The sequence below is a fragment of the Serinus canaria genome, chromosome 25 (genome assembly GCF_022539315.1).
Source record: "Serinus canaria isolate serCan28SL12 chromosome 25, serCan2020, whole genome shotgun sequence".
NCBI lineage: Eukaryota > Metazoa > Chordata > Aves > Passeriformes > Fringillidae > Serinus > Serinus canaria.
Genome location: NC_066338.1, coordinates 4,042,480 through 4,111,876, shown reverse-complemented (window position 1 = coordinate 4,111,876; position 69,397 = coordinate 4,042,480). Strand labels below are relative to the sequence as shown.

Genomic DNA, 69,397 nt, shown 5'->3' with positions numbered 1-69,397 from the left:
TCGGGGGTTGCCTGATTTTAGTATAGCTATGAATAATGGTGGGACAGGAACCACAGCCAGGAACAGTGGTGGAAAAGGAACCACAGCCAGGAACAGTGGTGGCACATTGGTGGCATGCTGGTGGCACATTGGTGGCACGTTGGTGGCACACTGGTGGCACACCGGTGGCACCGGCCCCGCGGGCGTGGAGCAGTGCCGGAGATGCCGAAGCTGCGGGACACAGAGCGGCTCCGAGCGCTGTGTCCTGCAGGAGCCGGCCCCGCACACCAGAGCGATCCCGTCAGGCTGACCCAGATTGGGGGCAGCAGCAGGAATTGCTGCTGGGCTCTGGAAAGCGCAGATGGAGAACATTTAATGGTGGCCTGGGAGTTTGATCCTGCTCATTGTGGCCACTTTTGGGGTGCTGGGACAGTTCCAGTTCATCTGAAGTCATGAACTCAGGAGATACTCAGGACAAAAGCAATCAAACTGCCTTCTTTACTGCAGGGAAACACAGCTTGGGAGAAGTTTAATGATTTCTGATTAAGGAATCAAACTGCATCATTTATTGGCCTGTGGTTTGTTCTAGTCCAAGGAACAATTCCCAAAATGCTGCGATTTGGCATTAAAAACGAGCAACGTGCCTCATCACCTGGATATTGTGCTTGGAGTACAGAGCTATTTGTGGTTGCTATGACTGAGAAAACCACTGGAATTCTTTTCCCGGTTTCACTCTTTCTTCCTGTCTCTGGGATGAAGCCTCCAACACTCCCTGCAGGTCTGCTTTCTGCTTCTCTGGATTATCTGCTCCAGAATTTTAGAATCTGCTTCTCTGGAGTTGGGATGGGACAAATGAGCAGTGGGAAGAGGGAGGAAAATGGACGGTTCCAACTGCAAACTCTGTTTTTGTAGCCTCTGGATTTCCAGTGTTTAGAAACTGTCATGTTTCCAACTCACTGGCCAAATCCCACACTTCTCACTTTTACCCCGGCAGAAAACCTTCCTTTGGCCCCATTTAGGAACTGAGCCTCTGTGGCAGTCCCATTGTCCCGGTCTCTGTGACACCACAGCAGTGGCTGCCTGAGCATTCCCCTCTGTGTGACACAGCAGCTGTAGCAGCAGCACAAGAACAGAAGCAGCAGCCGTGCAACAACAGGGGAGCAGGGGAGGAGCAGAGATGGAACTCAGAATAGCAGGAGATAAGCAGTGCTGGAGCAGAGGTGGAACAGTGGTGGAGCAGTGTTGGAGAGGCAGATGAACTGTGCTGGAACACCCCCAGAGCAGCACTGGAGCAGCTTTGGTGCAGTAGTGGAGTAACCATAGAAAAGGGGGAACAGTGGTGGGACAGGAGCCACAGCCATGTGTGGTATTCACATGCCCTCTGAAGAGAGAGACATAATTCTGTCTCTCAGAATTATGTGCTGCAGAGGGAAAACAGTTTTTATCTCTGCTTGCTGCTCCTGGTATTTTGCACATGTGGAAAGTGTTGGGAAGGTTGTTTACCTCAAGGAATTTGGTCATTGGAATCTGGTGGAGATTGTTTATGTTAATTAGCTGACCAGCTCCAAGCTGTGTGGACTGTGGGTCTGCATACAGTCACGAGTTTTTAGTTAGAAGTAAGTATTCTTTAGTATTCTTTGTAGTATAGTTATAGTATAATGTAACATAATATAGTCTTTATAAAGCGAGTGTTGAGCATTCTGAAGCCCTGGAGTCAGATTCCAATAATTTCCTGCCTCGGGGGTCACCTGATTTTAGTGTAGCCAGGAACAGTGGTAGGACAGGAACCACAGCCATGAACAGTGGTGGAACAGGAACCACAGCCAGGAACAGTGGTGGCACATTGGTGGCATGCTGGTGGCACATTGGTGGCACGTTGGTGGCACACTGGTGGCACACCGGTGGCACAGGCCCCGCGGGCGTGGAGCAGTGCCGGAGATGCCGAAGCTGCGGGACACAGAGCGGCTCCAAGCGCTGTGTCCTGCAGGAGCCGGCCCCGCACACCAGAGCGATCCCGTCAGGCTGACCCAGATTGGGGGCAGCAGCAGGAATTGCTGCTGGGCTCTGGAAGGCGCAGATGGAGAACATTTAATGGTGACCTGGGAGTTTGATCCTGCTCATTGTGGCCACTTTTAGGGTGCTGGGACAGTTCCAGTCCATCTGAAGTCATGAACTCAGGAGATACTCAGGACAAAAGCAATCAAACTGCCTTCTTTACTGCAGGGAAACACAGCTTGGGAGAAGTTTAATGATTTCTGATTTAGGAACCAAACTGGATCATTTATTGGCCTGTGGTTTGTTCTAGTCCAAGGAACAATTCCCAAAATGCTGCGATTTGGCATTAAAAACGAGCAACGTGCCTCATCACCTGGATATTGTGCTTGGAGTACAGAGCTATTTGTGGTTGCTATGACTGAGAAAACCACTGGAATTCTTTTCCCGGTTTCACTCTTTCTTCCTGTCTCTGGGATGAAGCCTCCAACACTCCCTGCAGGTCTGCTTTCTGCTTCTCTGGATAATCTGCTCCAGAATCTCAGAATCTGCTTCTCTGGAGTTGGGATGGGACAAATGAGCAGTGGGAAGAGGGAGGAAAATGGACCATTCAAGCTGCAAACTCTGTTTTTGTAGCCTCTGGATTTCCAGTGTTTGGAAACTGTCATGTTTCCAATTCACTGGCCAAATCCCACACTTCTCACTTTTACCCTGGCAGAAAACCTTCCTTGGGCCCCATTTAGGAACTGAGCCTCGGAAACACCTCAGTGCAGATGCTTTTTTTGTTGATTTTGCTAATAGATGACAAGAAAATCAGCACAGCAGATGACAAGAAAAGCAGCACAGGAGGATGAGGGAGAGGGCAGAAACAATTCCTTTCTTTTGTCTTCCTTATGAAAAGTCTCCTGTGGAGATGGACTCTGGTGGCACTCTGTCAGTGCTTCCATCCTTCCTCGAGTGAGAGAAAAGGACAAAGTGCAGGCACGGAGAGGAGCAACATGAACACACTGAGGTCAGTGAAGAGGAAGTTGAGTCCCAGATGGGAGGGATGAGGAGGTGCCTTGATCTTGGGGCTGAAATCCTCTTGTAATGCTATGGAGAAGGATGTAATTGATACATCAGACTCTCTTTTTCCCTATAATGCATTGAAAAGTATGGGGAGATGACTTGTTCAGCAAAGGCCTCCATGCTGAAGGAAGCCAATGTTGAAGTATCTGTGATCCCATGAGAAGTTTGTACAGAGAGAGAGCAGAGTGATGAGACCCTGTGCCCTCAGGGAGACAAGACCTCTGTTCCCAGAGATGAAAATATTTCAGAAACAGATGAAGAGAACCTTTGCTCTTAAACAGCTCATCTTTAAACTAATACCCCACAAGCTGATATGGCACATAAACACAGCTGTGGGAAAAGCTGTGAAAAATGGGAGAGACTTCACAAAGCATTCCAGTGGCTGCTATTCATGGAAATTAAAAGCCATGAGAGAACAGTTTTCTTGTGAAGTCTCCACAATATTAACAAGAGGAACTTCTCTCCTTAAGTGAACTAAAAAAAAGAATATTGTAGAGGTGGTAAACTGACTGAAAATTTTGTTTTTTCTCCTTGCATTGTCAGTAAGAAAGAAAAGGTTTTAGGGAGAGGAGAGGTGTTCTGAAAGTTTGGTTCTGATTCTTATTGCTCTTTCTTTTAGCGACTGTTAATAAAATTTTATTTATATCCTTTTAAAGTTCTGAGCCTACTTTGCCATTCTCCTAATCCTATCTCTCAACAGGAAATGAGCAAGTATATTCCAGTGAGTGCACTGGTAATTAGCCAGCTCTGAACCCACCACACTTATTGATGCATTGGCCAAAACCACTACAGAAACCTTCCTGATGAACTGTACAAGAGCAGAGGGAAATCAAGGCAGAGCCATGGTTTGTCAGGACTTGTTTGATCCTAATGAGCCCTGTGGTGCATTTGGAGCTGAGCCCTGGAACCTCAGGGCCTGAGAGGAGATTGCACAAAACTTTCCAGAAGCCAGAGGCAGAAGAAACACCCAAAGTGTCTCGAGGCATGAATGGGTCCCACTGAGGTCCATCCCAACACAGGCTCCTCATGGACTCCTTGGAGGAGAGAATTGGAGACCAGAACTGCACAAAAACCTCTCAGAGACTCAGTGTGGGAAGGAAATTCCAAAGTAGCTTAAAAACCCTTGAATATCTCAAAGTATTGATGAGCCCCACAGAGTATCAATACAAAGCCTCTCCAGGGACTAATTACAGCAGATAATTGGAGGCCATGATTGCACAAACCTCTCAGAGACTCCAAGGCAAAAGCCAAACCCGAACTACTTTGAAAAACCTGCAGTCCCTGGGAGCATTCAGGAGCCCCCAGGGCCATTGCTGAGCAAGGCTCTCCCAGGACTCCTTCCAGCAGATCCTTGAGGCCACTGGGATGTGGGCTAGGGGGGGATGCTGAGGGCAGGACAAGGGGCTGACAGTGCCCAGCCTGGCTGGGGCTGTGCCAGGAGGCCCCAGTGCCTCAGGACAAGGTGTCTCCTCCCAGCCCTTGGTGGCACAGACCCTGCTGTGCCCCGGAGCACCAAGACTTGGCTTCTCTTTGTCCCTGCCTGTCATCATTACCTCCAGTTTACTGCTCTGCCTGGGGCCTGGGGACACTTTCTCAGTGGTGTCCCTCAGTGGGACCCATTAAAAGTGAAAGAAACTTTGGAGTTGGATTCTGACTTGGAGTTCTGGAGAGGTTTCTTCAGCTCCCTCTCAGGGACTGATGTTCAGGGCCTGAGCACAAAGCCCCAGAGGCTCATTAAAGTCCTTGTGCTGTTTCTGTGCTGCTGAGCTGGGCTGGGCTCCTGGCACAGAGGCAGCTCCTGGTAACCAAGAAAACTTCAAAAGCACATTTCTCTTGATGAGCAGCTCTTCTGCCAGCCCAGCAGGGCTGGGGCACTGCCTGCAGCCACCCCGGGCACAGCACAGAGGCACAGAGAGCTTCAATCAGTCAGGGCTGGGAAGGTGCTGAGAAGTGCCTGGGGCACAATCACTGCCAGCCCTTGGCACAGGAACCTCTGGCTGCAGGACAATGCAGCTGCAGCTCCTGGAGCCATCTCCTAAAGCTGGAACATCCCAATGCCTACGGACTCTGTGAGTACAACTCTGGGTATTTCTGGTACAGGGGAGGTGAAATGCTCATGAAGCTCTGACATGCTGAGGGATTCTGATCAGGCAAGAATATTTCCAAGAAAGGTTTTTTGACAAAAAGGTGGAAATGTCCCAAGACTTTGTATTCCGTTTCCTACTACTGAAGAATACAAGGAGGGAGCGATAAATATGTAGGTAATTTGAATTACTAGTCGTTAATTTTGTCAAGTGCCTGAGAGATTTGAACTGTTACTTTAAGTGATCAATAGGTTCACAGGACATCCCTAATGTGCTGTCAGCCACTCTGCCCATGGACAGCACCAGCATCACCATTGCTGGAGCCATCAGACTCAGTCTGAGCTGTCCTTTCTCCAAGCTGCAAACAGAACCTGCCCCCAGCCAGAGCCGTGCAAACAGGCAGGGTTCTGTAGGGACAAGGAGATTGCACAGAGATTTGGGGTCTGTGAGTGCTGGCAGGGAGAGATCAGGCACAGGGAAACACCTGCAGGAGGAAAATCTCCAGGAAGCAGAGAGAAGATCAGGCAATGAGAGAAAACAAAACCCAGAGATGCTGTGGCAGGGAGAATTTAGAGACGTCCACAGGAGCCCCTGCAGTGCAGCCCCTCCCTCTGCACAAGCCCCCTCCCTCCTGTGCCCCCAGCCAAGCCTCTGCCCTCAGGGCTGGGGCTCCAAGGTGTGCAGCCCCTCCTGTGCAGGCAGAGCTGCAGCAGAGCCGTGGGGCAGCTCTGCAGCCCCAGGCCCAGTTCCCTCTGCAGAGCACAGGGCTGGGAGCAGCTGCCCGGCCCTGGGGGCTCTGGCAGGGGGCACAGCTGGCTCAGGGTGATGCTGACCCCAGTGCCTGGCTCTGGGCAATGCTGTCAGTGCAGCCAGGGAAGGAGCTGCATCTCCCTTGATCCAGTGCCATCATAAGGACACTTGGAAGTCTCCCTGAGATTTCAGTCCAAGCTGGGAGCTTCATTGAGGATGCAAACCTGTCCTAGAGCATATCTGAGTTATTAGATTGATGGGGAAAGGCAGAGGTGTTGTGACATTGAAAATGCTGCTGGGTTGGTGAAATGACCAACGTGAGTCCTTGGCTACAAATGTGGAGCTGGGCTGTGGTGAATCCGTCTGCTCTCAGCAGTACCTGGTGACACTTTAGGGTAAGCAAAGGAAGGTGATCACTCTCCACCTGAGAAAGATTAAAGCCCAGAGAAACTCTGAAAAGGTCACAATGACAGACCATCAACCCTCTCTCTCCACTGACAACTTTAAAATTAAAGAACTTCCTCTGTTCTCCCTGAGTGCAGAAAGAATGCTGAGAGTGTTTGATATCCAAGAACACCAGAAGAGACATGGGGGGAGCTTAAAAACAAAACCTCTGAAATCTTAAATATAGAAGCGTTTCCATGTGTGTTATAGATGAGTGTGTATAGGAAATGGCTTTCATTTTCCTTACTGGTATCTCTTCTAACACTTCACTGTCCTTTTCTCCATGAACAGATCCCCATGTGCAGCCACAGCAAATGTCCAACAGCAGCTCCATCAGCCACTTCCTCCTGCTGGCATTGGCAGACACGCGGCAGCTGCTACTCCTGCACTTCTGCCTCTTGCTGGGCATCTCCCTGGCTGCCCTCCTGGGCAACGGCCTCATCATCAGCGCCGTAGCCTGCGGCCACCACCTGCACACGCCCATGTTCTTCTTCCTGCTCAACCTGGCCCTCACTGACCTGGGCTCCATCTGCACCACTGTCCCCAAAGCCATGCACAATTCCCTCTGGGGCACATGGACCATCTCCTACACAGGATGTGCTGCTCAGCTCTATTTTTTTCTTTTCCTCATCTCAGCAGAGTATTTCCTCATGACCATCATGTGCTACGACCGCTATGTGTGCATCTGCAAACCCCTGCACTACGGGACCCTCCTGGGCAGCAGAGCTTGTGCCCACATGGCAGCAGCTGCCTGGGCCAGTGCCTTTCTCCATGCTGTCATGCACACAGCCAATACATTTTCCCTGCCTCTGTGTCATGGCAATGTCCTGGGCCAGTTCTTCTGTGAAATCCCACAGATCCTGAAACTCTCCTGCTCTAAATCCAACATCAGGGAATTGGGCTTCTTGTAGTTGAGTGCTTTTTATTATTTGGCTGTTTTGTGTTCATTGTTTTCTCCTATGTGCAGATCTTCAGGGCTGTGCTGAGGATCCCCTCTGAGCAGGGACGGCACAAAGCCTTTTCCACCTGCCTCCCTCACCTGGCCGTGGTCTCCCTGTTCCTCAGCACTGCATATTTGCTACCTGAAGCCCCCCTCCATGTCCTCCCCATCCCTGGATCTGGTCTTGTAAGTTCTGTACTCGGTGGTGCCTCCAGCCCTGAACCCCCTCATCTACAGCCTGAGGAACCAGGAGCTCAAGGCTGTAGTGTGGAGGTTGATGACTGGATGGGTTCAGGAACGTTAAACTGCTGGCCAATTTCTGCATATCACTTGTAATAAAATCATCTTTGATACTTCTTGCTGGTTTCATTTTGGAGGTTTTTTCATTGTTATACTTTTTAAATATTATCCACAAAATAATGTCATTGTTTGTTCCATTTCTCATTTTATTTCTCTCCACCTTCCCTGTGCCCACAGACTGTGTCAATGAGAGGCTGCACTCTTGGTGGCTTTAAAGGAACTAAAGGATCTCCCAGCAAAGTTTTCTGCAGAGATGCCCTTTTGTTGTCTTCTCTGGAGCTGCAGCAGCAATGTCTGTGTGCAGAGCTGGGGGCAGATCAGTGCTGGCACAGCAGCTGTGCCCAGCAGCAGCAGCACTTGGTGTTGCCAGTGCTGCTCCCGTGGCCCTGCCCCCCTGCCCTGGTGACCCTGGTGTTGCTGTAAGGGCCTGAGTGCTCTCGGGGCCGGCCACAGTCCTGGGGGTGGCAGTGCCAGGGCTGCAGCAGGGACAGGCCATGGGCACTGCTGGGGCAGTGCTGACACCTCAGGCCAGGCCCTGGGGGCTCCAGGCTCCTTGCCCAGGCTCTCTCAAGAACACACCCAGGACAATGCTCAGCACAGAAAACCCCTGTGAGCAGCCCTAGGGTGGCCGTGGGCAGGCTGGGGGCAAACAGCATGGCTGGGGCTTTGCAAGGGCCCTGGGGGAGATGGGAAGGAGCAGCAGAGCAGGGGCTGATCCATCCCCAGTGTCTGGACAGCCCAGGGCAGCGTCCCAGAGCGTCCTCATGGAGCTGCCAACAACATCCCCCCTCTGCAGCCCTGGCCTCTCCCCCAGCTCACACAGGTGCCCCATCCTTGCAGGCACAGACACGGCAGCACTGGCTCAGGAGCCCCTGTTTGCATTGCACAGAGCAGGGGGAGCACCCCCATGCTGTTGGTGTGGGGACATGAACCTGAGGGAGCACAAATGCCATCAGCCCCTGGGGCCAGCAAGGGCTGGGGGACACCAGGGAAACCACTCAGCTTTGTCCTGGCCTCTGCAGTCAGCCAGAAAGTTTGTTCCCATCACCTGGGAGTTTCCTGTCCCACTGCAGACGCTGTTGCTCAGAGCCAGGGCTGCCTGGCAGCCACCCCCAAACTGCCCTGAACATTTCCTTGTCTTCACCTTTGCTTTCTTTACACTTCCTGCTACAAATTTCCTATTATTGCCCACCCCTGTTCCCTCCCCTGCAAACAGCCCATCCCTGTTTGCCCTTTCCTCTCTGGCCCAACTCCCCATTGCATTCGTGACTTGGCACCACATGAACATTTCTTGGGGAGCAGGACCATCCCACAAGTGCTGCAGGAATTGTCTGCAGGCTCCTGCAGTGCCTCCTGCTGCTCCCTTGCCAGAGGCACCACAGGCCAGGGGGGCACATCTGGGCTGCTGTGTCTGGCTCTGGGGCTCCCTGTTCTGGGCAATGAGGAGGAGCTGCAGAGGCTCTGCAGGACTGACAGGATGGGCTTTGGGGCTGGCAGGAGAAGCTGAGGGACCTGGGCTGCTGCAGCTTCTGAAGAGGAGGCCCAGGGCTCTTCTTGCAACTGCTCCAAAGGTGGTTTCAGAGAATACCAGAATTAGCAGAGTTGGAAAATACTCTGGAGATCATCAAGTCCAACCTGTGCCCTGACACTGCCATTGTCTCCCCTGAGCCTCCTCTTCTCCAGGATAAACAACTCCAGCTCCCTCAGCCGCTCTGAACAGGACTTGTGTTCCAGACCCCTCACCAGCCTTGTTGCCTTTCTATGGACACGCTCCAGCCCCTCCATGTCCTTCCTAAATTGGGGGCCCAGAACTGGACACAGCACTCAAGGTGCTGCCCAACTAGAGCTGAGCACAGGGGAAAATCTGTTAAACCACAGCTTTTTAGATTTAGCCCCTGGATACAGCTTGTCCAGGGCCCTGTGCAGAGCCCTCCTACACCCCAGCAAATAAACACTCTCAACCAATTTTGCCTCACCACAGTTTAATTAGGCCCTAGTGTGTCCCAACAGTCTCCATGATTCCATGAGGCCTCTCAGTGTCACACTGTCCCTTTGGTTCATGGGACCCCTTGGTGTCACAAAGTCCCTTGGATCCTTGGGCCCCACAGTGTCACAATGGCCCCATCTTCCCCCAGGGCCCTGTGGTATCACAGTGAATCCTTGGTTCCATGAGGTCTGGCAGTGCAGCAATGCTCTCCTTGGTTCCACAGTGTCACAGTGGCCTCTTGGTCCCAAGGGCCACCACGGTGTCAAACATGTTTCCTTCATTCCATGTGTCCCTGTGGAGCAGCACTGGCTCCCTGGTTCCATGGGGCCCTGCAGTGTCACAATGGCCCCATCATGACACCAGGTCCTGCTCTGTCACAATGCTCTGCATGGTTCCACAAGGCCCTGCAGGGTCACAGTGGCCTCTGTGGTTCCACCAGGCCCCAGACTGTCACCATGGACTCCTTGCTTCCATTCAGCCCCACAGTGTCACAATGGCCCCTTGCTTCCCCAAGGCCCTGCAGTGTCACAATCATCAGAGAATCAACCAGGCTGCAAAAGCCTTGGAGAGCATCAAGTGGCCCTGTCAGTTCTGTACTCAGTGGTGCCTCCAGCCCTGAACCCCCTCATGTACAGCCTGAGGAACCAGGAGCTCAAGGCTGCAGTGTGGAGACTGATCACTGGATGGTTTTGGAAACATTAAATTGCTGGCCAATTTCTGCAAACACTTGTAATAAAAGTAATCTTTGATACTTCATGTTGCTTTCATTTTGGCAGTTCTTTTTCTTTATTTTAGTTTTTTCATATTGTCCACAAAGGATTGTCATTGTTTGTGCCATTTCTCATTTTGTTTCTCTCCACGTTCCCTGTGCCACAGGCTGTGTCAATGAGAGACTGCGCTCTTGGTGGCTTTAAAGGAACTAAAGGATCTCCCAGCAAAGTTTTCTGCAGAGATCCCCTTTTGTTGCCTTCTCTGGAGCTGCAGCAGCAATGTCTGTGTGCAGGGCTGGGGCAGATCAGTGCTGGCACAGCAGCTGTGCCCAGCAGCAGCAGCACTTGGTGTTGCCAGTGCTGCTCCCGTGGCCCTGCCCCGCTGCCCTGGTGGCCCCGGTGTTGCTGTAGGGCCTGAGTGCTCTCCGGGCTGGCCACAGCCCTGGGGGTGGCAGTGCCAGGGCTGCAGCAGGGACAGGCCATGGGCACTGCTGGGGCAGCGCTGACACCTCAGGCCAGGCCCTGGGGGCTCCAGGCTCCTTGCCCAGGATCTCTCCAGAACACACCCAGGCCAATGCTCAGCACAGAAAACCCCCGTGAGCAGCCCCAGGGTGGCCGTGGGCAGGCTGGGGGCAAACAGCATGGCTGGTGCTCTGCAAGGGCCCTGGGGGAGATGGGAAGGAGCAGCAGAGCAGGGGCTGATCCATCCCCAGTGTGCTGGACAGCCCAGGGCAGCGTCCCAGAGCGTCCTCATGGAGCTGCCAACAACATCCCCCTTCGGCAGCCCTGGGCTCTCCCCCAGCTCACACAGGTGCCCCATCCTTGCAGGCACAGACACGGCAGCACTGGCTCAGGAGCCCCTGTTTGCATTGCACAGAGCAGGGGAGCACCCCCAGGCTGTTGGTGTGGGGACATGAACCTGAGGGAGCACAAATGCCATCAGCCCCTGGGGCCAGCAAGGGCTGGGGGACACCAGGGAAACCACTCAGCTTTGTCCTGGCCTCTGCACTCAGCCAGAAAGTTTGTTCCCATCAGCTGGGAGTTTCCTGTCCCACTGCAGACGCTGTTGCTCAGAGCCAGGGCTGCCTGGCAGCCACCCCCAAACTTCCCCGAACATTTCCTTGCCTTCATCTTTTCTTTGCTTGCTCTTCCTGCTACAAATTTCTTCCTCTTGCCCACCCCTGTTCCCTCCCCTGCAAACAGCCCATCCCTGTTTGCCCTTCCCTCTCTGGCCCCACTCCCCATTGCAGTTCCTGACTTGGCACCATGGGAATGTCCGTTGGGCAGCAGGATCATCCTACAAGTGCTGCAGGAATTGTCTGCAGGCTCCTGCAGTGCCTCCTGCTGCTCCCTTGCCAGAGGCACCCCAGGCCAGGGGGGCACATCTGGGCTGCTGTGTCTGGCTCTGGGGCTCCCTGCTCTGGGCAATGAGGAGGAGCTGCAGAGGCTCTGCAGGACTGACAGGATGGGCTTTGGGGCTGGCAGGAGAAGCTGAGGGACCTGGGCTGCTGCAGCTTCTGAAGAGGAGGCCCAGGGCTCATCCTGCAACTGCTCCAAGGGTGGTTTCAGAGAATTGCAGAATCAGCAAGGGTGGAAAAGTCCTTGGAGATCATCAAGCCCAACCTCTGCCCTGACCCTGCCTTGTCTCCCTTGGGCCTCCTCTTCTCCAGGATAAACAACCCCAGCTCCCTCAGCCACTCCTGACAGGACTTGTGCTCCAGACCCCTCCCCAGCCTTGTTACCCTTCTCTGCACACGCTCCAGCCCCTCCATGTCCTTCCTAAATTGGGGACCAGAACTGGACACAGCACTCAAGGTACTGCCCAACCAGTGCCCAGCACAGGGGAAGAATCACTGCCCTGCTCCTGCTGGCTAAACCATTTCTGATCCAGGCCAGGAGCCATTGGCCTTCTTGGCCACCTGGGCACACTGCTGGCTCATGTCCAGCCTGCTGTCCATCAGTCCCTGCAGGTCCCTTTCTGCCTGGCTGCTGTCCAGCCACTCTGTCCCCAGCCTGTAGTGCTGCAGGGGTTGTTGTGGCCAAAGTGCAGGACCCAGCACTTGGACTTGTTAAACCTCACCTTGTTGGATTTGGGCCCTGGATCCAGCCTGTCCAGGGCCCTGTGCAGAGCCCCCCTACCCTCCTGCAGCTCCACACTTCCAGCCTACTTGGTGTCACCAGGGTTCCATGAGGCTCCAGAGTGTCACAATGGTCTCCATGACTCCATGAGACCTCCCATTGTCATAATGTCGCTTTGTTTCCATGGGACCCTTTGGTGTCACAAAGTCCCTTGGATCCTTGGGGCCCACACCGTCACAATGGTGCTGTGGTCCCCCCCAAGGCCCTGCAGTGTCACAATGGATCCTTGGTTCCATGAGGTCTGGCAGTGCAGCAATGCTCTCCTTGGTTGCACAGTGTCGCAGCAGCCTCTTGGTTCCAAGGGCCACCATGGTGTCAAACATGTTTCCTTCATTCCACAAGTCCTTGAGGAGCTGCACTGGCCCCTTGGTTCCATGGGGCCCTGCAGTGTCACAATGGCCCCATTGTGACACCAGGTCCTGCTCTGTCACAATGCTCTGCATGGATCCACAAGGCTCTGCAGGGTCACTGTGGCCTCTGTGGTTCCAGCAGGACTCAGACTGTCACCATGGACTCCTTGCTTCCATTCAGCCCCACAGTGACACCATGGCCCCTTGGCTCTGTGCTGCCATGTCATACACAGTGTCACCATGGTCCTCTTAGTGCCACCAGGCCCACAGTGTCACAATGGCCCCTTGCTTCCCCAGGGCCCTGCAGTGTCACAATCATCAGAGAATCAGCCAGGCTGGAAAAGAGCTTGGAGAGCATCAAGTCCAACCTGGGACCCAACACCACCTTGTCACCCAGACCATGGCACTGAGTGCCACATCCAGTCTTTCCTTAAACACCTCCAGGGACAGTGACTCACCCACCTCCCTGGGCAGCCCATTCCTGTCACCTTACATTGTTCTGTCCAACCAGTGCTGAGCACAGAGGAAGAATCACTGCCCTGGTCCTGCTGGCTGCACCATTTCTGTACCAGAGGTTGGATGAGGGATATGGTGGGGTGGGGACAAAGTCTGAATAATTATCAGCCATGAAGGGTCTTGATCTTGTTACCTATTCAGACTGCATGAGAAGGTGCTGTGAGTCAATGTCAATTGGGCATTGCTGATACCAAACAATAAACAGGAAAAGAAAAGAGGACAATAGTTGTCTCTGCTTTTTTTTTTTCAATATAGCAGATTCACTTTAAATGCACTTCTGAAATTTGTCTAATTAACCACAGAAGAATTTAAAATTTGAATTATTCCTTGAGGCTTTTGTTGTTCAGGTGTTTTGGGACAAATGTTTATAAGCCTTATTCAGTGAATTCCTGAACTGAAAAACTCAAGAAAAAAGAGGCCTCTGGAGAAGTAAAATTCATCATCAACCTCCAAGTGGCTGAGGACCCATCCCCATCAGAGCAGCAATGAACAGAAATGGGCACAGCTTTGTGGCTGCCCCAGCTCTGGGATGGGCCCTGGGCCTGGAGCAGGAGCAGCTCTGGAGGGCCCCAAGGCCGGGGCTCTTGTGCTGCCCTGGGCAGGTGGGATGGCAGCAGGGGCTGCAGAGCTCTCAGCACCTCAGCCAGAGGGGAGCAGGGCACCCAGGGAGCCTCCTTGTGCCTTGGCCAAGCCCCTTCCCCCATGGCTGGGGCTGAGTCCTGTGGCAGCTGCAGCTGCTGTGTGCCCTTGCCAGGGGCTGAGGCCGTGGGGCAGTGCCCAGAGCAGCCTGGCCTGAGCAGAGCTGTGGGGCCAGAGCCGGCTGGGCTGGGCTGGGGAGAGGCCCTTGGTGCTGCCCAGAGCTCAGGGCAGCTGGGAGAGCTTGCAGGGAGCTGGGCTGGGCTCTGAGAGCCTGGCCCAGACACCATCAGTGTCCATCTCAGCCTGGCTGAGCGGGCAGGGGCAGGACTCAGGCCAGGCCTTGTGGGGCAGGGCCAGCGCCTGTGCCAGGCATTGAAAACAGGCAAGTGGCCCAGAGAGGAGGCTGCTCTGTGCCCTTGGGGGCATGGACAGAGCAGGGAGGGGGCCCAGGACATTTGTCAGCGCCAGCCTCTGTCCCCAGCCCTTGGCAGCCCTGGCTGCTGAGCCCAGCTCTGCCCTGGGCTGAGTTTGGCTGTGGCCCAGCTCCATCCTCCTGCGGGGCTCAGGGCCTGTTCCCGGCCATGGCCAGCCCTGGCTGCCTCTCTGCTGGCCCAGAGGCCGGCAGAGCCCGGGGCAGGGCTGTCTGTGCAGGCCCACAGGTGCCACGGGCTCTGCAGGAGCTGGCAGAGGCTGCCCAGCAGGGAGGCCATGGGGCACAGAGCCCCAAAGCTGCTGTGGGCACCACGGCACAGGGGCCGTTCCCAGCCGCAATGCTCCTGGCCCGGGCTGGGCCTGCACAGGGGCTGGGCCACCATGGCTGGGCCAGCACAGGCCACAAAGGGGCCACGCAGCCGCTGCCGGGGCTGACAGCAAGGCCAGGCACAGACAGGGAATTGCTGAGCATGGCCTGCGCTGGCCAGGGCTGACTGTGCCAAAGGCAGAGCTCAGCTGCCCTTGGGGGCTGCAGAAACAGTCCAGAGCCCAAAGAGCCTCCATGGCTGGGCTGGAGACCAAGGCTGGAGCAGGGAAATGCAGGGCTGCTGTGGGATGGGGAGGGCATCGAATTCCAGCACACACCTCAGCTCTCTGATGATCCCGGCACCATGCTGGGCCCTGTTCCAGACTGGAGCAGAGCAGATGTTGATGGGACAGGAGCCCTGTGGGGCTGTCAGGGACCTGCAGCTTGCAAGGTGCTCTGCTCTCCCTCAGGTGGTCTGGGAGAGATCCAATCCCAGCTGGGCACCTCAGGGCACAAGTGGCACTGCCTGTTCATGGGCACACAACTCATGTCTGCCTGGAAAGGGGGACAGGTGTTAGCTCCATAATATACAACAAGTCTTTATTATCTGGGTCATTTGAGTACTTTTAAGAAATGGGAAAGATTTCCCATAAGGAACAGGGATTTCCTGGAAGTGTCCTTATGGCAGAAGGAGAAGAAATACTGATCTTCCCCTCTACTTATGTCACCAATATCCAGTCTATTATTTAATTTTGCTCTTCCTTCATGTGTTTCCAGCTCTCCTGTTTAAATGGCCCTGTCTAAGGACATCTCTTCATTTATCACATGTAGATTTATGTACTTCTATTGCTCTCTGATTTCCTCCTGCAGGAGCTCTCTGGTCATTCAAGTGCCTCTCAACTGACTGGAAACAGGCTTTGAGCTACAAGAAATTGCCCAATATTCCTGAAGTTCAAATAAATATATAAAAAATATCATCTTAATTGTGTTTATATCTATCACAGAATTACCTTATGTCTCTGTCTAAAACTCTTCCTGTACAGAAATCCCTGGGGGTGTGGGACATGTCAGATGCTGCTGGGCCATCCCAGAGAGCTGAGGGAAGAGCTGTGAGGATATCGGAACTCAGGACATCCCTCTGGGAGTCTGGAGTTTCCTGGGACCCTTGCCAGGGGGCTCAGAGACCCTGGCACACAGATGGTATAGGGATAAAGTATTCACAGAGTGTAAATGTAGGTTTTAGGATTTTTGGTATAGGCGTTTCTGGTGACAAGATGGAGGGATTTGGGCGTGTCTAGCCTTTCTTCTTCTTCTCTACCTCCATCTTGTCTGGTGATGTTGGCACTTTTAGATTGGTCTAGAGTAGAAACTCACTGTCTAGCGTGGATGATAGGTATTGGAAAATAACTGTAAATATTGTACAGGTAGTTTGTAGTATAAAAAGATAACACCGCCCTGGGGGAGGAGAGAGTGCCTCTGACTGTCCTGCCGAACAGATCTCGGCTGGACAGGGAGAAAGAATTTTATAGATAAGATGTAATAAATAACCTTGAGACTGAAAAATGAAGAGCCCTGACTCCTTCTTCAAGTACCGGGCTGGGAAAAGAAACTTTTGAACTTTTTCGGGGTCACTCTGACCAGCAAGAGAGAGAGACCCCGGCAACTGGCGTCCCTGGGTGGGCTCAAAGAAAAGTGCCTAAGCGCGTGTGGGGACAGAGACAAACAGCCGGACTCGACACTTGGCGTTCCCTGGGTGAGCTCGAAGAGAGTGCGGCACCTGGAGTTCCCTGGCTGGGCTGCAAGAAAGACCCGGCATTCCCAGGTGGGCTGCAAGAACTGGGCGGCAAGTGAACAACCCCGATGGGTGGAAAGAGAGATGACTGCAAGAGGTGGGCAGCAAGAGAGCACCCAGATGGGCAGCTGGCAGGCAGCCACGCCACCAGACATCAGCTGCTGAAACACAGCCCTTGAAGAGAACAAAAAAAGGACAAGGAAAAGAAGCAGGCACTCCCAAAAAGAAAAAAAAAAAAGGAAAAAGAAAAAAAGAAGAGAAAAAAAAAAAAATACTCAGACAGAAGATCCAAGATCCAACTTCTGCCGAACAGACTCGCATCCAGATCTGGCAGGGGGTCCAGTGACCAGGGCGACCTCCAGACCGACCTTGCAAAGGATTCAGCTTTTGGTAAGAAGGTTGAGATTTGAGAACATGGGGGGTACATGCTCTCAGGAACAGTTAAGGATTTTGTCAGCCTTAGAAGGTCTGGCAGCCACACACCTTGTGAAAATCTCTGAAAGAAGGTAAAACGGCCTTGAAACTTTTATCCCCAGCAAGGGTAATGCTAGAGGCAATTTTACAGAATTCCACAGGGAGGGTAAGAAACAAACCCTACCAAACAGATATGGGAGGAATTGGCATCATTTCTAAAGTCTCATGGGTCCCTAAAACGCACAAAATCCCCAGAACATTCAGCGTCCTCTGACACGGGCTCAGGGGAGGAGGGCGGAGGGGGTCACGGGACCTGGGGGAGAGCTGCTTCTCGGCGACTGGCGAACCCGTGCCAGGGTGGCACCGGCCAGCCAGCAGCCCGGGGGAGCCGCAGAGACGGCCGCAGGGGTTGCGGAGGCTGGCGGGGGGGCCACGGGGGCAGCGGGGGGAGTCGCAGACACAGCAGCAGAGGAGGCGATAGCGCGCAAGGCCCTACCGCGGCAAAAAAAAAAGTGAAGCGGAGCACGGGAGCAGGAGGAATGTCACAACCTCCAAACCCCTCAGTGCCTCAGAGTTCCACGGGAACCCCAGCGTGTCCTAGAGCTCCAGAAATCTCAGGACACTCAGATACCGATTCAAACTTATCTTTGTCACTCCCGGAAGAGCTTAGGGTTGAGATTTCCCCTAGCGAATTGGAAGATTTGGACTTAGCCTTTCTAGAGGCAGGTCAGCCTGATTCGCAAAAGCTAAAAAACGGTCATAGGGCAGAGCTAGCCGCGAATTCGGTGGAGGGGAGGACCATATCGGAAGCTGAGGAGAGGGGCAGGCACCCTTTTTGCGCAGGCGAGGCCGCGCCGAGGCAGCGCCGGGCAGACGGCAGCAGCCGGGGGCGGCAGTGGCGAAGCCAGCGGGTTGTGGCCGCGGAGCTGGTGGGAGGCACGGGAACAGACGCGGTTTGCGCAGGCGCGATGCCGGCAGCGGCGGCGGTTTCAGACAAGGCGGTGTCGAAGACGCACGCGAGAAGCGGGACTCGCGAAACGTCCGGGAAGGGCTCTCAAAGAAAGCGCCCACGTCAGACGCGGGGCAGTAAAGCTCGGAGTAGCTGCAGAACTCCAAGCAGACCGTAGGCAGACGTAGGAGACGCGCAGTGATGACGCAGGACCCAGATGTTAGGGCGCGAAGGGTTTTTCCCCAGTTCGCGGATGCGGGACGGGCACCAGCCGAGCAGGGACCGCGCGCGCCAGTTGCGGGCGTTGGCACAGGGCCAGAATGGGATCTGAGCTGTACTGGTGTCGGTCAGAGGGAGGAGGACATTTCCGAGACCGTGCCTGCGCCGAGACGAGCGCAGGGGAGGCGCGGTCGGGGCAGGGTTGTCCACACTCCCGTGACGGCACAGGCAGAGGCGGGGCGTGGTCAGGGCACAGAGGCTGCCCCAGGTACCGCCCCTCTCCGGTCCCATGGCAACAGCCAGCACACAGCCGATCGCAGCAGCCAGCACACAGTTTCAGCCTTCACCAAAATCCCAAGTTGGAGATTTTTCGCAGGTGTAGCACATGTTGAGTGAGGCACACCGAGTTCTTCAACAGACTAGTCTCACAAAAGTGACAGAAACACTATTTATCAGATGATCAAGTTTCAGATGCAAAACGTGAGAAAAAAAAAGTTGTCCAAAATCAGAGAAAAGTGAGAAAGCACCAGGCTTTTGCCCAAGATACAGAGAAAAAAGAAGGGAAAATCAATGCAAATCAGTGTTATTCTAAATATGATGTAGATGGAAATCTTCTGTTTTGAAAAATGCCTCTCAGGGAGAGAGAGAGAGTACCATATAAAGATAGAAGCATTAGTAAGGATTCAATTACTTGAAGTTCTCTGAAGACAGAGCATTTGAGAAACATTAATCAGATCCTATCTGTGGGGTCATCAGCTGATTCTCCAATGGTTCAGAGTTTTAGGGATTGTTGTCATTGAGTTTGTAACCTTTGTTAGATTTTATAGGTAATACTGCTAAATAAGGATTGCTGTTAATGTTATATGAATACTTTAAAAAGGTTGTCTTAACTCCTTCAAATACTTCCTATTGATAAGTTGATTATATAATGAGAATTCTCAGAATTTGTGATAAGAATTGTTATCAGGGTATTGTAGTGTTTACAGCCAGTCAGTGTTTCACTATCTCTTTTGTGTGAAGCCACATGTCTCTTCAGAATCTTGTCTTTATTTCCTAACTACTCACAGGTTTTTGGATTTCTTTTAAATCCAGATTGCCTTTTTTGCGGTTTTCTTCATTTATTGTTTCTTCGGTTATTACAGAGGTACCTCAGCCAAGATTTCAAGAAGTCGACTGTTGTCCGATCGGCTGTGTGTCTCTGTCGGACATGCGTGGGGTGGTTCGCGTGGGACGGTTCGCAAGCAGCCCGCGATGAACAGACGAGTCTGGACTCCTCTATAGTTCAGTCTTCAGGTTGTTTATTAAAGCTTATCTCTAAGGTTTTTGTTCTGCCCAGCCGAGATCTGACCAGCAAGGCAGCCACAAGCACTCTCTGCCCCTTTAGGGCGGTCGCACATTCTTATACTGATAATTGCGTATGTGATATTTACAATTTTTCTCCAATACCCATCACCTTTATTGAACAGTGCACCTTTAGTATGAACCAATCTAAAATGCACACATCACAGAGAAGATGGATGACAAGAAGAAGGAGAAAAGCCACGAGGTCGGGCCTGAATCCTCCATCTTGCCTCCATTAGACCCCCCTGTACCAAAATCTTAAAACCTATATTCTATTCTATAAAAACACCTGCCCTACACCATTCAAACCTCTGAAACTTCCATATCCTCATGCTTTGATAGCACGACCCTTGAAGGGTCAAAATCAAGCCACCAGGTGCCTTTGGCTACATTCCAGGACTTCTGAGCCCCCCAAGGGGTCTCCCTGGGACTCAGAGCATCCGAGGTGATGCGCTGAGTTCCCACAGACTGTGTTTGAAGAATTTCTATCCCAACAGAAGTTTCAGAGGGATCCAATTATTTAATGGTTTGATAGATCTTTAATCCTAAGGTTTCTTATTCATAATTGCTGTTTTTAAGAGTCTCATTTTAAGAATGTGCTAAGTGATATCCATCAATTAGAGTTCGGGCTCTGGCCAAGTCCTAGCTCTACTTGAATGGAGTGATTGACAATCAACCCAGATGTTTTCTGCATCAAAAAGAATTCAAGTCCTTTTGGCTTGGCAATTTGACCATCTATGATAGCTGAACCTGTTTTCAGAGAGAGTTTGGAGAAACATGAATCCGGACATGGAGTCTCCAGTTCTCTGTTGTTGTAAGGTTCATCAGCTGTCGCAGACTCTGGGATGACAGTTCAGTGTTGTAGTGTTTGACAATTGTATGATTGCAGATGTGTTATTGGTTATGTGTATTATCTAATTGATCTCTAATTGCAGTCATTTTACATTTCCCTATGCAATTGCATAGAGACTGAAACGGAGTTGATCAATGTTTTATTTTCATATCAGGACCCATTCTTCACCTCCAAGATTTTGAGAAAATCCTCCAGTCTCTTCGGGGATGTGGATTTGTTTGTTTTAGCAGGTACAAAAGTCCAGGTGAACCTCAGTGAAGAATGTGAAACTCCATGTCATGGTTTGAGCCTGGCGCAATGCCATTGCCCCCACGAGATCACCTCCTTCCCTGGCACCCACTGTGAGATATGATCAGAGACAGAGCAGAGCAGGCTCCAACTTGAGGTTTAAGGGAAAAAAAAACTTTATTAACCTAAAACTACAAAGGAAAACACTAAGGAAAAACACACAAAACACATAGAACCCAAGATGAAAACCTTCCAAATTTCTTCCTCCTCCCCCCACCTAGATTTCCAATTCCATTATCACCAAATCCACCCTTTAGATAATCAGTTCTCAATTCCTCGAGAAGAGAGAAGTCCCTCTTGCACCACAGACTTCCCCAGGAAACAGTCGAAACTTCTCGTGTTTCCGTGTCACATGTGGCACCGCCCGGAGAACATTTTGCCATCGTGACTTCTTCCTTCCATGTCCAGTGCTCTCACCACTGCACATGGATCAGAGCTGCTTCTAGGGTTTTTCCCTTTAAGGATACTTTGTCCAGTTCCAAAAAGAGCACAGTCCCTCTCCTTTTGGGACACCTGTGCCCCCCAAATTTCACCCCCTGGGGCCGAGGGGCCTCTTGAACAGAGATCATCTTCCTCTTCCTCTTCTTCGAAGCAGAGGGCACCACCACCACCCTCCTCACCCGTCGTCTCTGTTCACACTCCTCCACATCACTGCACTCTCTTGGCTCTGAGCCATCGCCTCCCCCTAGAATGCAGTCTCTGTGTCACAGGAACACAAAGGGTTCTGCTGTGGCTATACAAGAAAAGTCCAGCCAAAGGCCACTCCATCATCTCCTCCCACCTAGGATTCTTCTCAACATCCTCTCAATCTCATCAACTTCAGGAGGAATCAGCATTTGCAAGGTTTCCATATCCTCCCCAGAAGGGTTAAAAGTCCCAGGCTCTGCCGGTTTGCTCCATGAACTCCCACGCTTGGCTGCCCTGCTGGGCACCCCCCCCTTCTCCTTCACGCCAGGCCACTATCACCGGTGCCGGCTCTGTCTCTCTCCCTCTCTCCGGGGTGAGGGGGGGGAATGGAGGATGGCTGCCCGAAGCCCTTGCAATGTTCTCCTCCACCCTTGGGCCCAGGCCTGTCCTACCTCTCCCTCCGGCCACATGGCTCCCCTCCCCCCCCGCCCAGCTCGGCCGGGCAGAGGGGGGGGTCTGCTCACTCTCGAGCGGGACTCCAAGAGGAAGTTCCCCTGGGAGATCACAGCTTTTAACCCCTGTGTTCTCAGAGGCGTATCCATGCCCTCAGTGGACAAACCAGGTGCCAATATTAAATCTGAACACTGATTGGCTTGCCCACACCATCACAAAAACTTCATTTCCCTTCAAACCACGACACTCCATCCAGTGCAAGACAATGTTGACAAGAAGCGCAGGCAAGAAAATGCTGACCATTCCATAAGCAGAAAAGAAGATGTACAGATGTGGACTGCACAGAGATTCCAACCCTTGTGCTTTGCCCACAGAAGACTGTGGACTTTGGGTCACTTCATGGGTGTGGGAATCAGTAGTGTTGTAAAATTGTTGTTAGATGATAGCTTGTTATATTTTAGTAGGGCTTTTAGTTCTCTTGTTCATTATGCCATGCATTCCTTTGTGTATACGGCGGGTTGTGAGCCAGGTTGTCAAAGAGGTCTTCTTGGTGCAAACAGAAGGGGGAGATGTGGGAACTCAGGACATCCCTCTGGGAGTCTGGAGTTTCCTGGGACCCTTGCCAGGGGGCTCAGAGACCCTGGCACACAGCCCAGAACACCATCGGGTTCGAGTGCGGGCCATGGAACAGCTTGGCACCTTTGCATGAGGAGATAGAGGCCACGGCAATTTAGATGGTATAGGGATAAAGTACTCACAGAGTGTAAATGTAGGTTTTAGGATTTTTGGTATAGGGGTTTCTGGTGACAAGATGGAGGGATTTGGGCGTGTCTAGCCTTTCTTCTTCTTCTTCTCTACCTCCATCCTGTCTGGTGATGTTGGCACTTTTAGATGGGTCTAGAGTAGAAACTCACTGTCTAGCGTGGATGATAGGTATTGGAAAATAACTGTAAATATTGTACACGTAGTTTGTAGTATATAAAGATAACACCGCCCTGGGGGAGGAGGGAGTGCCTCTGACTGTCCTGCCGAACAGATCTCGGCTGGACAGGGAGAAAGAATTTTATAGATAAGATGTAATAAATAACCTTGAGACCGAAAAATGAAGAGCCCTGACTCCTTCTTCAAGCACTGGGCTGGGAAAAGAAACTTTTGAACTTTTTCGGGGTCACTCTGACCAGCTAGAGAGAGAGAGACCCCAACAACTGGCAAAGGTGGGCCAAAGAAAAGTGCCTAAGCGCGTGTGGGGACAAACAGCCGAACTCCACACCCCCTAAGACGCCCCCAGTCCCTTCCCAAGACCCCACCCAGGACCCTGCCAGGACCCTCCAGACCCCTCCCCAAACCCAACTCAGGCTCCCCCAGATCCCCCCAGACCCCCCCAGGACCTCTCCCCAGACCCCCCCCTCCCCCCGAGACCCTCTCCCATAACCCTTCCAGACCCTCAAAGACCTTCCCCAAAACCCTCCCAGGACACCCTCAGGACCCCCCAGAGCCCTCCCCAAACTCCCCCAGGACCATCCCAACACCCCCAGACCCTCCCAAGACCTTCCTACGGCCCCTCCCCAAAACCCCCCCAGACCATCCCACATCGTCGCCCTCCCCCCCCCGCCCCGAGACCCCTCTTAGGACCCATCCGCACCCCCCAGGTCCCCCCACAATGCCCCAGGACACTCCCCAGACCCCACCCAAACCCCCGGACCCCTCCCCAAAGCCTCCCCAGACCCCCCAGGACCCTCCCCCGCTCCCCCCCCGATCCCCTCTCAGGTCCCTTCGCACCTGTCCCGAGCCCGGCGGGGTCCCGGCGGCGGCGGGGAACGGGGCGCCGCTTCCGGAAGGCGGGCTTTGCTGAGGGGAGCCGCGCTGTGAATGGTTGGTAGGGGACGTGCAGCGCGGTGATTGGTCGGTTCGGCGAGACGCGCCGCTATTGGCTGGGAGCCCGCGCACGCGGCAGAGGCGGGAAATTGTGAGGGGAGAGCGGCGGAGGAGAAGCTGAGGTGGGGCCTGGGGGAAACTGGGGGGGTTTGGGGTGGGTATGAGGCGGGTGTGAGGAGAAACGGGGGATTTTTGGGGGCATTGACGGGAAATCGGGGGGTGTGCGATGTGTTTGGGGGGAATGAGGGGGTGTGAGGGGGCTTTAGGGAGCTTTGGGGAATGCTTGAGAGGGTCTGGAGCGTTCTCAGGTGGGTTTAGGGGGATCTGAGGGGAATTGGGAGGGTCTGAGAGGATTTTGAGAGGAACTGGGGGATTGTGAGGGGGTCTGGGAGGTTCTGAGGTGGGTCTGGGGGGAATTTGGGGAATCTGAGGCGATTTCATAGGGTTTGGGGGGGATTACGGGGTCTGAGGGGGATTTGGGGCAGTCTGATGGATTTGGGAGGAGTCTCAGGTTGGTCTGGGGTGAATTTTGGGGAAAACTGGGGGGAGTCTGAGGGTCCTGGGGAGGTTTAGGGGGTCTTAGGGAGTGTTTTTGGGTCCAGAGTGGTTCTGGGCCAGCCTTGGGGGCTCTGGGGGGTTTGGGGTTCTTGGAGGGGTCCTGGGGGAGATTTGGGAGTCCCGGGGGGTCCCAGGCCCACCCTGAACCGGGGTCTGGGGGTTTCAAAGGGAGAGGGCACAGCAGGGTGTCCCCCCCTTATCGGTTTTGGGGGTCTCCCATGGTGCCCCCTCCCCAAAAAGCTCTGAGGGCCCCCTGAAGTGGCTCCTGTTCCACCAGCCGGTGCCCCCTGATCCAGGACAGCCCCAGTGAGTCTGGGGGGTTTTGGGGGAGTTTTAGGGGCTTTTTTTTGGGATTTTGGGAGGGGTTTTGGGGGATTTGGTATTGCCTTTTTTGGGCTTTGGGGGATTTTGTTCAGGGGAGTATTTTTGGGTTTTTTTGGGGAGAATTATTGTGCTTCGTTGGGGGGTTTTGTGGATTTGGGGGGTTTTGGATTTGGGGGGATTTTTGGGGGGTTGGGGGAAGTTTCTGGGGGGGGGATTTATTGAATTTTTTGAGATGTTTTTTAAAATTTTGTTGGGTTCCACTGGGATTTTGTGGAATGTTCAGAGAATGTTTTTGTGGATGTTCGGAGAGTGTTTTAGGGATTTCTGGAGGATTTTGGGGGTTTTTAATGTAATTTGGGGGGGGCTTTGCAATTATCCCCGGGTGTGGGCAAGGGCTGAGAGGCACCAAAATCTCATTAAAATCCCCAAAAGTCCCAATAAAACCCATGACATCCCATTTAAATCTCTCAAAATGTCATTAGAACACCCTTGAATCCCAATAAAAGCTCACAAAATCTCTTGCAATTGCCACAATCCCCCCAAAAATCCCAACTGAGCCCCACAAATCCCCCAAACCTGTCTGTAAAACCAAAATAAGCCCCAAAAAATTCCCCCTGAGACCCAAAGAAATCCTGGCAACACCCAAAAAACTCCGCAAAACCTCCCCAAATCCCACAAAAAGCCCCAAAACCCCCAAAAATTTTCCTTAAAAAACCCAGACCTCCAAAGAATCTAAATAAATGCCTCCACAATTCCAATAAACCCAGCCAAAATCCCCCAGAAATTCAATAGAATCCCAAAAAATCTGCACAAAATCCCAGTCATCTCCCCCAAAATTATTAAAAAAAACCCAAAAAAACCAAAAACCCCCAAACACTCCCAGAGAAACACCCCCCAAAGTGCCAATAAAACCCCCCAAAACACAAAACGCCCAGAATTCCCCAACTCCCCCAACCCATTAATTCTCTCAAAAAACCCCAATAACTCCCCCAAACTCCCAGCAGACTCCCCCAGCCCTCCCAGGCCCGTCCGGGGCCGCGGCCAAAACTGCCCGGAGCGAACGCGGAGGGCCCGGAGCGAGCCCGGAGCCCATCCCGGGCTGGGCCTCAGGCTCGGCCCCTTGGGGGCATTTTGGGCCAGCCTGGGCAGGGTTAGGCTGGGCTCAGATCCCTGGCAGGGACTCCCAGCCATTCAGGGCGGATTTTAGGCCCTTTTGGCTGATTTTGGGCCAAATCTGGTGGGGTTTGAGGGGCGATTTTAGATCTCTTTGGGTGATTTTACAGCTTATTGGTGAATTAAATCTTGCGTGGGTGATTTTAGGTCCCTTTTTTTGATGATTTTCGACCCATTTGAGTCGGTTTTTTTGCTTGTTTGGGTAATGTGAAAAACGCCAATAACTTGTTTTTAAAATTTTAAAAGTTTAATAGTAATAAAATGGTTATAAATATAGTAATACAGTTAGAGTAATAGTAATTTGGCCAATTTGAATTGGACAATATGAGACAATAGACACAAAGAGTTACAGATGTTCGGGTACCTTTTTCTGGGCAGCAAAAGCTCGAAAAAGGACACCCATTAACAAAGGATTAACCCTTAAAAACAACAGCCTGTTGCATATTCATACACCTCATACATGATGCATAAATTCCATTCAAACACAGGATTCTGTCTGGTCAGTGTCAGCTTCTTCCTCCTAATCCTAACAGCTTCTTAGAGGCAGGAAGAAGTTTATTTCTTCTGATAAGAGGGCAATAATTCTTTTTCTCAGAAAGATTTAGGTGTCCTATGGCTGCTATCTGGCTGCGAATCCCTTTCTTTCAAAAAAGTATCCTACATAGCATAGTTTCTATTTTAACAATTTTTATAACCTAAAACTATATTTAACACACTATTTTGGAGAATTAATACAACACCACTTTTTAACACTACACATATAATACTCATTTTAATAATTGCGAAAAGCCAATCTTTAAATACACATTTTTCACAATCCCCACTCTTATTCTTTGTAAATCATTTGGCTTGAGCAATATTTCTTGTCTACTTGCATTTTCCTGACTATGCTGGGAAACTAAAACAGGGGATTACACAAGGGAGAAATATCAAGACAGTTGTAACATATAAAATTAAAAATCCTAATTTCTTCTAATGCATTACCCCACCAGCTAGGTTTTAGCATTGTTTTCTAATTTTTTGACTGGTACATGGGTTATTATGTGTATATATATATTTTTTTTCTTCTTTGATTCCTTTTGCTTTTTCTAGAATGACTTTTCTGCAGTCATCAATTTTTAACAATCTGATATATTAAACTTTCCACAAACACCACCTTCTTTAGCCAATAAATAGTCTAAAGCTTTGAATCGTATCTTTAATGTAAAACAAATCCATCTCTCTCCTTTTGGACATTCAATTCCAAATCTATTACTGCTTAAGTTTCTTGCAATCTAATAATTTTCTCCGTTTTGCCTCCAGGTTCTTAATTTGGATGGGTTATATCAGTGGCTGTTGACATGGGCGTGTGTAATGAAAGAGGAACTTTGGTTTCTTTCTATGTGATGCTTTCTGTAGCATTTGTGACACGATCTTGCTGGTATCCCCAAAGGGAAAAGACAACTAATGAGTGCCAGAAACAGAATAACAGAGGTCCAGTACGGCTTATACTCCCACCTCCCATGCCTGTGAGGTTGCAGCCCACAGCAGGTGTCTTTGATCTTCCTGGGGGCGAAATACAGAGGCCAATCTGGTCTTGCCCTCTATTTCCTTGTCACTTTCTCTTAACTAATTTCCAGGCAAATTGGTTTTGACACCCCTTAACTGTGGTTTCCCACCGTTCCTCAGGTATCTCTCATTCAACAGGCACTAATAATAATTCCCATCCACAAAACAAAGTTATTACTTTAACACTTCTTGCAATAAGAGCATAAATTTTGTGAACTACAATCCTAATTATTCCCACAATTCCAGCATTTACTTATAACCCAGCTGGCATGTCTAGTAGTGGGATGAATCAAATAAAGTTTACAGTATGGTACTGATGGAAATAGTCATTCCCCTTCTTCCCTGTACAATTCACGGGCTTAGGTCAGAATACAAAAACAGTCTTGACCCCTCTGTCTGAAGTATTCCTCCCCAGGGAGATGTTTTATTCAGGCAGTGCTCAAACCACTGATATAAGCATGTCCTCATTTCTTAATTAGGTGTTACTCTTTGTACATTTCTTGGATCATTTGGGTTTTCCCAAGCTATTACCACTCAGTCCCTACTGGGAAGTCAGTTCGGTGTCACCCGATTTAAATGTGATAGTCCATTCCTCAGGTTCCTTCACGAGTCCTTTGATTCTGCTGGCATGAATTCACCCTCTTTCTGTGATTCTGATTGTTGCTTCAGTAGTACCTGGAAAGGACTTCTAAATAGCATAGTAATAAAGGAAAGGCAATACTGCATTAACTTTTAGCATTCGCTTTTCCTCCAAACTTTCTGGGTTTGGCTAAAAGCTTTCTCCACATCAGCCTCTTCTTATTATTATTAGCTGTACTAATAGCTGCAGAGGCAAATTCTTCTTTCTGTGAGTTACAGTTAGTTAAATAAGAAAGGCCAGACCAATTTTAACACGAGATCTATCACATCTATTGCTTTTTACTTTTTGGGCAACATTTAATTGTTTTAGCCTTACAAACCCATTGTTCAGAGGAAAAAAACTTATTTTTAACAGCAAACAAAACAAAAAAAAAAACCTTACTTAAGAAAAACAAACCACTTTGTGAGGTTTGGAGAGTCAGCAATCTCTGCTTTGATTTTATCTTTTAGTGCTAGTCCCCTCCCCCTCTTTTCACAGCCTTGCTGTCCATGCAGTTCTTCGCCCTTCCCCCACTGCTGCCACTTCGCTGCTGGGCCGGAGCAGGGGAGAACAGCCTGGGGCATGGGGACCCTGGGCCATGCCTTGGGTCCCTTTTGTCCCCTCTCTCTCCCTTCTTCTCTCTCTTTCTCCTTCCTTCTCTCTCTCAGCCCACTTACCGGGGCCGGCGCTGCCATCCTGGCCTCGGGACCCCGACAGTCTGGGAGCCCCCCCGGCAGTTCCCCACTGAGCCAGTCCCGCTCCTGGCCGGCAAACCCTGTGTCATTCGCTCCCAGCACCGCCGCCGGGTCACCTCCATGGATCGCTCCTCAGGACCCCAGTTCGGCATTGAATTACCTCCTAACAACCATCTGTTAAGACATTTCCCTGCCTTTCATGCAAAACACTCGCATTCACACTTCTGCTCTCTTCCAGCACCAAGATGCTATCACTCCACATTCCACCATCCCAGAGTTTGCTCCCACCCCCCTACTTTAACTTCTCTCTTTCTTCTCTTCTTACATTTTTTTTCTTTGATTCAACTCACCTCAGACAGTAGGAGGTGTACCCAACTAATTCACTTTCAAAAGTAACCTTACAATTTCTTTTACTAGGACTGCAGTAGCTTTTACAACTTAAATACATACTGGCTGGCTGTAGCTTACTAGGTCTAACGTCTTTGATATATAAGCTACCAGATTTTTTATTCTTTCTCACTCCTGAATTAATATTTAGTGAGCTACTCCATTTTCTGTATTAATGTATAGATGATAAAGGATTTTTCTAACAAGGGTAAGCTTAAAGCAGGAACTTAGGCTAGTTTTAATTTCAACTCTTATTTTAGCAATATCTTCCTTGGTCTGTTTTATATCATCTCCCTCTGTCAATTTTTCATACACAAATTTTACTGCCTGTGTGTACCCCTCAATCCATTATTCCAATAATCTAAGTAATTTTCTGATCCTCCTCTTTGAAGAGAGAGGGAGAAAGGATAAAATTCCTGCAATTCTCTCATGGTTGGGTTTCCAGCTACCTTTATTTATTAAGTATCTAAGATATTTTACCTCTGGTTCTACAAATTACAGTTTCCCTTTTGATACCCTTAGTCCTCTTTTCCCTGAGAAAGTATAAAAGTTGTATAGTAGCCTCTCTCACTTCAACTTCAGCTTCCTCAGATAGTAAAAATTATCCACATATTGGATCATTTGTATTCCAGGAAGAGTAGGGAAATCCTGTAGTATTGTTTCTAAAGCTTGCCCAGATAAGTTTGGGGATTCCGTAAACCCCTGTGGTAACTCTGTCCATCTTAATTGCTGCTTTCTCCCAGTTTTTGGATCCTCCCATTAGAAGGTAAATATATCTCCCATTCAAATTTTAGTTTCTTCCCTCAATTACCACATCTTTAACGACCAGAACTGTAAAACTTTCTCCTTTTGCCCTTGTTACTTTTCACTCTATGTTTGCTCACACTGTTGCCTTTTGGAATATTTAACAGGCAGGTTCTCTCTGCCCCTGTGTCTACTACAAATGCCAATCCTTCTTCTTGGGGACCCACTTTTAAAGTTATCACAGGCTCCAGATGGTATTGGTCCCCTAAAAAAAAAAAAAATAGAGCCTATGACCTCCCTATTCCCCCTCTGTGCCCATCTCTTTAAAGATTTTCATATATTCTGCTTGCTTAGGACCATTTTCCTACCTCATCTATTTAGTTGGAGTTTCTTCTTTTCCCTCTAAAAAGCTGTCCCTTAAAACCTTAAAACCTTTATTTGCATTTTGCCTTTGATATGCTGTCTCATTTATTCCCTTGATTATGTAATTACAATAATTATTCATATGTTTTCTCCCCTCATTATTTTGACCCCACTCAGGAGGTACCGTTGGCATTTTGTCTTCTCTGGGAGTTCCTGCAGATTATCTTTTTTCCCCCAAGCTTTTATTCCAGCTGCTCTGATTCATTGCTTTTCTTCCTGAGAAAGATATTATTTTCATTATAGACTGCACCTCTTCTAAAGTATAAGTTTTTGGACCTAAACATTGGTCTAATTGTTCAGCTATGCCTATGGGATCCTCCAAATATCCCTTTTATTTATTTCTTAAAATTTTCTGACTTCAAATGAAGTCAAAGGAGCACTTAAAAACCCCGGTCCGCGCCCTCCATGGGAACTCCCTTAATGGAAATAGAGCGATCCCTTTATTCCATTATTTTTGGACTTTTATCTTCTGTAGCCTTTCTCATGTATTTTTAGGAAGAATCAGGAGAGGGCTTTCTTTTAACTGAACTTTCAGTGTTTCGATAGGTGATTCCTTTAGAGAGCTCCCCTGACCAGCCGGAGCTGTGGTTACAAGGGAACGGAGCTCGGGGCAGGACGGGTGGGACTCGGCTTAGCTCTGGGTCTCGGTCCTCCGCAGGCGGGGTCTGCGGCGGGATCGCCCGCGGGGTGTTCGGGTGCAGCCCGAGCTGGAGCGGGGATTGCCCCGCAGGGCCAATGGTGGCTGATCCGGCAGAGACAAAGCCGGCGAGGGACCCCGGCTGCAGCGGCGGTGCCGACCGGAGTCAGGGCAGACGGGGATGGGACAGACGGGGCAGCCGGGGATGGGACAGACGGGGCAGACGGGACCCCCCTGGGTGCGCTCGGCGCGGTGACCCCGGTCCGCACGGCAGGAGCAGCGGAGCGGCCGCGGGCCGGGCGGCCGGACTGGGGCACACGGACCGTGCCGGAGCCGGCACAGGGGCTGGGGGTGCAGCCGCGAACCGGTGGGGGAACAAACGGGAATGGATGAGGCAATATTTTATTCCCAGCCTTTTTCTTTCACCGTTTTTGTTTTATTGCTTTTTAAAGATGTTATTTTCTTACAATCTCCACACACCCCCCCAGCATGTGGTATATTCCTTTTCTTCTGGATTAAGCGGTTTTTACTAATAAATCCAGAGTTTAACTAAGCTAAACTTCTGCTTGGATACTTTGAAATGGTCGACGAACTAACTCACGACCTTCTCATGCTGTTTTTCTCATCACCTTTTTATTTATCCTCTGGCAAATTGTACATTTTTCAGTTCCTTGTTTTTCTACTCCAAAAATCCTAATGCACCCATAGTTCCTTAAAAAAAAATCACACAAAGCCTGAGTATCCCTCTGGGCTTTTTGACACACGTCTTCTACTGTTCCCTAGTAAGCATTTTAAGATCTAATTATCCTCCATCAAGATGTTTCTATTTCCTGGATTTATCTTGTTCACCACCTATCTTGTTTAATTCCTTTTTTTCTTTGCTTCCCTACACTTTGGAATTTCCAATTTTTCCTCATTTGGAGCTAATATTAACTCTTTCAGCTCCATTTTCTGCTGCATCTTTACCTTCCTGATCTGCCAAATTATTTCCTCTTATTTCTGGGGTCTTTACCTTTCGGTGTCCCTTAATATGTACTATTGCTATCTCTCTTAGGTAATTTTAATGCCTCTAAAACCTCTCAAATAAGTTTCTCATGTACTAATCTTTTTCCTCTTGAATTAAGTAATATCTTTTCTTTGTGTTAGATATTCTAGTGCTCTTTTTAAAGTCTATAATTAACAAGTTTGAGCCTTCTAGTTTAAGATTAATTGCTAATTTCCCTTTTTCCATAGTTCGCATGTTTCTCTCATCAACTTCTGCATACCCTGTCTTTTGCAAGGAGTTGTTTTTCTGTTAGCTAACTTAACTCCCAAAGGGCTCTCTTGGGATATCTCTTCTAGTGTGCTTTTATTCCCCTTTTTTTTTTTTCCCTGTATCCAACTTACTGGTTTTCTGTTCCATTTTCAAGATCTTATCTATCCATCCCCTGCCTCTGTTTCTCACTTCCACTAACAGCTTAAATACCACTTTTCTTTCAACCACTTACACCCAAAACAAACCTTTTTTTCCCCCACACTACTTTTCAACACAATACACCTCCCTCTAAGGAGATGTGGGGTAAAGCTTGAAATGCACAATCCACATTTCCCATACTTTCATTTGTCTACATTCACTCACTTTTATTTCTCATTCACCTTCACACATTCCTTCACACCCTCAAGACACAAAGTGGATCCTTACCACCAGAAAATCCGGGGTCCCTGTGGCCCCCCTTGCCTTGGGGTTTGGCCTCCAGGTCTCAGTATCTCCAGGCCTCCTGGAAGGGCCCTGACTCTGGTCGCCTCCAGTGCCCGTTCACCTGTGAGGCTTCTGCGTGTCACTCACACTCTTCAGCTTTGGCTCCCTCACATGCCTGGGAACCATAGCCTGGTTTGCAGGTCACACACCCCTTCAGCTACAGCCCCACCTGCCCAGGGACCATGGCCTGGTTTGCAGGTCACACACACCCTTCAGCTAAAGCCCCACCTGCCCAGGGACCATAGCCTGGTTTGCAGGTCACACACTCCTTCAGCTAAAGCCCCACCTGCCCAGGGACCATGGCCTGGTTTGCAGGTCACACACCCTTTAGCTAAAGCCCCACCTGCCTGGGGACCATGGCCTGGTTTGCAGGTCACACACTCCTCTGTCCACTGTCCCCCCTTCCCACCCGCCAAGCTGAAGCTGACTTTTGTGTGACTCACTCTCACACACACTAGAAGAAACAATAAGGTATCCTTTACTTTCACATCACCATTTAGGTGTTACTGGCCAGTTCTGGTGCTATTGGATATCCCTCCACCCAGCTGTGTTGTCCAACCCCAGATGCTGTTGGGCAAAATTTTTATCCCTCAGTCTAGCTGTGTGGTCCAACCCCGGATGCTGTTGGGCAAAATTTTATCCCTAAATCTAGCTGTGTGGTCCAACCCTGGATGCTCTTGGGTTTATCCTCACTCCAACAGAATTCTGCTCAACCCTGCTCTTGGATGATTTTGGAATATAAATCTCTCAACCCAGCAGGTTTTTAGGGGCCCCTCCTGTCCCGTTTCCTTGTGGAAACTGCCTACCTCTGAGGGGTCCAACCCCTCCCTGAGACCCAGTCCCAGTTACCCTGGGGGATTCTTTCACTCCTCTTATCACTCACTTTGTCTCTTTACTGGCCGCTTTCCTCACAGAAAGTCGGAAACGCAGCATGGGAGACTCTGCACTCACTCGGCAGGTCTGGGACAACCAGCCCGCCTCTCATTCACACACATTCATCTCCCCCACGGCCCCCCCAGAAATACTTACCAATCCCTTTTCCTTCCCGGGTTCTTCATGCGCACTACTGGTCTTAGGGGGGCAATTACCGTGGTTGTAGGGAGCCTTTTCCCCTTCTCTTTGTTTTATTGCCTCCTTTTGTCCACGATCTAACCTGTGTCTGTCGGTCACTCCACGGGAAACAGAGCAAGGCTGCCAAATCAGGCAGGGCGTGCCTCCCCCCTCTGACTCTCCTAAAGCACCATCAGCGAGGTATTTTAACCATCCTCTGCTACCAAAATTGTGAAAAACGCCAATCACTTGTTTCTAAAATTTTAAAAGTTTAGTAGTATTAAAACGGTTATAAAAATAGTAATCCAATTAAAGTAATAATAATTTGGACAATTTAAATTAGGACAATATGAGACAATAGAAACAAAGAGTTGCAGATGTCTGGGTACTTTTTTCTGGGCAGCACAAGCCCAAAAATGGATACCCATTAACAAAGGATTAACCCTTAAAAACAACACATATTCATACACTTCATACATGATGCATAAATTCCATTCAGACACAGGATTCTATCTGGTCATTGTCAGCTTCTTCCTCTGAATCCTAACAGAGTCTTTGAGCTGGGAAGAAGCTCATTTCTTCTGATAAGAGGGCAATAAATTCTTTGAAAGATTTAGGTGTCCTGTGGCTGCTATCTGGCTGCAAGTCCTTTCTTTAAAAAAAGTATCCTACATAGCATAGTTTCTATTTTAACATTTTTTATAACCTAAAACTATATTTAACACGCTACTTAAGAGAATTAATACAGCATTACTTTCTAACACAACACATATAATACTCATTTTAATATTTGCGAAAAGCCAATCATTCAATAGGCATTTTTCACACTGGAGGTTGCCAGGTCCATCCCTGCGCTGGGGTGGCTGCTCTGTCAGGGTCCGGCCAGGGCTGCCAGCGGTCTGGCGAGGGCTGCCTGAGGAGCCTGGGCTGAGGCTCGGGCCGTCCCTGCGAGGCACTGCTGGGGCATCTGTGTCTCACACGGTGTCGCTCTGTGCTTCCGCTCCGCTTTCCTGATATTGGACGACCTTGGACTGACAAGTGCACCGATTACGGCACCGAGGGCAAATACCGGGAGTTTTGGATCTGGCCTCCCCCTTTTCAAAACAGTCCTTTTTCAAATGCTGAGATTTCCCGCAAGTTTGGGGGTTCCCCTCCTTAAGGGCATTTTTCTTTAGTTGCATCCATTTTTCACGAGGGTCAAGAGGGAATGGATCAGTCTCATAATCTGCGTTTATCAGCCCTGGATCGAAGGGCTTCCCCTCCTCCCTAGAGCTAGAGCCTCGGTCAGTAATAGAAACTGCTAATGACCTGAGAAAGGATGCCTTCCCCTCCTTGGTCTGGGCTTGCTTCTTTCAAATACAATACCTGCTTGTAAGCCTTAAAACACACAATACACAGAGCTCCATTTTTAGCTTGGAACTTCCTAATATCTTGCTAGATATACTTTCTGCAGGTTAGGGAGATATTCTAGATAAGCCTTAATGCACAGACAATTGTTCTATTTCTCCTTACTTTCTACTTCTTATATAATTTTTCTGCTGACCAATCTTATGGCTGCTGCATAGCTCTACTCAGGGTTCTACTGTTTCTGAGTCTAGTCTATTGCAGCTTTCCCAAAACCCTCCGATTTTAAGGATTTTAAGGCACTGATTTCCTCCTCACCTGCCTCAGTGTTCCAGGGCATCTTCCTCTTCCTCACAGCCTCCCCAGGGTCAGAAATGGGAGATCCTTGTCTGGGGAAAACAAGGGATGAGCACATTGACTTTGAAGGTCCCTCTGCTCGAGTCCATCTCTACAAGTCACTGGCCACCTTGGCTCCAGAAAAACCTCCCAAACACCAAGATTCAGCCCTGAAAAAGCCTCCCTGTTCCCCATCCCTCGTCCAATCAATTCCCCCCAACTAAACCACCTGCAAAACCCTAATAAACTCCCTTGAAATCCAAAAGCCCCCAAATCCGCAACCGCCCCAAAGCCCAATAATTCTCCCTAAAAGCCCCCAATAATTCTCCCCAAAATTCCCCCTAAACAACAAAATCCCTCAAAGCCCAAAAAACCCACAACCAAATACCAAAAAAGCCCCTCCCAAAATTCCTAAAAATGCCCCCAAAATCCCCCCAGAACCCCCCAGACTCACTGGGGCCGTCCTGGATCAGGGGGCACCAGCCGGTGGAACAGGAGCCACTTCAGGGGGCCCTCGGAGCTTTTTGGGGAGCGGGCGCCATGGGAGACCCCAAAAAAACCGGATGGGGGAACCCCTGCTGTGCCCCCTCTCCCTGAAACCCCCATACCCCAGTTCAGGGTGGGCCTGGGACACCCAGGACACCCAAATCTCCCCCAGGACCCCTCCAGGAACCCCAAATCCCCCAAAGCCCCCCAGGGTTGGCCCAGGACCTCCCGAGAGCCCCCAGACCCCAATCGGGCCCAGCCCAGGACGTCCCCTGAGACCCCCCCAGACCCTTCCCAAGACCCCACCTCGGACCCTGCCAGGACCCTCCAGACCCCTCCCCAAACCCAACTCAGGCTCCCCCAGCCCCTCCCCAGATCCCCCCAGGACCTCTCCCCAAAACACCCCCAGACCCTCTCCCAAAACCCTTCCAGACCCCCCAAAGCCCCTCCCCAAAACCTCCAAAACCCTCCCAGGACACCTTCAGGACCCCCCAGAATCCTCCCCAAACTCCCCCAGGACCGTCCCAACACCCCCAGACCCTCCCAAGACCTTTCTACGGCCCCTCCCCAAAACCCCTCCCCAGACCCTCCTACGACCCCCCCGACACTCCTCTTAGGACCCATCCGCACCCCCCAGGTCCCCCCACAATGCCCCAGGACTCTCCCCAGACCGCCCCCAAACCCCCTCCATCATCTGTCTCGAGCCCCGCGGGTCCCAGCAGCGGCGGGGAACTGGGCGCCGCTTCTGGCTCGCCTCTGATTGGCTGGGGTGGCGCAGGGAGGCGGGCGTTGCTGAGGGAAGTCGCGCCGTGATTCGTTGGTTTAGGGAGGTTCAGAGCGATCATTGGTTGATTCAAGGAGGGGCGCGCCGCTACTGACTGGAAGCCCGCGCGCTCGACTGAGGCGGGAGATTGCGAGAGGGGAGCGGCGGAGGAGCTGAGGTGGGGCCGGGCGGAAATTGGTGGGGGGGGGGGGGTTGGGGCAGGACTGAGTAGACACGGGGGATTTTTGGGGGCATTGACGGGAAATCGGGGGGTATGCGGTGGGTTTGGGGGGAATGAGGGCGTGTGAGGGGGGTTTAGGGAGCTTTGGGGGAAGCTTGAGAGTGTCTGAAGCGTTCTCAGATGGGCTTAGGGGGATCTGAGGGGAATTGGGAGGGTCTGAGGGGATTTTGGGGGATTGTGAGAAGAACTGGGGGGCTGTGAGGGGATCTGGGGGTTCTGAGGTGGGTCTGGGGAGAATTTGGGGGAGTCTGAGGGGATTTCGTGGGGTTTGGGGGGGATTGAGGGGTCTGAGGAGGATTTGGGGCAGTCGGATGGATTTGGGGGGTCTCAGGTGTGTCTGGGGTGAATTTTGAGGAGAACTGAGGGGGTCTGAGAATCCTGTGAAGGTTTTGGGGGTCTTGGGGAGGGTTTGGGGGTCTGGAGTGGTCCTGGGAAAACCTTTGGGGGTCTGGGGGTCCTGGGGGAGATTTGGGGGTCCCGGGGTGTCTTAGGCCCACCCTGAACCAGGGTCTGGGGGTTTCAGGGGGAGGCGGCATAGCAGGGGTTCCCCCCCGTTTTTGGGAGTCTCCCATGGTGCCCTCTCCCCAAAAAGCTCCGAGGGCCCCCTGAAGTGGCTCCTGTTCCCCCAGCCGGTGCCCCCTGATCCAGGACAGCCCCAGTGAGTCTGGGGGGATTTTTGGGGGCTTTTTGGGGGGATTTTGGGAGGGGTTTTGGGGATTTGGTGGGGGTTTTTGGGGAGAATTATTGGGTTTTGGGGGGTGATTTGGGAGGGTTTTGTGGATTTGTGGGGTTTGGATTTTGGGGGATTTTATTGTAGTTGTGGAGGGTTTCTTGGGGGGGATTTATTGAAATTTTCGAGAGTGTTTTTAAATTTTGGGTGGGTTCCACTGGTATTTTGTGGGATTTGCGTGTGTTCAGAGGGTTTTTGGGGGATTTTGGAGGTTTTTAGTGGAATTTTGGGGGGGCTTTGCAGTTATCCCCGGATGTGGGGAAGGGCTGAGAGGCACCAAAATCTCCTTAAAATCCCCAAAAGTCCATATAAAACCCACGACATCCCAATTAACTCTCACAAAGTCCTGATCCTTCGATATTGGCTCTTCCTATCAGTGTGAAGCAGAATTCACCAAGCGTTGGATTATTCACCCAACTAATAGGGAACGTGAGCTGGGTTTAGACCGTCATGAGACAGGTTAGTTTTACCCTACTGATGATGTGTTGTTGCAATAGTAATCCTGCTCAGTACGAGACGAACCGCAGGTGTGTGCACTTGGTGCGTGCACTTGGCTGAGGAGCCACTGGCATGAGCATCTGTGGGCTTATGACTGAACGCCTCTAAGTCAGAATCTCGCCTAGATGTAGCGATACTGCAGTGCTGCCGGCGCCTCGGTGGGCTTGTGATAGCTGGCCGCCTGCATGCTCTGTGAGGAGCACCGCTCGTGGTTGGGACTGGAGGGGCAGACAGAGGCAGTACTGCCTCTCCCCCGCCGCGTACCGCATGACTGTGGGGCACCGGATGCTAAATCATTCGTAGACGACCTGATTCTGGGACAGGGTTTTGTACATAGCAGAGCAGCTCCCTCGCTGTGATCTATTTAGAATCAGCCCTCGACACAAGCTTTTGTTGTCGTGCTATCTCTCTCACTCTCTCGAATACAAGCGGCCAGCCTGCCACTCCAGCATGCGGGCGCAGTCTGCCTTTTTCCTCCTTCTCCTCCTCTTAGGTCTCTCTTGGTGGGCCAGTGACAACAGGGGGCTTTTGCACTCTCCTCCGCATGGGTCCAGGGCCCAATTCGCAGAGTCCGGGGGCTGGGCACTGAGTGAAGGGCCCCGTGCCGCCAGTGGCACGCTCTGGGCAAGCGAGAGAGGCCCCCGCGGCCTCGACTCCCCTCCATGTGGGTCCCAGGCCTGATACACAGGGCAGGGCCTTGGCCGCACAGGCTGTGGCAGCAGCAAGTCTCCTGGCACCACACATGGTGGCACACGGTGAGGGGGGAGGGGCCCGTTTGCCATCGTCTCTAGTGGCAGGGGTAGACCTGGTGTCCCAGGGGCCATGATGGGAAGCGACGCGGTGGCTGGGCAGCAGCGGTGAGGCTGCTGTTGTCCACGGCCGGCCTTAGCCTGCGGTCGCCTAGGACTTGGGGTAGACTAGTTGCCCAGGGCCGGCCTTGGCCTTCGACCGCCTAGGACCTGGGGTAGACCTGTTGTCCATGGCTGGCCTTAGCTTATGCAGGTCTAGGGCAGACCTGTTGTCCCTGGCCAGGCTTAGCTTATGCAGGCCCAGGGTAGACCTGCTGTCCCTGGCCCGCCTTGGCTTACGCAGGGTCGGGGTAGACCTGTTGTCTGCAGCCGGCCTTAGTTTACAGAGCCCCGGTGTAGTCCTGTTATCCGCAGCTGGCTTCAGCCCTGGGGTGCCAACCACCGAATTGACCAACAGCCCGTGATAATTCGTGTGGACCCGTTGCAGGGTCCAGGCCTGCAAGCACATGTAGGGCGGGCAGCATGCATGTCTGGCAGGCCCGCACGAGCACAACGTGGTTGGCCCTGCTCCAGAGGGGCCGCCTGCCTGGTACCACATCCTCCTTCCCCCCAAAAGCCTGGATGTGATGGCTGCCGACTGTCACTCCCACCTGTTCCCACAGTCTTGTTTCCCAGGGAAAAGGGCCTGCATTACTGTTCAGGGCCTGTGGCCCAGAGTGGCTGGCTGGCTCCAAAAATTCCTCATTGCCTCCCAGACCCAAACTGGTGCAAGTGCAAACTCAGGTTTGTTTGACAATGCTTAGTGACTTCTGCAATTTGCCATCAGGCACCCAGGCAGGTGAGGTTTGTTTCCCAGGGATAATGGCTGGCATAGGTGTTCGGGGCCTGGGGTCGGGAGTGGGCAGCTGGATCTTAGAATACCGCATTGTGCAGGATGCCTCCCAGACCCAAGCTGACACCACTTGCAACTCAGGCTGGTTTGACAGTGCCAAGTTGCTGCTACAACTTAAGAGGATATTTTTTGCCTCTTTTCATGATGCTCTTCTTGTTTTACATCCTGCTCTGATTCTTGTGAAACTTTTTCATTATCTTCTCTCTAAAAAGGAGGACCTTCTATTTAGCATCCGTCCCTACTACGGTAGGGATTTTTTTTTTTCCATTCAGATTGTTGAGCTCAAAAATAGAATTGGAACTAGCAGGAATTACTGTGTTTTAAGTTTCTGGTTCGTTAAGACAATATCAGGTTGATAACAGCCTACCTTCTGTTGGCTAAATACTCTCTTTCCCCCAAGGGAGGATGCATGCATTTTAATGGAACTTTCTGTAACAAACTCCAGTTATGGAGAATATACACAAATAGCTGGAAAAACTATTTGACCATTTGGGGAAGCAACCTTCTTACCTTCTTTTGGAATGAACATAGTCTGCTAGCTGAAGTAATAAGCTTGAGGACAGAAATCTACCTTCTAGTGAGAAGTTGCTGACAAGGGAAACACCTAAGCTTTGTGACTTTCCCCTTTCTGACTATTGGTCAAGCATAGTAACCTAAAATTAATGGCGTCAGTCAAAGAAAAATGCTTATCTGGTCAGAGGTCTATGAAAGGTCCAAAAATAATCGGAGGTCTTCTTAGATAATGGAAATGGTAGCAGAGCTACCAATCTATTTTCTTTGAAACATATCCCTAAAACTCATTATTTTATATTCATAAAAAATATATAGTCACCAGTACAATCAGGAAAAGATGAAACTTACTGATGTCAGCAAGGGAAGGATTTTAAAGAACTATTCCCATGAATCATCGTCTAGACAGAAACTCTATCAGTAAAATCAGAGCGCCTTTAGTAAGTACCACTTCTGGGAAATTCAGACCTCCTGGACAAGGGACCAAGAGGATTAAGCAGAAGTTGTTTATTGTTTACATCATGCGCTTACACATTCTAACTCTCTGCACATGCTACTCATGCATTTCTTATTGATGCCTTTGTCTTCTCCACGCATTCTGTGTGCAGCCCTCAGAAGATGTGTTTGCTTACAGTCCAGGAGCTTTGCCACCCCCAGTTATCAGGTTCTTGTTGTCATGGAATTTGGTTTCTCAGCTTCTCCTTTCTTATTTTAGCACAGCTTATGTCTTAGTAACTTTGGTCAATTCCAGAGGGCCCTGAGAAAATTCTGACAGCAACAGTTCCAAGCTGGATGGCTGGTGCACCCTGTAGTCTAAGTGGTTAAGATACATTGCTACAATACCCCCTTCTTGCACCAGTCAGACCCTTGCCACGGTATTTTCTACCAAGAGGCTCACCAATTTCAAGATGCATGGAATACCACAAAGCAATATTATAATGACCATTAGTATAAACAAAGCTCCCTTTACGAGATTTTTCAACCATCGATTTCTTTCCCATCCCACAAAACATTCATGCAAACCCCACTCATTCCCAGTCAATTTCTTCATGTTTTCTTGTCATTGTTTGAGTTCGGCTCAGAGAGGCTGAGAAACACATTCCTTCAAATTCCTCACACTCGTGACCATATGCTAACAAAAAAATCTATAGTAGCTCTATTTTGCAGTGCTCCATTTCTAATACTATTACATCAATGAGCATCTGATGTAAAATAGCTGTTACCTTTAGTTGTTTGACCATCAGGCATCCCAACTTATTAAACGTAGGCAAAGCTTGACAAGAAGCGACACCTAGAGTAAGGAATGCCGCTATTAATCCCGTGGGATAGCCCAAACCTCCCCACAATTGTGGAAATCAAGTCTTAAACTGGAGATTGTTCATTCAGTACTACAGGAGGCAAAGAAGTGGCTTCTTTGCTCACAGAGCATTTTGCCGGTCGTGGTGTGTTCCCAGCTTATCAAACATAGGCAAAGCTTGACAAGGAGAGTGGTAAGGAACTGTCCTCTATCACTTCAAAAGCTGCCCAAAGAATCCCAGTGTTGTGCAGCTTCGTTCTTAATGTCTCAGCAGCTGTCTTGCTCTTCGTCTCTCGGAGGAGAAGAAGTGGCTTCTTTGGGCACTGAGCATTGTGCCTGACGCGGTGTGCTCCGTAGCGCTGCTTCTGCCGAAAGAAGCCCGGGACCAGCACTTACCTTCAAAGAGCTCCGTATCTCTGTCTTCTGCATCTCTCGGAGCCTGTGTTGGCATTCAGGAACACATAATCACGAGAAATGATTATATGCAGGTGCTTTTATTGAAGAGCTCTGGGTGTTAGGGGTACAAACCCAAATCTGACTCCGACATAGGTTCAGGATGGATATGCTTTTATATTCTATTGTTATATAACTTTCATGTTAATTATTAAACTTACATTGTTCTATAGTATACATAGATTTCAACCAAGCATAGCCACCTTAGACTAGGAACATACAGTTTCTCATTGTTCTTCTTATGATTATACAATATTTATTTTAATTACTACTACTTACTCAGGTAAAACACAAGGCTTAACATTTCAGAGTTTATCTTAGCATTTTCCAGGGCACCACTATCACCTGCATCTTCGCATAAAGCTTTTACACTATTTCTCGCAAGGGGAAACTGTGCCAGCACAGCAAACATCCCCCAGCCTTTTACTAGAACTTGCACGGAGGGCTGCAGGAAGACTAGCAAGTAACACAGGAGTGTTGTACAAGAACTCCTTCCATACGAATGCTAATGTGAATTTAGGAGGCAGGCAAGTGACCAGGGATCGTCTTCCCTCAGTTTGATAGCTGCGCAGAGAATCTCCATCTTGAGAGGCTTCGTTCTTCACATCTCAGCAGCTGCCGTGTTCTCCGTCTCCCCGAGGTGAAGAAGCGGCTTCTTCTCGCACTGAGCATTGCAGCCGTCTTATCCCTAATTATTCAGCCTAGCCAAAGCCTGAGGAGCAGCCACACCTAACGTAAGCAATGACGCTATGAATCCAGCTAGATTGCTCAAACCTCTACACGACTGTTGCAATCAGGTCTTACGCTAGTGATTGTTCTTTCAGTTCTCCTGGAGACCTGCATCTTAGCGAAAAGCTTTTCTACTACATCTTGCAAGGAGAAATCACCAGCACAGCAAGCGTCTCCCAATTATGCCCTTGAACTTTGCACTTGCTGCATATTCAAAAACCACTCTTCTTTCTTAGGTTAGCTGCAAGTTGTTTTTAAATCGCTGCGCTCCCTGTCCTTTCCTCCCCAGTGCAAATACACACAGGCACATTACCTTGTAGGTAATAAATCCAGATAACAGATCCAGGAAGAATATGCCCTGACTTTGAGAAACAATACCAATTGAAGAGGAAAAAGATGGTCCCTTCTTTGAGACCCAGTATCACACATCTGGGTGCAGGGGGAAGAGAGGTATCTGTGTGTGTGAATGGGAAGTGTACTCACCCACAAACCAGAGCCAATATTTGGTAACTCACATATAGCAAATGTGGATGCTTATAGTTTCCTGCTCTTTATTAATCTTTTTTTCAAAGGTTAATTTGCTTTTAAAGATTTTCTAGTCAGTTGAAACATTCTTCTGTGTTTGTGTGAGAATAGAAATCTCCATAAAGTTTACTGTGTAAGGGGAATACCTTGGACTAGATGATGACTATTTAGAAGATGATATTTTCATCTGCATCAATCAATTTCCTTGTTTTGGAAATATTTTTGTTTTTCAAAGTAGTAACTTTTAATAAGTATTTTTAGAAGGTGAAAAATTGAGATCCTCATTTCTATCACAGAAATACAAAGAAAATCTATTAAAACCATCCGTTGCATCATTTAAATGTTGTATTTTTGAATTTTCAATAGCTAACTTGAATTCTCAGGTTAAAATCACCTTTAAATGCTCTGTTGTCACACAATTTTGTTATTTATCCATTTCTAAGCTTCTGAATTATATATAAGGAAGAGTTATTTACTGCAACTACTTGACAGTTTGCAAATTAACATCAAAGTTGAGGAAGGGAGGGAGGAAGGGAAGGACTCCAGGACTCCAAGATTCCAGGACTCCAAGAAGGAAGGGAGGGAGGGAGTTGGGAAATGTCAGAAATCTTAAAAATTATAAAACATTTGTGTGAATGATATTTAAGTGCTCGGACTGTTACTAGATATAGTAATGCTAAATGGAACATGTGACACTAGAACAGTTAAACTCATTGGATGGCAGTTTCTCAGAATCAATAGTCTGTTATTTCTATCTTCAACTACTTACTGCTATTGCACAGAATGAATAGTAGCACTGAAGAATAGAATGATTGGAGTTGGAAGGAACCTTAAAGTTCACCTAAATTCACCCCCCCATGCCATTAGCAGGGACACCTTCCACTAGACCGCCTTAAGCTCAAAGACCCATTCAAGCTGGCCTTGAACACTTCCAGGAATGGGTCACCCACAACATGTTCCAGTGTCTCACAACCCTCCTGGCAAGGAATTTCTTGCCAATATCCAAAGGAAATATATACTCTTTAGGACTTAAAGCCATCAAAACTTTTCCTATCGCTCCATACCCTTGTGTAGCTCATCTGCCTCCTTCTGGTAGGCTGCCTTCAGGTACTGGAGGGATGCTCTAACAATTGGCCCAGAGTCTGCTCTTCTCCAGGTTGAGAAGATGCCTGGAGGACTCTGGCTTGATGATAGCCTTCTTGTGTTACACTGGGGGCTCAGACCTTTCTTTATGGAATTGTTGTAGGATGCTCAGCCACTGCTGATTGCTCTTCATGGTGGTAGAGGTAATAAATAGTTTGTTGTTTTAATAAAGACACACTTGAAATTTTAAAGCAAAATTAATTGGAGAAAGCTAAATTTTAAAGCAAAATTAATTGGAGAAAGATTCCTAAACCTCTGGCCTGTTACCTGAGCACATCTATTGATTGTAAATTACATTCCTTGCACATGTTATGATGCATGAACCAAAGCCAAGTGATGTATACTACTTAAGACAGATGTTCTACCTGCTTACTGGAACATGTTCTTATGGTTCTAAAACAATCCCCCGAACATTAAGAACAAGAGATTACTGTAGGAAAGACATTCTGTGCTGTTTTTGTGAGCTAGCAAAGGCCTCCAGAAGATAAGGAAGCCCTATATCTCTCCTGAAGGAAGACACCAAGGTTGTCACCATGGAGACAGGATGAAGGAGAGAAAGTTAGGAGATAGCTCACAGAGTGACATTGTTCCTACTGGGAACTTTGTTTCTCTTATATGACCAATGGACATTGAATGTGTATGCTGGATGGGTGCAAGTGTCTTGAAAAGTATAAAAGTAACGTTGCAAAAAATAAATCTCTCTCTTGCACCTTTTTGATGGAGTCGTGTACTTTTGTACCATGTCATACTCTATTGCGACATCTGGTGACCCCCGACATGATTGCAATGGGACTGTAAAAAGAGAGTAAAAAGAAAAAAAAATTTTTGAAGGGTACCCTATAAAAATGAGTGAAGGCAGCAGGGACGCTGTGAAGGTCCGAACCTAATTCAGACGTCTGATTTGAGGTGAGCAATTGGCAAAATAATGGGAAATAATTTGTCAAACAAGGAAAATATTATTTTGTCCACATGGAAAACTTTACTGAAAATAAAAAATGTTCAAACTTCTGATTATGATCTTCGTAGTTTACTGATATGGCGCAAATCACAGGACTTTGAAGCCGATGCCGACACTGCCTTCAGTGTCCGTGCATAGAAAAGGGTTGGAAAGAGACTATGGGCAGTGATATCTAAGGGGGATAAGACTGCTGTTGATTTGGCTACTACCTGGAGACTGTTGTATGAGGTTTTAAAAGAATGGAAAGTAGAACAAGATAGAGGGGATGAATTGGAGGAGCAGGAATTAGAGCAAGAAACTGGAGTAGAGGAACAGGAGGAAGATGAGGCTGAGCCTGTCCATGTATCTCCCCCTGAGGAGGCTGTGGCAATTTCTGTGAAGGTCCCGCCAGGGTTTGCGATCATGAGAATTAAGCAGCAGGCTAAAACTGTTCTTCGGTATTTATCTCCAAAAGACTATGTTAAACCTGTGTATACTTTTCCTGCTCAGAAGTTAGCTCAACTGAGTGCTAAACCAAAGTATCTTATGCCTGCGCGGCAATTAGCAGAAGTTACAGAAGAAGTGAAGTGAAAAACAGGCTGGGCCATTGGCCCTTCTGTCTCGCCCTGGGCCGTTTGCTCCCCCCCTTCCTCTCCTCTCCTCGGTTGGCTGCTCCACCCCCACCCTCCCACGGATCAGCCGCCCCTCCCTTACCTGTCCCTCTTCCAGTTGCTCCTCCCCCACTCTCCTGTGGTTCGGCAGCTCCCCCCAACCCCCCCCCCGCTTTCCCTTGAGCTGTCTGCCCCCCACTGCCCTCCTTTGAGCCGTCTGCTTCCTTTTCATGTTCCCTGGACCCATCCACCCCTTCTCTGCCCCCTTTTGAGCCGTCTGCCTCCGCTCCAGCCCCCGTTGAGCCGTCTGCCCCTCCCCTCCCTCCCGAACTGGTCGAATAAATGCAATCTTTAACATTGTGTCCTTCCCTGTCTAGTGATAGCTCTGACGATGAACTGCTGGTTATAAGTACATCAAAAAAGACAGGAATCTGTTTCTGTTAGACCTCGTAGCAGATCTAGGTCTGCTGTTTCTTGGACTTTGCCTCCCTGCCAGGTGGCTGTGACTCCTCGACACCCTTTGCAATTTTGGGAGCATGTGAGAATGAAAGCAGCTGAAATAGGAGATTGGAATTTGTTAGAGAAAATAGGTCCACCTAAAAAGATGGGGATGGCTGCTCCTACTGCTTCTGGTGGGCCTGTGGCTTTTCCTGTTTTCAAAGCTGCTCCTAATTCAGGACAAGAAGATAGCCATCACATTTTTGCATGGAGGGTTGTACAGGACCTGCAGTCTAAAGTAGATCAGTATGGTGTTAACTCTTTGCAGGTGATGCAAGTAGTTTGTGTCCTAAATGTTGATGTACTTGCACCTTATGATACTGTTCACCTTGCTACAATTCTGTTTCAACTAGTGCAGTATAATGTGTTTCAAGCTACATGGAGACAAATGGTTGAAAGAGCAGCTTTGGACAATATGCAGTTACCTCAGCATGATCCCCGTCACGCTGCGGGAGCTGATGGCTTGCTAGGCAATGGACCATTCTCTAACCTGGATTTGCAGGCCAGATGGGACTCCCTGGTCCTGGCACAGGCCCAGCAGCTGGGTATGAGTGCCTTGCTTAAAACAATGAAGATGGCAGCTCCCAAACCAAGGTATGTTACCGTCCAGCAAGGGGTGAAGGAACCTTTTCTGCAGTTTGTGGAGAGGGTTGCTGCAGCCCTTGAGAAGCAAGTAGAAGATGACAAACTGAGGCAAATGTTATGCAGACAGCTAGCAGGAGAAAATGCGAGTGACGATTGAAAGCGAATTATTGATTCTTTGCCAGGAGATCGCTGATCTTGTAGTTGCTTGCTCAAAGGTTGGTTCGGTTGAACATAAAGTAGCTGCTTTGGCAAGAGTCATGAAGTCCTTGCCCAGATGTTCTGCTTGTGAAGGATCAGGGCATGTGAAGACCCCATGTCCTCAAACTGCTGGACGATGTGTACACTCTAGAGTAATTTGGACCAGTAAAGCGCCTTGTTATCGTTGTGGTAATTTTGGCCATGTTGCTAAATTCTGTAAGTTAAGATCTTTTCCAGGTGGTCGACATGCGCGGGGAAACTTCAGGAGGAACGCGAAGGGGCGCGTGGAGATAGAAATACCCTGACGACAATCGCGAGCCCTGCCAGCACTCCAAGGCCCTCCATTTGTGACCGGTACACAGGGGCCACAAGGGGCTCAGCAGGCATTGATATACCGGTTGCTGACAAAGTGACTATTTTGACAAGAGGTGTATGTAAAGTGCCTCTTGATGCTTATGGTCCTATAGGCCAAGGTATGAGTGCCTTTTTGATGGGAAGATCTAGTAGTACTATTCAAGGCATTAATGTTCATTTGGGTCTTATTGATTCTGATTATGTGGGACAAATTCAGGCTATGGTGTCTGTTAGTGAACCTCCTGTTGTGATTCAAAAAGGTACTTGTATTGCTCAACTTGTTCCCTTTATGAGTTGTGTTCCAACTGTAGTGGACCGGAGTCGTGGCACTGGAGGTTTTGGATGTACAGGACCACCTCAGGTTCTCTGGACTCAGAAGGTGACAGATGAGCATTCTATATTACAATGTTTGGTTACTGCTAAGGGATGTCATCCAGAAACTACCACAATATCAGGTTTACTTGACACAGGAGCAGATGTAAGTATAATTTCACAGTTTGTTTGGCCTCCAACATGGCCCCTCACCCAATCAACCTTTGGAGTTGTTGGGTTAGATGGGCCAACTGCTGGTGCTTTCTCTGCGATTGCGATCACTGTAACACATCCAGAAGGCCAACAAGCTAACATTAGACCATATGTTACTAATGCTCAACCTAATTTATGGGGACATGATTGCTTAACCCAATGGGGTGTTAAAATTACCACGGATTTTTAGTGGGGGCCACTGGGATGCAGGGCTTTAAACGTCCAGTTGTGTCCTTGACATGGCTGACAAATGAGTCTGTCTGGATTGATCAGTGGCCCCTGCCTACTGAAAAACCTTCTTGCCCTGCGAAGCTTAGTGGAAGAGCAATTACTAGCTGGACATATTGAAAACTCATTTAGCCCATGGAATACACCTGTGTTTGTAATAAAAAAGAAATCTGGTAACTGGAGACTTTTGCACAACTTGCGGCAGATAAACGCTGTGATGGCCGCAATGGGTGCTTTACAATCAGGTCTCCCAACACCTACAATCATTCCACAAGGATGGGAAATAATTATTATTGATTTGAAAGACTGCTTTTTTACAATTCCATTGGCTGATCAGGATAAGGAAAAATTTCCCTTTACTGTGCCTTCTGTAAATCATGAGGAACCGGCCCAAAGATATCAGTGGACTGTTTTGCCTCAAGGAATGAGAAGTTCTCCGACTCTATGTCAATGGTTTGTGGCCCAGGCTTTATCTAAAGTCCGAGAGCAATTTAGCAATTGTTATTGCTATCATTGTATCGATGATATCTTGTTGGCATCCAAAAAAAACCAACAATTGTTGGCTCTTGAACATTGTGCTGTGAAAAATTTAGAAGCCTTTGGTTTGGTTATCGCTCCGGAAAAAGTTCAGAGACAGATGCCTTGGAAGTATTTGGGGTTGATAATCACCAATACACAAATCATGACTTAACGTGTAAAATTGGACATTGATATTAAAACTGCTGTAGATGTGCAGAAATTGGTTGGTGCAATAGGCTGGCTTAGGCCATACTTGGGGATAACCAATCATCAACTGCAACCTCTGTATGACTTACTATCGGGGAGAACTTTCTCTACGGACAAGAGACATTTGACTGCTGCAGCAAAAAACGCTGTAGAATATATTGAATTGTCCTTGGCATCTAAATTTGTTACTCAGATAGATGTTTCTGTTGGTGTGCAATTATTTGTTTTGAGAGATCATGAAATACCATGAGGATTGTTATGTCAATGGAATTATGAATGGGAAGATAAATTGCATATTTTGGAGTGGATATTCTTCTTTCTGGTCTCAAAAAACTGCTCCAGGTCTACAATCTTTTTGCAGACATCATCATCAAAGGTCACAGACACTGCCATGAGATCTTAGGCCGTGATCCTGTAACTATTATCATACCAGTACAACAATGGTATTTTGAGTGGTGTTTCCAAAACAATCATGAGCTGCAATCTGCTTTATCTTCTTTTACAGGCCAAATAGAATATCATTTGCCTTCCCATCCAATTTTGTATTTTACTAAGACGGTTCCTTTTCAGGGGAAACAACTTTGTTTTTCAGTACCAGTGGAAGGCACAACAGTTTTTACAGATGGATCTGGAAGAATTGGAAAAGCTGCTGTAGCCTGGAAGAAAGATGACCGCTGGGAACATGAAGTGATAGTTCAACAAGGGTCTCCTCAGTTAATTGAACTTTGTGCAGTGTGTTTAGCATTTACTTTATTTCCTAGATCCATAAATATAGTTACTGACTCTGTTTATGTTGCTAATTTAGTGAAGCAGTTGTGCCGGGGTCTCTCCCTCTAGCTGGTCAGAGTCACCCCGAGAAAAGTTCGAAAGTCTCTTTTCCCAGCCCAGTGCTTAAAGTAGGAGTCAGAGCTCTTCATTTTTTCGGTCTCAAGGTTGTTTATTTATCTTATCTATAAAATTCTTTCTCCCTGTCCAGCCAAGATCCGTTCGGCAGGATAGTCAGAGGCACTCTGCCCACCCCCAGGGCAGTGTTATCTTTATATACTACAAACTACGTGTACAATATTTACAATTATTTTCCAATACCTATCATCTATATTAGACAGTGAGTTTCTACTTTAGACCAATCTAAAAGTGCCAACATCACCAGACAAGATGGAGGTAGAGAAAAAGAAGGCTCGACATGCCCAAATCCCTCCATCTTGTCACCAGAAACCCCTATACCAAAAATCCTAAAACCTACATTTACACCCTGTGAGTACTTTATTTTTATATTATCTAAACTGCCCTGGCTTTTATCTCTTCATGTAAAGGTGGTAAGTTGTTCCGTGGTTCGTAATCGAACCCGCTGGTGTTCTGGGCTGTGTGCCAGGGTCTCCGAGCCCCCTGGCAAGGGTCCCAGGAAACTCCAGACTCCCAGAGGGATGTCCTGAGTTCTGACATAGTTGGATCAAGTGTGTTGTATAATGTAAAGGAGAAACCATTATTTGTTATGTTGTTGAAATTGTGGACCGTTATTCGTAATCGAAAGTATTCTTATTTTATTATGCATATTCGTAGCCATACATCGCTACCTGGATTTTTTGTTAAAGGTAACGCCTATGTGGATTCCCTTGTGGCTGCCTCAGCAGTAAAAACAGTGCCTAATGTGTTACAGCAAGCTGTTCTATCTCACCAATTCTTTCATCAGGGTGCACAGGCACTATGGCAGCAATTTAAATTATCACATAGTGAAGCAAAGTCAATTATTTCTTTTTGCCCTGATTGTCACATGTCTCATGTTTCACAGTATTATGGTACTAATCCTAGAGGCTTACTCCCTTTGCAAGAATGGCAAACAGATGTTACAAAAATGCCAGAATTGGGCCATTTAAAGTATGTTCATGTCACAATTGACCCTTTTTCTCATGCCATGGTTGCCTCAGCATCGGCAGGTGAAAGAGCTCGGGATGTTATTCGTCATTTCTGTCATGCCTTTTCCATCTTAGGCATGCCATCACATGTAAAGATGGATAATGGCCCAGCATATGTTTCAAAGAAATTGCAAGTGTTTTTTCGTGCCCGGTCATTCTACTGGTATCCCTCAAGCTTCAACAGGCCAAGCAATTATTGAACAGGCCAAGCAATTATTATAGTGCTCATGGTGTGTTGAAGCGCCAGGTACAAAAACAAAAAGGGGGAATGCAGAAGGAGTCGCCTCAAGTGAGATTAGACAAAACCATTTACATCTTAAAATTTTGTGTCCTTTACCTAACTTACAAGTCTCTCCTATATTCTATCATTTTTCATCTTTAAATTCAAAACAGCCAAACTTTAAGAAAGGTATTAAGGTATGGGTGAAAGATTTAACCACGGGAAACTGGACTGGTCCAGTAGAATTAGTAACATGAGGAAGAGGATACGTGTGTGTTTTAACAGAAAATGGCCCTCGTTGGGTCTCTGCCTGTTGTGTCAAACCTTATTTGGAGCGCACAGAAAAGGACAGAATGAGTGGTTCTACAGTGGGAGAAAAATGAATAGGTAATTGTATTGGTTATTAGATAGATGGAAGCATGGACCCTCAAGGAATGTGGGGTAAAGATGGTAATCCAAGACAGAGTAAAGGAAGTTACAGCTTACGCCGAAAAATCAAAATATTAAATTAGTGGATGTCACTTTTGCTGCTTTTCCTTGAATTCTCTTATAAAGAGGTTGGTCGTATTGAGAAATGTGTCTTGTACCATTTCCTTTTGCAGGGCACCAACAGTCCCAAAATAGGGGAATTTAATGTACCTAAGGGAGAAGTGTTGCCTTTGCATAGGAATTGAATTAGTAGCTGAAGTCCTCACTTTGAGCAACTAGGTTGGTTGCCTGTTATGAGAGCAGCAACCAGCTGCAAGGTTAAGTAGACGCTACTTAGTTCTGAGTGGTGACTAGGAGGATGACTTGGTCTCTGTGTAGGAGAAGGTAATTTGATTAGAGGTGAAGGTGTCATTCTGCTACAAATGTGTCTTTGGAAATCGCAAAATCTGTAATGGTGTTTGAAGATCTGTCTTGATGTGCTTTGTTTGTATATGAACCTTAAGATTGTGAGGGTATGTGTTGTGAAGTTGGTAGAGGTTGGTTATTTGTAAGTAAATGAAGAATGGATCCTCCATCTGCTTGGATTTTTGCAAGGGCCCTGCAGAAGTCCCTAGCATTTGTATTTGCTGGTCAATTACAAAAAGGGGGAATTGTAAGAAAGACATTCTGTGCTGTTTTGTGAGCTAGCAAAGGCCTCCAGAAGATAAGGAAGTCCTATATCTCTCCTGCAGGAAGACACCAAGGTTGTCACCATGGATACAGGATGAAGGAGAGAAAGTTAGGAGATATGGACTCTGGCTAGCTCACAGAGTGACCTGGCTCCTCAGTAACCTACTGGGAACTTTGTTTCTCTTATAAGACCAATGGGCATTGAATGTGTATGCTGGATGGGTGTGTCTTGAAAAGTATAAAAGCAACGTTGCAAAAAATAAATCTCTCTCTTGCACCTTTTGATGGAGTCATGTACTTTTGTACCATGTCATACTCTATTGCGACAAGAAATTTGCAAATTTTACTGGATTTCTCCAAAACTAAAGCTGCCAGCAACACGGATCCTGCATGTCTTTAGAGCCCCACAGGCCACCTTTAAATTGATTGCCAGACCCTGTGGAAATGACTTATTTTTCCCATGAAAATTGTCTCTGTTTGTGGCCACTCACCTTGGCCAAGAGTGCGGTGCCAATCGAGAAATTTGCAAGCTTTTCTGGATTTTTCCAAAACTAAAGCTGCCAGCAACTAGGAGCCTGAAAGACCTTAGAGCCCCAAATGCCACCTTGAATCTGATACCCAGACCCTAGGGAAATGGTTCCTTTTCCCCACAAGGAGAATGGCCTCCTTTTGCGGACACTTGCTCTGGCAGACACTGCGGCATTCCATGCATGAAATTTGCAAACTTTGCTGGATTTCTCCAAAACTAAAGTGGCCAGCAAGTATTACTGTGGATGTCCTTAGGGCCCAAAAAACTACCTATGGGCTGATACCAGACCTTGGTGAAATGGTTTCTTTATCCCACAGAAAATGGCCTCTGTTTGTGAATGCTTGTACTGGCTGTGTGGAGTGCCAACCTGAAAATTCGCAAACTTTGCTGGGTTTCTCTAAAATTAAAGCTTACAGGAACTAGGAGCAAGCATTCCCTTAGAGCCCCACATGCCACCTCAGAGCTGATATCTAGACCCTGGGGAAATGACTTTTTTTTCCCATAAGGAAAATGGCCTGCTTTTGCAACCACTCACACTGGCTAATACTGAGCTGCAAGGTGAAAAATTTCACAAACTTTGCTGGATTTCTGTAAAACTAAAAACCCTTACTTAAAAACAGAGGCCAGGCAGAATTAAGGGAATAGAAATTGATCTATTTATCGAAGGGTCTTCACGTAAATTAAGGGCAGATGAAGCCTCTCCAAGGGGCTACGCCTAAAATGGAGGAGAGTCAAAAGCTTTTCAGACAGATACAAGTTTGGTCTACTTATATATCATTAGTTAATCCTCCAAATACAGCTTCAGGTAGTGAAGTCATATACCCCCAGTTCCACTTGAGGAGCAAAATCAGTAGAGAGGAGGGTCCTGAGGCCTTTCTTCCACCAGAGGTAATCTGCCTGAGAGAAACGGGCACAGGGGAGCTCTTGGGGCTTCCTGTAGTGCTGGAAACACCAACAGGTTTCTTATGCTGCCGGCTTTGCACTAGGGAGGTCGGGACACGTTCTGTTTCGCGGCAGCAGACGGCTGCAGCCTGTCTTCGGGGAGTGAGTCAAGCAGGAAGTTTTGAGTGCACGAAGGGAGACCCTGGGGTTCTGTGCACCTCATTCTTGAGGAATTTAGCTCTGCTCCTTCACTCCTTCCTCACTGCTTTACACATCCCTCACGGACGTGGGCCGATTGCTCGCGTGGCCAGAGCTACTTGTGGTGCCGAGAGACACCTGCGGCTCTTCTCCAGAGCGTTCCGTACGAGAGCCCGGCCCTGCACGGCCACCGCTACTTCCGCCACCACTCGGTAATGGGCAGCGCAGGAAGCGTGCCCTGCGCAGGCGCGGAGTCCCTGCGTGTGCACGGGTCTAGACTCCATTTCCCAGGGGGTATAGGGATTGCCTGAGTCGCGGTTCGTGTGCGTCATTTCCGCCACGGTGGCGCTGACTCGTCTTTGCGGCGTTGGTGGCGGGAGAGACGGTGAGGGGCGGGAGGCCCGGACCACCTGGAGGCCGTGTCCTCGGGCCTCGGGACGGAGCGGGGGGCGCTGGGAAGGGTCTGTAGGAAAGGGTCGCTCGTGGGCTCTGAGGGGTCAAGAAGGACCGGCCGGTTTCTGGCGCTGGAGCGTCAGAGTCGTGGTCTTCCGTGGGCAGGGTGGGTGAAACCGGGCGGTTCCCTGTTGAGAGGTGTCCTTGGTCCCCTCTGGGCCCCTGGGCTTCGTGCGTGGGCAGGAGTAGCCTGGGCTGTATGCGCTGCTGTGCGGCTGCAGGAGGGCACGACTGGGGGGAAGGAAGGGGCTTCTGGCACCCGCGCTAGGACGGGCTGGGCAGGCGGGTCCGTGCCAAGCCCGGGAGGTTCAGCGAGGCCAAGGGCAGGTGCTGCACCTGCATTGGGGCAACCCCAAGCACAAACAGGCTGGGGAGAATGGATGGAGGGCAGGCCTGGGAAGGATGTGGGGGCATGGGACATTGACAAGAAGCTCAGCATGCCGTGGCAACGTGTACAACGTGCACTGGGAGCCCAGAAAGCCAACGCTGTCCTGGGCTTATCCCCAACAGCGTGGGCAGCGTGTGAGGGGGGGATTCTGCCCCTCTACTCTGCTGAGACCCTCCCCGGCAGAGCTGCCTCCAGCTCTGGGATCCCCAGCACAGGGAGGACAAGGAGCTGGTGCAGTGAGCCCAGGGAGGCCACAGAGATGATCCAGGGGCTGCAGCCTCTCTGCTCTAGACACAGGCTGGGAGAGCTGGGGGTGTTGAGTCTGGAGAGGTGAGGATTCCAGGGAGACCCTAGAGCCCCTTCCAGGGCCTACGTGAGTTCCAAGAGAGTTGGAGAGGGACTTTGAACAAGGGCCTAGAGTGACAAAACAAGGCTTCCCACTGCCAGAGGGCAGAGTTAGATGGGATATTGGGAAGAAATTGGTGCCTGTGAGGGAGGTGAGTCATTGGCACAGGTTATCCAGAGAAGCTGTGGCTGCCCCGTCCCTGGAAGCATCAAAGGCCAGGTTGGATGGGGCTTGGAACGACCTGGTCTAGTGGAAGGTGTCCTTGCCCATGACAGGGGTGTGCAGTTGGTCTTTACAGTCCTGTCCAACCCCAAGCACCCTGTGGCTGTGGAAGGCAGAGGCCCTGATATTGAAGCAGTTTTTGCATTTAAAAGCCTCATCAAGTGTCCTCATTGGTCACATCTGTAGTTTTCCTGTTGTCTCCTTGTCCTCTCAGCAGGGTGGCTGCAGAGGCACTGTGTTTGGATAAGTCAGACCACGTGGCCTGAACCAGGGACGTGTGCAGAGGATCCTAAAAGCCACTGGAGGGAGTTGGTGGTTCTCAGTGGCTGGAAATAGGGAAGAATAATGTTGGAAGTGAGGAGCTGTGCTTTCCAGGAACTAATTCTGTTGTGTAAGACAGTGCTGGAAAGTTGCCAGTCTTTGCAAGGGCAACTAACCATTAGTTGCTAAAACTGATTGTCATGGTTTAAGCCTGGCACAATACCAGTGCCCCCACGAGAACACCTACTCCCCTGGCACCTACTGTGAGATATGATCAGAGACAGAGCAAAGCAGGCTCCAACTTAAGGTTAAAAGGAAAAAAAAAAAAAAGCATTTATTAACCTACAACTACAAAAGAAGACACACAAAACACAATAGAACATAAGATGAAAACCTTCCAAAATTCTTCCTCCTCCCCCCCACCAAATTTCCAATTTCATTGCCACCCTTCAGACAGTCAATTCTCAGTCTCTCGAGGAGAGAGAAGTCCCTCTTGCGCCACACGCCTTCCATGTCCAGTGCTCTCACCACTGCACATGGATCAGAGCTGCTTCTGGGGTTTTTCATTTTAAGGATACTTTGACCAGTTCCAAAGGGAGCACAGTCCTTCTCTTTTTGGGACACCTGTCCCCCCCAAATTTCACCCCCTGGGGCCGAGGGGTCTCTTGAACAGAGATCGTCTTCTTCTCTTCTTCGAGACGGAGGGCACCACCACCACCCTCCTCACCCGTCGTCTCTGTTCACTCCTCCACATCACTGCACTCTCTTGGCTTTGAGCCATCGCCTCCCCCTAGAATGCAGTCTCTGTGGCACAGAAACACCAGTGGTTCTGCCGTGGCTACACAAGAAAAGTCCAGCCCAAAGCCACTCCATCATCTCCTCCCACCTAGAATTTTCTTAACATCTTCTCAATTTCAACAGCTTCTCAATCTCATCAACTTCAGGAGGACTCAGCTTTTGCAAGGTTCTCATCTTCCTCAGAGGGGTTAAAAGTCCCGAGCTCTCTCTCTCTGCCGGTTTACTTCGTCAACTCCCACGCCTGTCTGCCCTGCTGGGCACCCCCCCCTTCTCCTTCACGCCGGGCCATTATCACAGGCACCACAGGCACCGGCTCTGTCTCTCTCTCCCTCGAAAGGGGGGGGGGGGGAATGGAGGATGGCTGCCTGAAGCCCTTGCGATGTTCTCCTCCACCCTTGGGCCCAGGCCTGTCCTACCTCTCTCTCTCTGGCCACATGGCTCCCCTCCCCCCCTGCCCAGCCAAAGGGGCCGAGCAGGGGGGGTCTACTCACTCTCAAGCGGGACTCCAAGAGGAAGTTCCCCTGGGAGATCACAGCTTTTAACCCCTGTGTTCTCAGAGGCGTATCCTGCCCTCAGTGGACAAACCAGGTGCCAATATTAAATCTGAACACTGATTGGATTGCCCACACCATCACAAAAAACTTCATTTCCTTTCAAACCACGACACTGATGAAACTGTTAATTACCAAAGCTTTTGCTCTGGAAGTTACTAGAAGGGGCTTAGTGATCTGAAAGCTTTGCCTGTTATTAAGATGTGCAGGGCCAGGGCTTGGACTTGATGATCCTTTCGGGTCCCTTTCGACTCAGGATGTTCCATATTCTGTAAAAGGGAGTGGTACTCGCCAGGGCTTTGAAAGGGGAGAAGACTGTGAACTTTTCTTCCATGGCTGCAGATCTGAGACTCTGCTGTGCCAATTCTTACATCCTCACAGGCAAGTTCAGAGATTTCAGATGAGCAATTCCATTTCTTTGTGTTTCTAGATGAAGCTCCCTCTTCTTGCCGTGTTTGCCCTGGTGTCTGTGGCTCACTGTGAGGATGGTGCCAGGCTCCTGGCCTCCAAATCCCTGTTAAACAGATATGCAGTGGAGGGCAAGGACTTGACTTTGCAGTACAACATCTACAATGTTGGCTCCAGGTAAGCCCTGTCCAGGCTTCAGTACTGACCACGAGCAAATGCTCTCTGTGTGGCTGCATGGTACAAGGCAATTTCTGAGCTCTGTGATGTGCTGTTGCTTTTGCTCCTTCTAACTCTGAGCTTTCCAGCAATGCCTGAAGGATTGACCCTGAAATTTGCCTATTCCTTCCTCTTCCATTGTCCCTGCGTTCACCTCATGGCTGCTCAAGCTGTCAGTCCAGCATGGTGGTTCCTGTGGTGTCCTGTGACACTCTGTTCCCCACTCAGGCAGCTCCCTTTCTTGGCTTTGTGAAAATTCCTTTTTACTATCAGGACTTAACTAAGGACCTGTCAAAGATAAAACAGGACTTCCACCATGCTGATAAAAAGCTTCATTTGCAGAATGAAAAGCTGACTGAACAAAATGCAGGACACTATTAAAGGGCTTTGAGATTTTTGTTTTTTAGATTTTTTTTTTTAAGGCAGAGTATTGCATACTGAGTGCAGTACTGCTAACAGAAGACTATATGGTGCTGTAATGTTGAATTGATACAACATTACTGAGATCCTGTAATTTTATATGTGGGATTTGGTTATTATTTAGGCCAGCATGTGTATCCATGGGATGGTATCTGAAGTTCAGGAAACTGCCAAATCTTGTGGAAAAAATGATGTTTTTCCTGTCCTTGGGGTTGTTTCTCTCAGCTTTGCCTTCCTCCCTCTGCAGTCTCCCTTTAAGACACCTCAACTCTCCTCCCCATCTTATACTGGTGACATTTCATCTCTGAAAAATCAGTTCTTCCATTTGGTCAAGATATAACTGCCAGTGCACTTTGCTGCAGAGCCTGTGAGCAGATGGCAAAGCTTAAGATTCCTGTCTCATCCCTCTCTTTGTTGTGCTCGGTGCTGCCCTAGATGTGGAGCTGTCAGATGATTCCTTCCCCCCAGAAGACTTTGGCATCGTCTCTGGCATGCTCAGCGTCAAGTGGGACAGGATTGCTCCGTATCTTTTCATGTTTTGAAATTTCTCCCAACTCTCCTTCTTGCCCCTGAGCATCCTGCAGCTTCATCCTATCTTCATCTGCTGTCCCTGAATTCCTTCCAGAGCCTGGACAGGGTGCCGAATCCAAACCCCTCCTCTTCTGGATGGTGCAGTGTAAAAACAAAGTTCCTTGCAGACAGGACCAGGTCCTGGGGTAGTTCCTCTGCCTGTGGAGGAACAGCTGGGACAGCCTTGGGTGGGTCTGGCTGTCTGTGACCACAAGCACTCAGATCTGCCAGCAGCACTGACTTTTGCACCTGGCTCCTGGTTGCTCTTTCCCATCTCCTCCCTTTTCTTCCTGGGATGAAATACAGCAGTGTTCCTTAACATCCAGCTCCCAGAGCCAGCAACGTGTCCCACACCGTGGTTCTACGACCTCTCAAGGCTGGGTACTTCAACTTCACCTCTGCCACCATCACGTACCTGGCACAGGAGGGTGCCCAGGTGGTGGTAAGTGGCTGATTTATGGGATCCCTGCAGACACACCTGACCACGCTCCCGGAGCTGCTTGGTCGAGGTGATGCATGTCTGTGTTGCTCTCACCCTGCCCAGTTCTGGAGCGAGCAGGAAAGGTGGCAAAGCCTGTCTTTTCCCTGCCTTTTCCAGGTTGGCTTCACCAGTGCTCCTGGGCAGGGAGGAATCCTGGCTCAGCGTGACTTCAATAGGAGGTTCTCCCCTCACTTTGTGAGTACCTTTCAATTGACAGTGGAAAAGTGCACACCAAAAGTGCACTGGGCTGCAGCCCAGTGTGGTGGCTTCCTGCTCGCACATGGTGTGTGTGGCTTCCCCTGCAGTCACCTGGAGAGCTCCAGAGGGAGCTGGAGGTAGTTCCTGTCAGTTCTCCAGAGGACTATCACAGAAGCAGCTGAGTTTCCATCCCAGCTCCCTCTGTGAAGGAGCTGTACTGTGGCATTTGAGGCAGAAAATCAGAGAGTAGAATCTTAGAACCTCCTATGCTGGAAGGGACCCACAAGGATTGTGGAGTCCAACTCCTGGCCCTGCACAGGACAACCCCAGGAATCCCAGCCATGCACCTGTCAGCCCTATCCAAACTCCTTGAGCTCTTGTGAAGCTCGGTGCTGTGACCACTTTCCTGGGGAGCCTCTTGCAGTGCCTGGGAGAGCATCCTCTGGGAGAAAGAGCCTTTTCGTAATATCCAGCCTTAATGTCAGCTGTCCTGACACAGCTGTGGGCGCTCCCTCGGGTCCTGTCACTGGTCACTGAGGGCAGAGGTCAGCGCCTGCCCCTCTGCTTCCCCATGTGAGGAAGCTGCAGACAGTGTGAGGTCTCCCTCTCCTCCTCTGACTTCATTGCTCAAAGGCTCCCCTGGCCTGGATTGTTTTGACTTTTCTCTTAACAATTTCTCCCTCTAGCTGGACTGGGCGGCATTTGGTGTGATGACCCTGCCCTCCATCGGCATCCCCCTGCTGCTCTGGTACTCGAGCAAGAGGAAGTATGACACCCCCAAGAGCAAAAAGAACTGAGCAGAGTCCAATGCCAGCAGCAGCCCAGAGCTCGGGAAAGGACACCCCCAAACCCCCAAGAACAGTGGCTGGGTCAGGATGGTGCCATCCCCTGCGAGGTGCTGCCTGCATCCTGCTTCAGCCCTCTGGGCAAAGGATTCGGTGGCTGCAGCAGCAGTTGTGAGGTATCCTCTGTGTTCTAATGGAGAAACAAGCAAACAGAAAAAAGACAACCAGAAGTCCCAAACTACCTTGTCCAGCCTCTTTGGAGGCAGAGCCCCTCTCTCCTCTGCAGCTGCAGCAATCTGAGCAGCACAGCATGTTAGTGCCCAGAGGGGCCTGCCTGTGGTGCTCTGCCCCCTCTGCTGCCTCCAGCTCCCATTTGCCTGCTGCAGTTTTCTGCAAGGTGTCATATCTCAGGGTCCCCTCCAGGTGCTGCCTGCCCCATGGGACAGAGATTGCTCTGGTGACCCCACAAACCTGATTTGATAGAGGATGTCACAGCTGCTGCTTTGTCCTGTTGATCCTGTTCTCTGACCCACCAGCCTGCCCAAGTCCATGATGGGCTTGTAAAGCCATGAGGGTGGAGTGCAGGGAGGAGGATCAGGGTTAAATTCCTCAAAAATCAGGTGCACAGGTTGGGAAACTCTGCCTGCACTGGGGATGCTCTGCTTAACTACACCCACCTACAACCCTCTCCCCTAGACAGGCTCCAGGTTTCTGCTGACATCAGGATCAGGACATGTTCTCTCTGCCATCAGCTCATTTCCTGTGCCATTCTCTGACCCTCTGTCCCTTTGGATGACACTGAACCACCCAGGACACAAAATGGCCATTGGTGGCTGAGGAGGGCCAAGGGCCCTGCTAAGAGGGGACGCGAGCCCGGGGCACGGGCTCAGTTTGTTCCAGCAGCAGCTGTATCCAGCAATTCCAGTCTGCAGGAGGGGACTTTGCTTAGGCATGGAGCCAAGGGTGGGGAGCTGAACCACAGCAGCCTCACCAAGCCTCACTGTGTCTTGGGCCACTACAAGGCCCTGGGGGGCTCCTCCTTCTTGTTTTCCATAATTCCCAGGCCCGGCAGACATGCAGTATTGTCCCTCAAATGCTTGTGGCTGTGTCTGGGGTCTTCCTACTGCAAGACTGAAGTTCTCATGTTTGTGGGGAACCCTTTTAGAATTGTTCTTCCAGCCCTGTGTTCCCCCTCCAGCAGCACCTGTACCAGCATCTGCAGCATCAGCCAGTCTGAGGGACATGGGACCTGTCACACCTGATGTCACCAGTGACCACCCATTGGGTAACATCCTGCACACTGGAATGCTCTGGGACGTCCCCAGAGCAGGGGACCCACTCTGGTCACACCAGCAGAAGACCCATGAAGCTGAGCTCACCCAGAACCCTTGGGGTCACATGGGTGCCAGGTTGGGGACACATATTCCCCTCACCATCTGACACTCTCATGGTGGGGGCTGAGCCCACTGCCAGGTCGGTCACACATGTAGGTGCCTCTCTCAGTGACAGCGAAGTTGTCGTGTCCCTCCTGCCCCCAGTACCCCCCCAGCCTTGTACCAGGTGGTGGCACTGGTGGTCTCTTGAGTGCTGACAGGTCAGTGTCACCCAGTCCCACAGCACCAGCATCCAGGGAGGCTCCACAAGGAGCTGGGTGGTCGGGGTGCCTGTGGGTGACAGGGGACACCAGCCTGCCAGGGCCAGCAGCAGGGCTGGGGACAGTGGGGTGGGGACATGGCATCCTCTGAGGACTCACTAGCAAGGCTGAGGGTCTGGGTTGGAAGGGAGAAGGGACAGGGCTGGGTGGGGGTGGCACTGTGGGGACAGAGGCACGAGGGCATGGGGTGTCGGGGTTGTCCATAAGCTGTCCTTGTGTGGCACAGACCCCTTAGAGACAGGGACACTACGGCCACCCCATAGTGAGGCAGGGCATGGGGACACTGTAGACACCCCTGAAATGGGGACACTATGACCACCCTGTACTGTCACAGGTCACCCCCACCAGCCCCCTGATGCTTCCCCAAATCCCTGTCCCACCATTAATGTCCCCACCTTCCTGCCCCTACAGCCCCGGTCACCTCACACACAGGCTCCACTGGCACTTAAGGGAACCTGCAGTCCCCCTGTGCCAACTTCCCTCCCTATCCCAAGAGCACATGGCCCGTGCCCAGGGTGCTCACCCCATAGGAGCAGTGCCACCTTCCCAGCCATTCCAGTGTCCCCAGCCATGTGGACTGGCTGTGACTCACTGCTCTGGCCACTGCTCCCCTGGGTGGTGACTCTTGAGATGAAGAGGAAGGAAGCGAGGTCACATCTTGTCCCCACGTGTAGGTCGCCCTTGGTGAGGGCAGGGTGGGTACCTTTTGGGTCATGGGGGTGATGGTGGGACATGTTGGGGGCACGGTGTTGGCTGAATTTGGAGGCTGAGGTGGTGTAGGGAGCCAGTGATGGGTGTCCAGGGGAATGGGGTTCCTAGGGATGGGGTCTCATGGGAATGGGGGTCCCAGTGGTTGTGTGGACTCAGATGTGGGTATGAGGGTCCCAGAACAACATGGCCTCCAGGGATTTGTGATCATGGTGTGAGGGCTGAGGGATGGGGATGCCAGGGGAAAGGAGGGACCCCTGTGAGAATGGAGGTCCTGGGGGAATCAAGGGAAGGGGTGTCGCAGAATCTGTAGTTACTGGGATGGGGTTCCTTGGGAATGGAGATCCTGAGGAATTGCAGTGCAGGGTTGGGGGGCCCAGGAAAGGGGAGACAGAAGGAAATGAGGTCCCATGGTTGGGGTCCCAGGGAAATGGGGGTGCCAGGGATGGGCAGTGGTTGGGTGGGCCCGAGTCACAGCTCCTTCCCTGGGCACCTCAGATTTTGGGGTGACCCAGGGCCTAGCACTGCCTCCCTGGAGTGCTTGTTTCCTGTGCATGCGTCACATGGGGGTCCTGGGTAGCTCTGCCTCTGCCCTCCTGTGCCCTTGTCCTTCTCTTTATTTCTCCTTTTTAATTTTTCCTCAATATTGTGCCATGTCCCTGCTCCTCTGGTTCCTGTCTCAGCAATTCCAGGGAGCACCTGAGCAGGGAATGGGTTGGGGATACCCAGGGGAGGGGGAAAATGGGGAGAGGTGGTGCAGGGAAGGGTGGGGAGGCCATGGGGGATGGAGGTGTTGGGCTGTGCCCCCTCAACACTTTCTTTTTCCTGGACAAGAAGGAAGAGGCTGGTTGTGCTGAGAGTCAGAAGGGAAAGGGGAGTGGAGTCTGTCCTGTGGGGGGGGGTCACATCCAGGGGGGTCCTATCCTGTGAGGTCCCTGTTCTGGGGGAGACCAGTCCAGGGAGGACACATCATGCCATGGGGGGTCCTGTCCCAGGGAGTGGTGGTGCCACCTGTTGAAGAAGGTGGGAACCCTGTCTATCCAAGGGTGGGGCCAGCCATGGCCCATCCCCACTGCACAGGGATGGCCATTGCCCAGCCCTGCTCTGCCCAGCCCCAGGTGGCAGCCAGGACCTCAGGGTCCCTCCCTGCCCCCTTGGCTTTGATTCTGGCAGCTTTAGACCTGCTGCAGAGGTGGGCAGAAAAGGCCTGCCCATGGTTTGCTCAGCCCTGCAAGAAGCACAAAACCCAAAGTGAGCCCAAGCAGTGGCTCTGGGAGAGCCTTTGATGGTTTTTCAGAGCAGGGCTGGCTGGAAACCCCCCATGCAAGGGTAGCTGTTGGGGAACCAGTGTGGAAATGCAGCAATTGATCATTTGTTCCCTCTTTCCAAGGGACTGAGAACCACAAAACTACTGAAATCCCACAACACTCTGCTCAACAGCCTGACCTGGACTCTGCTCCTCCTTCCTGCTTCATCCTGCACCCACCGCAGCCACTCTCTCACTGCCCTCCACACCTGGATGGGGAGAGAAAATTGAGCAAAGGGTTCCTGGGTTGAGTCAAGGAGCAGGAGAGATCACTCATCAAATCCTGTCACGGAAATGCAGGCTCAGAATTAGCAATACGAATTGAATATTTTGCTGACAAAATCAGAGCAGGATAAGAAGTCAAATAAACCCTTCAAAACACCTTCCCCCCCACCCCAAACTCCTTCCTGGCTCTCCCTCCAATGGTGCAGGGAGATGGAAACGGGCCCCGGGCAGTTCAGCACAGGTTGTTTCTGCCGCTGCTCAGCCAGAGTAGTTGCAGTCCTTGCACTCCTCTGCCAAGGTGGGGTCCCTGCCTTCCACGGGAGTTTCTTCTCCAGGGATTTCTCCAGCGGGAATCCTTCCTGAGGTCTGCTGCTTTGCCCCAGCTGCTCCAGGCTGGGGCCCTTCCTTGCCCGGGCTCAGTGCCTCAGGAACTGCTCAAGTGGGGACTTCCCATGGGCTCACAGCCCCCTTCAGGGATCCTCTGCTCAGCCGGAGGCTCCTGCAGGGTGGCCAGGGGGATGTCTGTTCCCCGGGGACCTCCACAGGCTTCAGGCAAATATCTGGAAACCCTCATGCCCCTCCTTCCTTCCTGCAGGGCTGTTCCTCTTGCAGCCTCGGAGTGAAAACCACATTCACTCTCCTGTGAAAATTTGAAAAGTTTAATAAAGGACAATAGGGGACAAGGACCATAAAGCAAAGGTTGGCACTCAACCAAGCGCACACTGTTCTCTTTGGGGATACCCCTTAAATACCTTTTCCCTTATATCAGCCTGTTGCATATTCATAGACCTTTATGCATAGTAAACTTTTCCCCCAAACCAGTTTACATGTTCCAAGAATTGTTCAGCATATCTCCTCCTTGGATCCGCCTTTTTAGAGCATGCGTATTCCTGGGTTGTGCTTTTAGTCCTTTTTTATCATCATCGTCTTCAGTTTTGGGCCTTGGTCCACTCTGTCTTCAGACAGTGAGTGCTGATAGTTGGCATCTCTGTAGCAGGTGTCCTCATCCTTTGTTCACTGGATGTTATGCAATCCAAGCAGGCATTTTAACACAAGCATACTTTTATCAGCTATTTCACTACTATGTCTAAGATTAATTAATACCAGAAATAAAAATGATATCTTTATAACAAAGTTACTTTCACATCCCACATATAAAATCCATTTTAATATTTGCAGAAAGCCAATATTATAATATGTATCTATAACACTCGGGCTCCTCTTGGTTGCTGCAATATCATCTCTTCCTTCCCTTGGATTTGTCCCTCCCAGCTCTCGGAGCTTCTGCACCAACATACCCCATACCCCATCCCCCATCTGCTGCAGGACATCCTGTGAGTCCTGGGAGCTGTGGGGGGCGCTGCCATGGCAACAGTCGGTCCCGACATGTCTCGACAGTGGCTTTGGGCACGTTGTCACAATCGGTTCAGACACATCCCAACCGTTGGTCCCGTCACATTGGGATGCCGGCTCCAGGACATTGTCACACCTCCCACACTCTATGACAACGCCATGGCAGCTGTGCCTACCGGCTCAAAATCTCGGCCCCTCCGTCCCGGAGACTCCTCCCCGGGGTCCCTTCTCCCACGCCGTCGGCAGCTTCGCCCACCAGGACTTCAGTCCCTCCTTCCCAAGGTCTGCCCCCGGTCCTCCTCGGACCCCCACCCCCTCCGGCCCCTTTCGGTAGTGCCCACAAGGGCATGTCCCGACTGAAGGTCCAGAGCTCCTCCCAGGATCAGCTGGTGTCCAGGGAGCACTGAGTGTGGGGATTTCGGATACCTCATATTGTCCTTTCCCACAGGTCAAGGGCTCCAGCAGTCCCATTGTGATCCTTCATGATGTGCCCAAACAGCCTGAATCACAGCCCTCTGTCAGATACAAACCAAAGACCACCAGAATCATCACCAGGGACCTGATCCGGGACCTCATGTAAGGCTGTGCCCAAGCCCTGAGGGGTTTTGGGGGAATGGGTGTCAGTGCAGCATCCCAAAATCTCTGGGGAGCAGGGATTGGCAGTGTGCCCTGCCCACCCCCGGGGATCCTGCCCCCTGCATCTCAGCCTGGTGCCACTTTCACCACACTTTCCCTTCCTGCCTCACCCCAAAACAGGAGAACCAGGTCCCCACGGCTTCCCCAGCACTTCCCACACTGATCTAGGCTGGCTTGGTGGCTGAGTGGGCAGCTCAGGGAGCACAGGGAGCTGTTGGGGTCTCTGTTCCACTGAGTTCTCTTCCTGTGCTCCCCAGCATTCCCCAGGAGAAGCCCCAATCATGTCTCATCATTGAGGAAAAGGAATATGAGAGGATCAAGGAATCAGCTCGAGCCCTGACTGAGGTGGAGCGTTGGAACAGGCTGAAGACTCTGGGAGCCAGACAGGATGCTGCTTTTGTAGGCATTTCTCTTCCTGCTTCCCCTTTTCCTGCTCCCTGGCAGGCTCTAGGGGTGGTGGTTTCAACCCTTTTGTCCCGAATGTTTTGGGGAACAGGGGAGGCTGCAGAGCTCAGGGCTCCTCTGAGACCTCATGCAGCATCCCTGAAATTGTGCCCAGCACTGCCAGCCTTCCAAGGGCAGGGGGTGTCTGCCCAGAGGTGTGGGGAGGGGTGCCCATGGCTGTGCCAGAGCCCCAGGAGCCCAACACGTCCCCATGCAGTGTTAGGAATGTGACACCTGAAGTGTGACCCCTGTAAGCCCTTGGGAAGGATTGGGCAGTGCTCTTTGTCCCCACAGGAAGCCCTGAAAAAGGCCCAGATCGAGGAGCAGAGAAAGGCAGAACTGGAGGACAAGAGGGACCTTTGGAGAGACGTGGAGGAGGAGCTGCAGCAAGAGGAGCAGAAGCTGCTGCAGCGGGCGACAAGGATGAGGCTGGAGCAGGAGGAAGACATGCGGGAACTGAATGCGGTAGGGCCGGCGCTCCCCTCTGTCACCTGGCACTGCTGAGCCTCCCCTGCTCCTCATGCTCCCAGGCTCTTCCTCTCCTTCCCCGGCCCTCCCTGCTCCCTGTGTCCCACTGTGGCTCTGAGCCACAGACACCTCTTGTCCCCACAGCTGTTCCTCAATGCCAAGTGCAACATGATCCGGGACAAGCAAGTCCTGGAGAAGCAGATGATCCACAAGGAACTGGCGGAGGAGGAGAAGCGCCTGGACAAGATGATGGAAGTGGAGCGGGAGAAGGGCATGGAGGTCCAGGAGGAGCTGGAGCGCCAGAGGAAGCAGGAACTGATGAGGTGGGCAGAAGGCTCCCTCTTTCCCATAAGGGCATTTGGCCCATTTCCAACCACACCAGCCCTGTCCATGCCAGTGTTCTGATAATGGGGAGCAGGATGGAGCCACAGGAAACCCTTCTGTTCTCGTGTTCCCAGAGCTCGGCAGGGCATTGTGAAACAGATGGAGCAGAATGCAGAGGAGCGGGCACTGAGGGCAGAGGAGCTGTACCAGGAGGGCCAGAGGCAGCTGGAGCGACTGGAGCAGATGAAGAGAGAGGATCGGAAGGTGGGAGCAGGGAATGGGGTTGCAGGGAGGTTTCCACCTGGCTGCAAAGGGATTGGCAGAGCTGGATCAGCCACACTCAGGGACTGGGGACAATAGCCAGCAGGATCAGAGTTCTGGTCCCTTGGGGACGACATTGTGACATTCCAGGGAGGTGGTCCAAAGCCTGCCTGCCCTGAGTGACGAGGATGAAAGATCACTTGGCTTGGTGGTTTCCAACCCTGCATGGCATTTCCAGGCCTGGGAGCAGAAACAGGAGCGACTAAAGCAAATCCATGCTGATATTAAACGTTTCAATGTGGAAAGCCAGAGGCTGAAGGATCAACAGCAGGAGCAGGAGAGGCTGGAGGATGAGCGGGTGCTGGAGCAGCAGCGGCAGAAGGCTGTAAGAACAGCAGGCTCCTGATGGGGTGGGCAGGGGCTGCAGGATCTGTCCTCAGGCTCTGTCCCATCCTGGGGCTCTGTCCCATTCTGGGGTTCTGTCCCACGCTGGGACTCTGTCCCACACCCTGGGGCTCTGTCTCCTGTAGGAGCGCGAGGCTGCCTTGGAGGCGGAGCAGCAACAACTGCGCCAGGAGAAGGAGAAGGAGCTGGCCCGGCTCAGGGCCACACAGGAGCGGGCCCAGGACTGGCAGGCAGAGCAGGTGAGTGGCCCAGGAACAGGTGGTGTGCTCCTCTGCCACCGTCCCTGTCCCCAGACGGGCAAAAGGGCAGTGCCCCTGGATGTGGGGGGTTCTGTAGGACCAGCCCCTGGAGCCAGGGGATGGCCTGGAGAGGTGCTGGCAGAGCCAAAGCCACAGCCAAGGGCTTCCATAGCTGTGCCTGAGGGAAGCCCAGCACTGTCCCGTATTTGGGCAGGATGCTCTGAGGGCCAAGAGGAACCAAGAGGTCGCAGACTGGGAATGGCGGCGGCAGGAGCTGGAGAAGGCGCGGAAGAAGGCTGAGCTGGAGCAGCAGCTGAAGCAGGACCGGCTGGAGCAGGTGGCCCAGAAGGAGCAGTACCTGGCCATGCAGGTGCAGCAAGACCGCCAGGAATTCCAGAGGGTGCTCAGGTGAGGCACACAGGACTGAGGGATGGCTGAGGTGGTGGCCAGGGGGCTCCCAGTTCCAGCTGGTGGCTCTGGGGGCTCCAGTGCCAGCCCAGGTTCTGTGCCGGGTGTGGGGGGCTGTGTCAGGGTCTCTGAGCCAGCCCGGCTCTCCCGCAGGGCCCATCAGGAGCAGCTGGAGCGGGAGAAGCTGGAGCAGGAGCAGAGGGAGCTCCGGCAGCGCGCCCATGCCGAAGATCTCCGGCGGCAGATCCAGGAGCTGCAGCAGCGGCGGCAGAGGGAGCGGGCGGCTGTCATTGAGGAGGGCCAGCGGCAGCAGCAGGAGGTCCGGCAGCGCAGCCAGCGCCTCGCCCAGTTCAGGCAGCAGAAGCTGCAGGAGTTCAGGTCAGAGGCTGCCAGTGCTCCTTCCCTGGGCTCCTTGGGCTCCCCGAGTCCTTCCTGGTGTCGCAGCCTGGCCCACCTCCCAGCTTCCTCTGCATCCTCAGCAAACGGGACCTGCTGTGGGGCTACAGTCCCAGATCCATCGAGAGCCTGATGGATTCTTTCTTTTGCAGAGCCACTGGAATGCCTGAAAAGTACTGTGCCCAGGTGGAGCGCAAAGCCCAGACCCAAGCCAGCAGAGCCCCCTCCTAGGCCTAGCCCCACCAGGAACCAGTTCCAATTCCCCACGGATTTGGGGTTCTGTTTGCATTGACTAGATTTTCCAATAAACTATGTTTTTGAGAAGATGGTGTTTTCCGTCCTTCCCTGGCCTCAGGGCTGTTTTAGAGGAGCTGCCCACAGGGCTGGAGGAGCCTTGAGGTTCCTTGTCCCAGCTGTCCTACTCTGGGGTTGTGTTATGGGTTTAGTCTTATCAGTGAAATTTTTCATCTGAAATATGCTGGAAGAAAGAGGGAGTGATGACCCATGGATGGATGGCAGGTGAGTAAGTTAACAAAAGAAGTGGGTGATCGCTCTGTCTGACCACCTGTTATAAACAATCCAGACCCCAAGTGGGAATGAGTTATAGAAGTTTTACTGAGAACACAAAAAATCAGCAAAGCAAAAGGGACAGTGCTTGGGAGCATGGCAAAATGCCAGAGGCTCATGCACAAAAATAGTGGGTCAGTCTTTTATACCTGATATTGCATCAGCTTTATGTGCATTTATGCATATTCCCTGACTGGGAAAGACTGGCAGAAACACTCCATTCTAAGTGGCCCCGATGCCCCATAGATCCTGGGCATTGACTACCTCTGAAACAGGTACTTTGAAAACCCAAAGGGAGGTCGATGGGCTTTTGGAATCGCTGCTGTGGAAACAGAAGGAATTGAGCAACTGAACACCTTGCCTG

The 69,397-nt window shown here is 50.5% G+C and overlaps 2 protein-coding genes and 3 long non-coding RNA genes across 7 annotated transcripts; 3 read left to right on the top strand and 2 right to left on the bottom strand.

The window, feature by feature from the left end:
* Positions 1-20,585: 20,585 nt before the first annotated feature.
* LOC127060534 (uncharacterized) lies at positions 20,586-23,587 on the bottom strand. The gene is made up of 2 exons (XR_007779705.1): positions 23,353-23,587; positions 20,586-22,272 (listed from the first exon to the last, which is right to left on the bottom strand). It is a non-coding gene; the product is annotated as an uncharacterized LOC127060534 (long non-coding RNA).
* Positions 23,588-34,025: 10,438 nt separating this feature from the next.
* LOC108963800 (uncharacterized) lies at positions 34,026-35,471 on the bottom strand. Its single transcript, XR_007779681.1, has 2 exons — positions 35,007-35,471; positions 34,026-34,375 (listed from the first exon to the last, which is right to left on the bottom strand). It is a non-coding gene; the product is annotated as an uncharacterized LOC108963800 (long non-coding RNA).
* Positions 35,472-36,384: 913 nt separating this feature from the next.
* On the top strand, positions 36,385-45,051 carry LOC108963680 (uncharacterized). Of its 2 annotated transcripts, none has more exons than XR_007779722.1 (2): positions 36,385-36,451; positions 37,107-45,051. It is a non-coding gene; the product is annotated as an uncharacterized LOC108963680 (long non-coding RNA). The 2 variants fall into 2 exon arrangements; XR_007779721.1 differs by having other exon boundaries at positions 36,391-36,451; positions 37,038-45,051.
* Positions 45,052-53,838: 8,787 nt separating this feature from the next.
* LOC127060512 (translocon-associated protein subunit beta-like) lies at positions 53,839-59,877 on the top strand. Its single transcript, XM_050984182.1, has 6 exons — positions 53,839-53,927; positions 56,992-57,146; positions 58,030-58,128; positions 58,509-58,617; positions 58,774-58,851; positions 59,541-59,877. The coding sequence occupies exons 2-6, from the start codon at positions 56,992-56,994 to the stop codon at positions 59,649-59,651; spliced, it is 552 nt and encodes a 183-aa protein (XP_050840139.1). The 5' UTR covers positions 53,839-53,927; the 3' UTR covers positions 59,652-59,877.
* Positions 59,878-64,119: 4,242 nt separating this feature from the next.
* On the top strand, positions 64,120-68,790 carry LOC103824721 (cilia- and flagella-associated protein 45-like). Of its 2 annotated transcripts, XM_050984009.1 has the most exons (12): positions 64,120-64,231; positions 64,712-65,167; positions 65,334-65,461; positions 65,779-65,920; positions 66,260-66,430; positions 66,578-66,756; positions 66,892-67,021; positions 67,257-67,403; positions 67,549-67,662; positions 67,877-68,070; positions 68,224-68,448; positions 68,619-68,790. In XM_050984009.1, the coding sequence occupies exons 2-12, from the start codon at positions 64,898-64,900 to the stop codon at positions 68,695-68,697; spliced, it is 1,779 nt and encodes a 592-aa protein (XP_050839966.1). In that variant the 5' UTR covers positions 64,120-64,231; positions 64,712-64,897; the 3' UTR covers positions 68,698-68,790. The 2 variants fall into 2 exon arrangements, with proteins under 2 accessions (XP_050839966.1, XP_050839965.1); XM_050984008.1 differs by having other exon boundaries at positions 64,227-65,167.
* Positions 68,791-69,397: the final 607 nt, after the last annotated feature.

Coding starts and splice junctions, on each gene's coding strand:
- LOC127060512 (XM_050984182.1), top strand. CDS start 56,992: ATGAAGCTCCCTCTTCTTGCCGTGTTTGCCCTGGTGTCTGTGGCTCAC. Junction 58,618..58,773: donor AGGAGGGTGCCCAGGTGGTG/GTAAGTGGCTGA, acceptor TGCCTTTTCCAG/GTTGGCTTCACCAGTGCTCC. Junction 58,852..59,540: donor GGAGGTTCTCCCCTCACTTT/GTGAGTACCTTT, acceptor TTCTCCCTCTAG/CTGGACTGGGCGGCATTTGG.
- LOC103824721 (XM_050984009.1), top strand. CDS start 64,898: ATGGCAACAGTCGGTCCCGACATGTCTCGACAGTGGCTTTGGGCACGT. Junction 66,431..66,577: donor ACATGCGGGAACTGAATGCG/GTAGGGCCGGCG, acceptor TTGTCCCCACAG/CTGTTCCTCAATGCCAAGTG. Junction 67,663..67,876: donor AGGACTGGCAGGCAGAGCAG/GTGAGTGGCCCA, acceptor GTATTTGGGCAG/GATGCTCTGAGGGCCAAGAG.